This window comes from Chrysoperla carnea, chromosome 1 (assembly GCF_905475395.1).
Source record: "Chrysoperla carnea chromosome 1, inChrCarn1.1, whole genome shotgun sequence".
Taxonomy (NCBI): Eukaryota; Metazoa; Arthropoda; class Insecta; order Neuroptera; family Chrysopidae; genus Chrysoperla; species Chrysoperla carnea.
The window spans coordinates 51327288-51388235 of NC_058337.1; the positions used below are offsets into that span (position 1 = coordinate 51327288).

Genomic DNA, 60948 nt, shown 5'->3' on the forward strand with positions numbered 1-60948 from the left:
GCTAGGAAGAAGCGTTTATAACAAAGGAGCTTTCACAGCCTCCGGCCCTCGATTAGTTTTTGGATTGATTGAACTTTGCTAAATAGTATGAGAACTGAGAAGTGGTGATTCGCTTATTATTTACTTTGTCTTATTATTATTTGACCTTTACTACTTTCAAAAAACCAATGAATAGAAATTAATATTTTAAGTTTTTAAATTCGTTAGTGTTCACTTACAAGATATTCATTTAAATTATGATTTAATTTCGTCTTAGCTGACAATGAATAAGTATAAGAAACTGATATACCTAAGCGTCACAAAACCTCCATATACTTATAAATGTTATGTTGGTTTGTGTACGCTTCAAAAACTCAAAAAGTTCTGCATCGATTTAGATCAATTTTTTTAAATTTTTAACTCGCGATGAAAGGGAATATGGGGGGTGAACAATCGAATATTTTCCCTTACTATATATAATATTATAAATGCGAAAATAACTTTATTTGCCTCTCTGTCTGTCTGCCTGTTTGTCTGTCTGTTACCCAATCACGCCTAAACTACTCAATCGATTTAAATGAAACTGGTTCAGAGATAGTCTCGGAACCGCTGTAAGGGGTTGAAATAGGGGATGCAAGTTTATATATGCATCCATACAATATAAATATATTAATACTAGCTTGATACCCACGCACTTCGCTGGGTTTAAAATCATTACTCATTACTACTCATTTGCTATCACTTACCCGCCATCCCTAACACTCGAAATAGGGGTAGGGATTGCTTTACACGGGTAAAATATTTGTAATGCTATATGGTTTTGCTTCATTAAGTGTATCAGAAAAAATGGCCATGAATTGTATCTAGAAATAAATTCCAAGGATTGTATTACAGAAATCTTTAGAGCTATATGCGAGTGCAGCGAGGTCCAGTCAGGCCAAAGGCTGATGATGTATAAATTAAAAAAGTTACCTGAAAATCAGTTCAGTCGTTTAAAAGTTGTGAACCTTTTTTATTTACTTAAATTTAAAAAAATTTATGTTATGTTTATTCGTATCAGTAACGAAATCGCAACCGCGAGAAAACAGCGCAAACATACTTCTATCTCTATCAATTTTTCTATCAATTTGTCATCCGCACATTTCTTTTCTAAGTTTAATATTCACAAAGATAATAGATTATTATAGATTCTTTATAAAAAAGATATTAGTTTATTATTAGTTAATGATTGAATGAAATAATTAATTATTCTCGTCTTATCAACTCGTATACCGTGTACAGCTTGTAACTGCAATTGCGTTTCTATCGAATGTTTGTACATTCGATAGAAACGATTTTGCCTTTTAGACAAATATTACCTTAGCAACGCCTGTTATTTGTACTCCATATAACTGCGGAATAAATTTTCTAAATAGTTATTTGGTTTTTATTTCGTTCAAGCTCTATTAATTTGCGTTGATAATCGAACTGATAGTTTAGTATTTAGGTATAACCAGTAATCGGCATCGATTGTTTAAGAGTACCAACATATAGAATTCGACTACATTATATATTTATATAGAGGTAAAAATTGTCTTATTATATTGAATGTTTTTTAAAAACAATAGATAATCAACTTTTTTTTAACGTCAATTAATGGATGAGCCATAGTCTTAGTTATAAACAATTCAAGTTCACAAGTTCAACAAATTAGTCATATACAAGCCACAATATATACGCACACGCTACGATACCATAATTCATTCAATCGAATGATTCATTTTCAATCGAAACACTTAAGGTAGTTGTCGTGCTACAATATTGTCAAAAAGTTTTGTAGTGAAATGAGCCATAATTTTTCTCTTAGACTGTATCCACGAAGGCTTCACACACACAATACTCTAGTTGTTTCTTTTCAATTGGTCGGTTTGTAATTTTCCATTAATTGTTTAAATTTGCATTATTATATCTCAGCAATGAAAAGATCAATACGGTTTTTTCTTTTTTTTTAACAAATACATAAATGAATAAATAGTTAGTTTTTTGAAAATTTTATCTAGAATAAAATTTGAATTTTATCTAGAAGAAAATTTGAATTTATCTAGAATAAAATTTGAAAATTTTATCTAGAATAAACTTGATAAAAACACAGCCTCCCCATTTCTCCAATGCTCTTCATGTTAATGATCCAAACTTTAATTAAGTTTATTTCGAGTTAGACAAGGTCTATCGACTTCAAATGATAATAATTGATTTGATGATAATTGTATTATAATATCATTAATAAGTATACAAAAATTTAGAATTTTCTGAATCTATGCCCATATCACGAGGACTACCTTAAATATCATAAGTATGCATATCAAACACACTATGCATTCACTACGTTTTGATTTGGTTATAATTCTCCTTCTATCGCAGTAAACTTTATATCTGCCATAGAAACAAAATCCAAAAAAACAGACGATCGAAAATATTAAATTGTATCTGACATATATTACTATCGGGAAAGTTTGGATGGGTGGATGGATGGAAGCATCCATGTGCAAATTTGGCACAGAGATAGATTATAATCTGGAATAGCACATAGTCTTCTTTTTATCCCGGTAAAATATATGGTTCCCGTGGGATAGATTTGTTTTAATTTTCCATAAAGCAAAGAATAGACATGATTTTTTGCATTGGTACTGGTAGTTTAGAGATCAGAAATTGATATAGGTTCCTATGGGATAGCATATAGGAACCGTGTTTTTTAAAGTTAGTAAAATAGATTTTTAGCATATTTTTCTCGATAAGGCTTAATTAATTTACACAGTAACGATAAAAACTCTCAAAATCACAAGACACAGAGTGTAACAAAACTCTCTGTTAATCGCGGGTAAAACCGGGGGTCGAAGCTAGTATATACTGGGTGTTCCAAACCACCCGTCCAGGCTGATTATTCTGAATAGTTTTTAAAAGAAATTGAAACGAAAAAACACGTATCAAATATTTTTTGAAACTCTATCTAACCATACCAAAAACACCCTCCACCCTCAACCCCTGTTAGGGGTAGGGGGTGTAACTTGAAAAAATCAAATGGAAACCCCTATTTTTTTCTGCAGATTTGGATTCTTCAGAAGAAAAAACAAACATTTTGTCTAAGAAATTTTTCCCGATTTTCGGTAGATCGCGCTACAATCGACAAAAATCGTTCTTTTAGATTTGGCATAAGAATTGCGCCGTTCAATGACAAAAATCAAAACGAAAAAGTAAAAATAAAAATAAAAACACAAACACACAGAACCAAAACAAAAACAAAACAAAAGCAACACAAAAGTTAGAAATTCAACGAAAATAAAAGAGAAGCGAAAATGTCGAATTGCGGTAATTGAGGTAAACCACTCGACAATTGGCAGGATGCTAAATAAAGCTCTTAGAAAGAATTAGATATGAATAATTTTAGATTTAATTTTTTTTCAGACTTTCCAAAATAAAAAAAAACATTTTTACAAAAATAATTTTTCTAAATCATAATAAAATATGAAAAACAAAAACAGAATAGTCTTTTCTTCAAAAAAACAAAAACAAAATTGAAAATAACTATTCTCGACTCAAAAAACTTTTCTCGCCTTCACTTGAACTGCAATTCTAATGCCAAATGTAAAAGAACGATTTTTGTCGATTGTAGCGTGATCTACCGAAAATCGGGAAAAATTTCTTAGACAAAATGTTTGTCTTTTCTTCTGAAGAATCCAAATCTGCAGAAAAAAATAGGGGTTTCCATTTGATTTTTTCAAGTTACACCCCCTACCCCTAACAGGGGTTGAGGGTGGAGGGTGTTTTTGGTATGGTTAGATAGAGTTTCAAAAAATATTTGATACGTGTTTTTTCGTTTCAATTTTTTTTGAAAACTATTCAGAATAATCAGCCTGGACGGGTGGTTTGGAACACCCCGTATATATATATATATATATATATATATATATTTATACTTTTCTGTAGTATTTTTGTATACATGTGAATTTAAATGTTTTAAAGAAAATTTACTGTGGTAAAAATATCGGCAACTTTTCAGAATTTTGATCTATTTCTATGATTTAAAACCAGGATTAATTTAGGACAAGGTCTTATCAAGGAGGACGTTTTCTTAGGGAATGTTGTTTCAGCTGATTATATGAATATTCTTTTTCTCCCTATATCACTACATAAGAATGTAAGTAGAAGAAGGTTCGGTAGAGTAGGCATAGTGATGAAGCGAGGGAAAAATAAATGGATTTTTTTTATTTGTAATACAAAATCCAAATGCCTTGTGATCCTGTTGCTGATATTAATTACGAATATTTATTTTAAAAGTCTTACTTCCTATACATGGATATTTCTCATCAAATTTTGAAAATTTCTGTCCTTTGGCTTTGGTGGCGAATCACATGCATTTACTATCGATATGAAATTCCGATAACAATTGCTGGTTGGTAATATTTATACATTTATTAAAAGTTTATGCGTTGTGGAAACTTTTTTTTGAAATACGTTCCCCACATATAATAGTTATAAAAATTTTTTGAGCAATCTTCTTCGAAAAAATCAACATGTTACAAAATTTTGTAGCTCATGTGATATTATTTCCCAACATTTCTCACGTTATATACTACAAGTCCGGTCCAATCAAAAATTTCTTTTCTTGAATTAATAATTACGATCGTTGAACTTTGAAATAAACTTATTGATAAGACTAAGAACCAAGAAAAGAGTAAGGGTTAACGAATAAGAATGGCTATGAAGTTTTGGAACAGACTGTATATAATAGTTATATCTTTACCCTACATTAGTTACGAATTTTTATAAAAATTTAAACGCATTCTTAGCATGTTACAATCAATATTAATGAACAGAAATAATAGAATGCGTACCTTTATTATATGAACTGTTTATACATTGAAAATATATTCGTGAAAAAAATATTGGCGCCTTCTAATTTGTAATTATTTCTTTAAATTTTAGACAAATTTTTCACATTAGGTAGCACGAATTAAGCATTCATTTTGATAAAAAAGTATTGACAATACTCTGCATGCGTAACGGTATAGCTCAATATTGGATGTAATTTTTCATGATTATTTTTCCAATATAATTTACATCGTGAGGTTCAGTACGATTGCTGGTATTTGGCTGGTATTATATCACGTAGATGGAAAACATTGTCCAAAGAAATGCTACTTTGTGTTTCTCCTATTCAAAAACATATTACCGCTTAAATGGGTGAGACTTGTATTTTGAGTATTACATATTACAAGGGTATTTAATTATATCTTAAAAAATACATATCTCCATTCAATTTGCATTTTTTGCAACATCTTTTTGGACATTAAGTTTCTGTCATTTAAGTGGTAACATATTTTTGGTCATAATATCTCTCCTATATGTGGTAGGTAACATTTTATTGAACAATCCTATATATCACACAAAGTGGCATGAAATATTCTATCAAATAAAAAAATATTAATGGAAAACCCTTTAGTAAAGTTAATAACAAAACATATAAAACGTTTATAAGAAAACGGCAAATTCTTTTTTTAAGACATAATCCCTCTCAAAAAAAGTTCTAGTGACGCCTATATATTTCGTTTTAACTATTCGCTAATTACATTTTTTTTATTCGAAGTACCAACATGTTTTTATGTCAAACATCAGATGGAATGTTAGCAAATTTGAACATTTTCATTTTTCATAGAATTGGTGAAAAAATTGTTATAATTTCTAAGCAAAATATTAACGAATTTCCCCAAATTGAAGGAAATATACTTTTTATAATTTATAAAGAATAAGTGAAATGATTCATTGTAATAATATCGATTCATTCATTCATTCATTTTTGTTTAATCCAAATTCAAATACCAACATGGATTACAAAGGAAATTTTTATGTATATTCCAAAACCATAATTTGAATCATTTATCAATAAAATCAAACCCCATTGTATAATTCATATTTCACTCGTGTGACGTAAGCCATTGCCGTTTTGCATACAAAAATAATTTGAATTTGTAATCGATTCATCAAAATTAGAAATTTTTTATATTTTAAATTATAAATGTGTAACACTTCTGGTATTAGATATACTGGATTATTTTCACAAGAAAATTAGAACTATTTTTCTCAAAATTTGTACTGTGTTGCATAAATTTTTATAATCTTTTCAGTAGTGTGATTAGAATTTCAATTGGATTTTTGATTTTCTAGATATTTTAATTTTATTATGAAAATTATAATTTTAAAAAAGTCGATTTTATTCATTTGAATTTGCTGAAACTATGATGCCTTGAAAATATTATCTGAAATTTATTGAAATGTCTTATTTCGCACTAAAGAAAAATAAGATTGCGCTAATATCCATATAAGAATAACAACTAGGCCAATATTAGTTCAAGCTAAGGAAAAGTATTTGTAAGTATTCGAGAAAAAGAATTAGAAAAAAGTTGAAATTGAATGTTATAAAGAACACTATAAAAGTATAATTATCACGCTATTTATAAGATGATAAGCAGCAAAATTGTGGGTACATGTTACAGTTAAAGTATGAAATAAAGTATAAAGACTTTCGATTTTCAATAAACATTCTGTATATACACATGCAGGTTTTAAATTATGGCTCATGTGTTATTCTGATGTATGAGCTATACTGTTGTACAGTTTTATTCAAATACGCTCGGGAGTTTTTGCGCGAAAGCGTAACAAACAAACAAACTCCTTACTTTCACATTTATAATATGTAGAGATATGTGTCAAGTTACCAAGCTACCTAACTATCAAACTCGTGTTTTATCATTAACCATAAACTAAATTATCATAAACCACCCAACCTAAGTTGTTCGGTTATATGCCATTTAACAAGTGTCCGTTGAATTGTAAGGGGGAATTGTCAACTTTATAAGGTTGATTTGGTTGTGTTGGTTGGTTTTTGATAGCTGAGTAAACACGAGTTTGGTTTTGAGTATATGTAGAATTTTATTTTTTAACTGTAACATATACGAATTGTAATTAAAAATTAGGTATAGTCTTTTGGATAAAATAAGGTGTAAGCTTTTAAAAATTTCTTTGGAGCGCATCTCAAATTTTGTTTGAGAGTTTGAAGAATTTGAGAGAATTCAAAAGCTCTAATCTCTAAATGATAGATAAGTAATACATATTATATAAATATTATCATATCATCATAATAAATATTTTAGATTATGTAGATATTATAGTACTTACACATATAATATTCATTTATATAATATATCATCTCTATATTATGCATTTTACAGTCAATTCGAACCCTTCCCTGTTTTCAAAAAATTTTTGCTTCGAAAAATAGCACTACATTTTTTTATCAAATATAATCATTAACAATTTATAAGCAATATAATTGAGCAAGAATTAATTAATAATATTGCAAAGTATTGATCAATCAAATATCATACAATTTAACAAGTGTTTGGTGTTAAGTTTGTCAATGTCATATATACGATGAAGTTTTCTAAATGTCTATGTGAAATTTGTGCATATCTAAATTGTTGTTCCATTGACCTTTAAAAAGCATTAGACCTAATTTGCAGAAATGAATTATGACACAATATTTAGATATGGCGACAAGTTGTTTGCACATTGAATTGGAAAAATGAGAATATGTATTTTCTGATTCCTCCTTTGTGAACGATCAGAAATGTTTTCAAATTCCATCCACCTAGTGATACCTCTCCGATAAGCAAAAGCTGTAGGTATACTGTCCGGAAGCTCGACATAAATTTTCATTTTCTACCGCTAATACTACGATATTAGGACCTTCGTTACCCAGTAATGGTAGCAGCAAAAAACTAATTATTTGCTATTATTTTGCCAAAGAATTATGCCACAAAGCTTGTTTTGGTAAGTGTAAGAGATTCGGAGATATAGCGTTGGCTACGCGGACAAGTCAGCAGGACCATTGTTTTTCGTAAACTATGGAAAAAATTCATTCTTTGGCAAAAAAGCAAATAATTAGCAAAAACTATGGTGTAAGTTTTATTACGGCCCTATGAATTGGCTACGATAGCTTCATAGACACGAATCTCAGGCATTTTAAGGACATTATTTACCTTCGAAATGCTTTTGAAGACAACTCGGCAATGGTTTTTGTAGACAGCCAATTCAATGAAGATATGCAAAAAATTTGTTTCATCACTTCACCACGAATATTGCAAAGCTGTCAAAGTGAGTAAAAACAAGAGGAAACGCCCCTACCTGCTCTTAAGATTTACCCTCTTTGTCAAATTTTTGGGGATCGACAAGAAATCTATACCGATAAAAAATGGCCAAACTAACAATAGACGTTAAGGATGAATCGATTTATGTTTTATGCCACCTAATCTAAACTACGATTATAGTTTTTATAGCCGGTTTTGAATCATCAATTAAGCAACTTTACATGAAGTCAGACAATTGGTTTATAGTGATAAATGAATGAATTATATTAACCACAAAATGTAGTTAATTTTAATCAAATTTATACGAATATATAAGCAAATATACATTTTTTCGAAACTGATTTAGTCATTATAGTGCTCTATAATGGTTAAGTATGATAGTAATGTTGAAAATAAGGTAGTTCTAGCATGGTGGTATTGTCCAGAATAAAATTAATTTTATGGCGAAAAGTCAATCTGTGTTTAAAAAAAATTACTTGCCTATAATGTAGTTAAAAATCATTCAAAAGCCTTTCATAAAATGCCAACTTAGTTCAGGCAATAACCCAAGAAATCAAATAGGTAAAAATATAATGCACAAAAATATTTGGTTAGACTAGTAATCTAATCAAATATGTGTGTGTGTATAACATAACGGCTGCATAGAATGGTTTTTTTATTCCTAGACGGGACCTCTTTCGATCCATCCTGGATATTTGCCCAGAGTGCCCATGAGTACCTATGAAAAGAAATCTTTTCAATACGAATTGCATCAGAAGAAAATGAATTCAAGAGATAGGATTGAAACGAAAGATTGAAGTGTATACAAAAACTTTTTCAGCTAGAGATGAGTAGCAGGAAGGTTGCAGTCTAGGATTACAATTAAAACTGGTACTTCTGATTATTTGCAAATTTGTTAATGATAGTCCAATGAATAATCCAAGTTTGTGCGATTATATCGCCAGATTTTGGCGATTATAACTCTAAAGAACCAGTTTTGATAGTTCCTTTTCAGAATGTTTTTAAAGTAGATTAAATTTGCCACAATATGAGATTAGAGTTGTCTCTGTAGACCCAATAGATTCCAAAATAAATCCTTTCAAAGTATATCATTATTTGGAACTTCATAATTTTTTACATTATTCTATCCTTCTGAATAAGTTCTTTGATTCTTTGTCATCGTCGTAAATCTGAAGAAAAAAAAACAGAGACTAGAATTGTCTACAGAGACATTTCTAGTCTCATATTGTAGCAGATTAAGTCTGTTTTAAAAACGTTCTGAAATGGTTTTATCAAAAAGCAATACTTTATATAATCGCAATACTTATTATAATCGGCAAAATCTGAAAAAAAGGAAATTTTCACGGTTTTTTCGATTTTTGATTAAGTTGCGTATGAGGTTACAAAGTTGGATTAACAACCTCTTTTTCATCCCTTAAATATTATAAATTAAACATAGTAATCCAATGAACTTCTCTATCAAACGGGAACCCTCTGTTTCTTATAGTTTCGGAGAAAAGCTCTGGAAACCTTAGAGCTGACTTCTTGCAGTCGTTTGGAGGTGCAAATAACATGTAAGCATACTTTCATCTTCCTCTATAAGAGTCCCGCAAGTTGTAGATGTAATTCAGTCGACAATCGTATCTTCATAATTTACTAATTTTATATGATGAGTAAATTATTTAAGAAAATAATTAATATCTAATAATTTGATAAGAAAAGTTAAATCTTTGATAATCATAAATAAATAAAATAGTAGGAAAAGCGAAAAATTTTTATATTTATCAGATGAACATATTACTAATATACCTACCTTTTTTTAAGAATAAAATTTTTAACTGGTTTTCTCAGATATTCACAATTTATTTTACAGAGTATACTAGGTGTTTTAATGCATTTGTTCTATGCAGTTACAGGTACAAAATATCTCTATGAAGTAAATATTGAAATGCTAGATTCAGATTGTTACTTTGGAAGTGTTTAGAAACTTCCATTCAACAATTTTCTTTTGATGAATTTAGATTATTCCAATTTGCCGTTTTAAAATAGGAGAGCTAGTGAGAATTTCGATATAAATTTTCTTGGAAACAAATAAAAAATTTTGGATTATCAAAATATTTTGCTTATTGGTATAGGTGGATTTGGTAATCGTAAAAAATAGACCGAAAATTTTATAGACCCTGAGTATTGTTGTAATTACGAGTTGGTTGAGTTGAGTTTGTCGACTATAGAGGAGTTGGATTATGAAGTTTGCGTTCAAAAATAGGACCACTATTACAGACATTTTGTTCGGTTTATTTTTTCCGGGTCTATTTTTCCCTAAATCCGAACTAGACCATGTCTTTTCTCCATTAGATATTTAGAATATGATTCTGTATGTTAATAAACCGTTAAGCAAGTGCGTTAATAAACCGTTAAGCAAGCGTGTCTTTATTTATGACAAGCAATGATGGATTAACCAATTACAAGAAATGGAAACTGCTTAGGGGCCCTGGAGAAAACGTCAAAAAAGACAAAACTGAATGTATACTAGAAAAATATTAGAAAATACTAGAAATAGTTATACTATACTAGAAAATTTTTATACTAGGTGCTACAAGGGGGTGCCAAGTTTATTTACGAAGTCTAAAAAAACACAGCACCGTCTGATTTTCACATTTGATGTTGTTTTGGTATCCCGGAGAATTGCATTGCATAGATACCCTAACATGGGTTAATACGGCACTGTAGACAACAGTCTATATTTATGACAATTGTTTCTTATCTAATGCTGCTTATTTAGACTCATTAACGTTAAAGTAAGAAATGAAATTATAATATTACAAGGCGGGAGGAAAGCTTGGCTTCGAATCGACCGCAAAGTAAATAAATGATGATTACGATTTTTGTAGACGTTAATCTAATCTCTAATCTATGTCAGGCGCATCGATTACGCCTATACCGAAGAAAAAAAACTTCCAAAAGAGCACTTGTTCAGGGTACCCTTGGCTTTTTCTCAATAACATGAGTGGATAAGAGGATAATGACGAGAAAATATCTGAAAACGGAACAATTTTGTATTTTTATGATAGGCTTGTGGGCTGTAGGAGTATGAGTCGAAAATGGATCAGTTCTGTTCAAAAGGGGATGTATGGTCATGTTATGGATGGACGACATTTTGGATCCACGCTAAATTGGAGTGCCACGGCAACTCTTTAATAATCGAGACAAAAAGTAATATTAAATAAAATGAAGTTACGGAATACTAAAAAAACCACATAGAAAAAAACCTAGAGTTGTATATATTAATTTACATATTGGTATTGATATTATTATTATTATTCGTCACAAAATAATAGTAATAATATTAACATCACATAATATAAAAATTGATTTGAAATATTAAAAAAAAATTTACTATATAAACACAGAAAACATGTTATGAACTGTCAGTGTGCACATTGATACGGTGCTGTTTAAATCGAGTGAGTCCGAACGTTTCCGAACGTTACCGATCTCCTCGTCAATCAAAATAAGTTGTATTGTTGGCTTGTTTCAATTGTTACAATAATTTATAAAAAATAAAAAGAAATAAATGTTGTAAATAAGTGAAATATTTGTAAAAAAGTGTAAAAAAAATAAGCAGCTCCGAATTTGTGTAAAATTATATAATTTTTTGTGTATAAATAAAGTATATTGTGTAAAAAATGGCTTTAAATAAACAATTATTTTTAAAAGAAAAAATCGTTATTACATTATTTGGTATTTTAACAGTTTTTGTATCAATTAATGGGCTTCCGGTTAATTCACAAGATCAAGCAATGGTAAGTTTTTTATTGTATATTAAAGAAATTTGAATTTTTTTTTATTTATCACATGCTTGAATGATAAATGTATACCACTTTGGGAAAAAAAAATTCAGCTTTTCTTAGAAAAATTTAACAAAAATTATCCAATTTGGTGAAGGAAAACATATAATTTAAAAGAGTTTTGTTGTATAAAAATTAAAAAATTGAGTAAGAAAATAATAATCAAGGATACACATACATCAATGCCCTAGATTAATACAAAGAACTGTACCCTTCGTGACTTTATCAATGAATTTAACTGTGGATGAAAATATCATAATAATAATATAAAAAAATTAAATAAAATAATATAATATTTATATAAAATAAAAACAAAGACCCTCATTATTATTTAGGTTATTTAAAAATGTCTCTTACAAAATAATATCATGTTTATTTCAAGTAATTGAATTGTTCAATTTGTTTTTATCTAATCAGTTGATACTTGAAATAAAGGTATGTAAATATATTATAGGTGTATATGCTATCTTAGAAGTGGCCGTAATAATTTGTGTTATCTTAGTAGAAGTAACTTTATTATATGACACTTTATCTAACTTAATCCTTTATACAAAATTAAAATTACTAATTAATTATATTATATATACACAAAAATAAGACACTTGGGAAATAGTGAAGGATGACTCACTAGACAAGTAAAAAAAATTCGCTTAATTAAAATTATCATTGCTGTATAATTATAGAAACAAAATGTTCACTGTATCAAACCTTTTTGCTTGTTTTTTGAGATAATATAAAATACTAAATAAAACATAAAATGGAATTGCCAGTAATTCCATTCCCAACAGTTATTTAATTTGTTCATGTTTCCATTAACCTTTAAACTAAAAATATACAAATTGATTGTTTGAGAATTACCTACAAGTTCTAACTATTTTATCATTAGAAAAATTAGCGAGATTTTAATATAGAAAAAATTTGCAGCAAAAAATTTGTGCAAAAAATGATTTTCATGAAACCGCCGTAGACTCGCAGATTATCAGGAATTCTTATAGAGAAATTCATATGGGAAATATTTTGATAAAACATCAAGATTTCGGATGCATTGTATCCAAAAATGTAAAATGTAAATTGAGAACACATTAATGTGCCTTGATGAAACTTTGATGAAAAATAATAAATGTTAAAGGATCCAAGTACATAAGAAGACCTGCTAAAAAGTGTAGATCTAATTTAGAAACTAAACATTATTATAATTATGCTTTAAATTAACGTACACATTCCGTATTACATTACACGTTATCTTATTACTGCATCAGACAATAATACATATCTGTAGATATATATGTCGCAGCTAACTAGCTTAATTAGTCGTTCAATTAACAGCCTACCAAAATCGCCGTTCAACTAGCGGCCTGAATGATATTCAGCCATAACGTCTAATACAACATTTAATTAACCAACCGGCTGATGCTTAGGCCCAGTGTTCACAACCTAAAGTGGGCAACTTATCGTACCAGAGCGTAAAATTATCGAAATTATCGTACATAAGGAACAATTATCGCTCGAGTCAGCTATAGTTAAATAAGCATTATTTTTGTCACTAAGCTCAATAATATTGTTGCTTGCAGAAGCATTATTGACAATGTTCACAATCTGAAGTGAGCAACTTATACTGTACCAGTAGTCAAAATTATCGTACACAAAGTCGCGACTAGGCCACTAGTTTTACGGTACCGTTTAGTAAACAGGCTAGGCTGTTAATTGAACGGCTAATTAAGCTAGTTGGCTGCGACATATATATGTATTATATATGTCTATTAATTTTCAAATAAAAACAAATACATGTGACGATGCAATATAAGCGCCCTTCACTTTCCTTTTTCAATGGCGTAGCCAAGGAGTAATAAGGTGAAGCATTTGTCCTTGTGTGCAGCATTTGAGCACGTCATCGATTTTTCAAAATTACAAATGAATTTCGGAATAAATTGCCCCGTCCTTTTAATACAACCTATTTGTTATTTTTCTTTTAAACGAATGATGGAATCTTTTATTATGACTTATATCTTTTCACAATAGAACCAGATGCGGAAAGTGACTTTATTTATATGTTGAGAGAAAAATTACTTCTCTTCCTCTACGCATCTGCTTTTTTGCACACGCGGAAATGTTTTTAATCAACACGGAGAGCATGTGATGCATATAATTATATAGGTATCTATTGTTTATTGTGCGTGGAAAATTTAATTTATTGAATTAATTCTAAGAATGTACAGTACTTACTTATATAACTTCGAGTGGTTGTAAAATTTTAAGATTCATAAATGATTTCTGGACAATGATGTTATTATTTAGAATATAATACCTATAAAATATTAAAAGACCGTTTAGCTTATTACTTAATGTAGTCCATATTTGCAGTTCTTATGCTAAAGCTATGGTGAAATTTTTTTCGTCAGAATTTAACGAGAAATTAAATTTAAAAACTTAATAGGCCTTGCTAAGAAATCCCAAAGTTTCAGAAATTTTGACCTTTTAAAACACGAGATAATTATACCTACGTTCCCAATTTTGACCAATTTACGTCAGAATTAATATCTCGAAAACAAAAATTAATATCTAAAATTTTTTTTTCAATTCATTCTAAAAACATTCCTTCAACTCTCCTAATTTTTCTCGAGAATTTGTTAAAATCGTAAACAATAGCTTGAAGGACAGTAAGTTTTCATACTTTGAATTCTGCAACTTCGGGAACTCACAGCTCAAATTATTTTGAGTTTGTGAAAAAAATAGGCCATATTTGTCGACAAATGCTTTCAAGCTGGAAATATTTTATATCAAAAACATTTTAAATCAACTTCGAAAAAGTGAATGTGTATCCTGAATGTCATAAACAATTAGGGAGGGAAAGTATAAGATGAAAAGTCCTTTGTCATTTTACAACCTGTCGTTTTTTTAGAACGTGTTTTTGTACTATAATTTAACGGGGTTAAACTCAGTTTTCGAAGTCAAATTTAGATTTTAATATTTGAGAAAATATTGAAATTAACATAAATAAATTTTTACGTTTAGTATTTTAGTAATTTAATCTTATAAATTAAATATTTAAAAAAAATTTTGATGAATTTTTTGAATTTTCCTTTACTTCGAATTTTGTGAATAATACTAACATTCTGAAGAAAAAACTATAAAAAAAAAAAAAAACTAACTAACATGTGTGAATATATCTTTAGACTTAAAATACGATCAATATATTAAATACTTTCAAAGTACTCGACTCGTAAACAATGTAGTTCATTGTACCAAAGACATAACACGTTGTTGTAGGCGCATAATAAATATAATATACATTATAACTAACTTAAATAAACATACACTTTTGTCTTTTATAGATTGATTCCACATGTGCAAATTTATGTTTTTACATGTGCTTCCCAGACTTTTATATAGATACTTGTCAATGACTTCAACTTAATTTCTTATTCCCAAATTGTTTACAATTTATTGTCGTGGAATTTGTATTTCTTTTATTTGTTGAAAGACTTTTCCTGATTATTAAAAACATGCAGTGTTCGTCGGTACCTTGATACTAACGAATTTCTAATGTTTAAACGAAAAGGAACAATTTTTTTATAATAATTATTCACTTTGATATTTTTTCACCCATATATTTTGATTATAACAACTATTTCTTCTTTGTAAAATTTTATAAAGGCAGGATTGTTCAGTAAGATTTTACCATTTATATATATAACTTTTACACGCGGCTCCTCCCGCGTTTTTGTTGGTAAATAACTGGCAAGATCTTTAAAAAGTGAATAATATAATATGCAATTCTTTTTATTGCCTGCCTTAAAGGTGACAAAAATGGAAAAGGCCATAAATTGTATCTTTCATATTCTGAAATGTCAAATAATTAATCAGTTTTCAATTTTTTTTTAAATGTATAAAGTATGTCTAATAACTTTGATTGGCAGATGTCCATAAGTTGTCTCCTTCACCCTGATTTATGAAATGTCAAAATTAATAAATTTAATTTTTTTAATATATCTTTATAAATTATAGCTCATGTGTTATTCTGATGTATGAGCTATATTATTGTTCAGTTTCATTCAAATCAATTCGCTAGTTTTTGCTTGAAAAAGTAACAAACAAACAAACCTCTTTACTTTCACATTTATTATATATAGGGTTAGGGATAGGGACCTTAAATTTTAATAAATAGTATGTACAAGTGGTAACATTTTATTGGACAACAGATGCAAGATCAGGATTACATCTATTTTTCAATACAAAATTAGTAAGGTATTAAAAATAAACTTTTTAATTATTGTATACGATGACGGATTTATGTTGAAAAATCATAATATCAATCAAATATCCGAGTTTTTTTTTCTTTTGAATGTTATAATAATTGTATTCACGTTTTTCAAGCAAAATTCATAATTTTTTTTAAATTTATGGAAAATAAATCCATTTGAAAAAAAATTTATTGTAATTAAAATCTAATACGGCTATAGCTACTTTTCAGTTTTTAGCGTATGTAATATCTCACGGACATGAGTTAAAGGAGTTCAAGCCTCTCGACTATCCTTTTTTGGATATAGTAAATCAGTTTATTTTGCTAAATTTTTGTTGAATTTTTGACGGAGGACTACTAAAGCAGAGACGGACTTAGTTTTCTATTTGACCACTTTTTCTCTGTTCTTATTTTAGTCTTTGTAAATCAACCTAGGCCAGCCGAACATAATTTCATAAAAAAATACAAAAGCCAAATTTTTCTTTTGTAGAAATTCGAAATTTGATACTTCTCTCTTTAAAAGTATCTCTTGTCACGCTGTGATTTAATTGTAGCTAATCTAATGGGTTCATTACTCCGTGAAATCGCGACACACAGAAATACACAATACGTTTCTAAAATCATTGCTTTCATATTTCGAAACATAAAGTATCGTACAATTTTCGATTTCATTTATCGAAATGAAAACAATAACTTAATATCAGAAAGTGAATGACATTGAAAAAATTGTCTGCAAGTTTCATGATAATTCGTCTTGGATACTTAATTATTTATGGATTTTTATGTATAATTTGACTCCACTATTCAGAAATAAAACATACTGCATATGACTAACATAACACAAGAAAAATGACTGTATGACTAATACTTTTTATATTACGGTTTACTTGAAATCAATGATTACTGATAATTTAAACTGAGTTCACCGAAAAAATGTTGATTTCATTATGAAATAATAATTATAAGCAAATATTTAAAACTCCAATATATACGTACATAAAACACTGAATGACTCATTTCATATGTACAAGAAAACAGACATATTATTCTCTTATTCATTAGTTTTGCGTCAAAAAAAAATGATCATAGTTCAAGTCATACCAGTTTTATGCTTATTTCTTTCTATAGTTCCACAATGCAAAACTGATTTTTTTAAATATTCATTCAGTTTAATGGAATTCACTGAATTTTTATAGTTTGAGGGCTTGTGGCAGAAATTTTTAATTAGTTTGACAGGTGATGATAAATGTAATCTATCGGTGACGTTTATTGGTTTACCACAAAAAAAAACCACAAAAGATAATATTGATTATCTAAATGGGGTGATTCCATGTAAAAGTGTACCAAGAATAAAAAGGAAAATTTTTTATTGTAATACTATTTTTGATGGTAAAAATACTTTAATATGATCCCAACACAGTACCTAATACTTTTAATTTTCAGTATTAAATCCGGACATACAATTATTAATAATTCCAGACAGCTTCGGTAGTGTCTAATTAAAGGATAGTCATCACCGGCTGACATCTGCAAAAAGGTTCGTTTCCATAATGCTACAAGCTCAAGGGCACTTGTTGAAAGTGAACTAGGGACTATTTTAAAAGTTGTTTTTATCCTTCTGGGTAGCACACATTTAAAAAATAAGCTAGTGTAGCGCCACTTTCTCATAAATTGACAGTGAACTATTCAGGCTTCCGTACATTGCCACAAGCTGCTGCAGCTGCTCAACTATTTTATTATGTTTGTTGCTTTTTTTTACTTCTCACTTATTATTGACGTCAAATTTTGTTGTAGATTCAAAGATTCAAATTCTTATGTTAAATATTGGCGCCTAATAATAATTATTAATAAAATATTTTTAAAATTTCCCTGAATTAATAAAACACCTTTAAAGTACAGTGTTGGCTCGGATAAATTTATAGGCTATTTATTGGTGGAATATCTATGATAGGGGGGATTGTTTGGTTAACATATTGGATTCTTGATATAAGCCTCAAAATGTTTCAAAATATTTTTGAATAGGTACTTAGATTCATTATCCTATTTAGTCCTTAATTATCTTTTATAATTGTTTTTGTTTATTTATTTTCAATAGCATGAAAAATTTAACTCAGGAACAATTTAATAAATATTTTTTACCCGATTTCACGTTCTTAAGGTTGATCGGACGTTCTTAAGGTTGATAAGGTTGAGCCATTCTTTGATTCGGTATATTACAGAGCATATTGCTATGGGAATGATAGGCTCAGGTTAAAGCGTTTGCAACTAATAACATTTAAAAAATTTAGATTTTATCTATACATTGCCTTATTTTGCCGCGGTGGTCGTACGATTTTAGTAAAATCTTTACAACGGTAGTTGTATACATACTTCGATCGAGACATTCAATCGTGCTTTGCTGAATTTCTTTAAAAAATACGAAAATTTTGGTATGAAACATTTGTCTAGTTAATTTTACGTTCTTCAAATTTGATCAGTATATTTTTTTATATTTTGCATACTTTTGGGGATATCTGTACCTAATCAAAGTTTCTTTTACTGAAAAGGTATTTCAGGGACAAGTACGATCTAATACCTATACCAAATTTGATTACGGTGAAATAGCTTAGCTTTAAGGCTCCAAAAAGTAGTAAAATATGATTATTCAACGTTTTTCGTCCGAGAAAATTTTTTTTTATATTTATTTCTTTAAAACGATTATATTAGGAGAAAAATTTATAGTTTGATGATTAATAATAGTTAATATTATGTCCAGTCATGTTTGTCCAATGTCCAGCAATGTATTATTTGCTCTATGTATGCAGTGCAGGCAGCAGTTGATGTTAAAGTAATTATAATTTATAAATTATAGTAAATTTGTGAGTATAATAATATATCAATTATACTTATATAACTATCACACAATATTGCCTATAATAAAATAGCTATGTAATCATTATTTTTATTTACCTGAGGAAGGATTTTATTTATCATTGTTATTATTATAACATCATGATCAACATACCTACTAGTTTATTTTGTTGTTGTACCTATGTATGTATATTTATCATGTATGTGTATAGTATCTAATGTGTATGTATATGGATGGCTATGATTGGAGATAAGAACGAAACATATCAATAATAGGGATATCATATGGATATGTTCATGATCAATGATCAATGATCAACTACAATAATGTACCTACATCGTTCATTAAGGTTGTAATGACATGCAACTGATTGCTGAAAAGTTGTAATAGTTGTAAACTTAATTTTTTTAGAAATACATATTAACCCAATCATCTTAGTCAAAAAAAGTATTCAACCTCGGGAATAAGTTGAACTTTTATTTTGATAGTACAAATGTTGTCACACATATGCCACATATGATCACGTGCACGCGTCCTTAGATATTCAAGGTCAAGGGTTGCGAAAATCAGTTTTTTGGGAATATCTCGTTTTCTTTGGCTTCAATCGCATTAACATTTATTATAAAAGTTGTAGAAGATAAAATTCTCTACAAATTTTGTCTGGAACCTTTTTTCTTACGTTGGACCGTTTTTGAAATACAGGGCGCAGAAGATAGAGCGCTCAGCTATACGTACCTTAGTGTAATGTCAATATTTATAAATTTAAGGTATTAAATAATTATTTTAGTAGTATTTAATGAATAATTAAGTACAAAAATCGCATAATAGACTGAGATTAATGATTGACCTGCATATTATACGGTTTTTTTTTACTTATAAGTATTGACCCAGCACTAAAGTACGTTAAGCTGAGTGTCTTCTGCGCCCTCTATTTCGAAAACGGTTCAATATAAAAAAAAAGGTTCAGCCAAAATTTGTAGAGAATTTTATCTTCTACAACTTTTATGAATGTAAATGCGATTAAAGCCAAAAGAAACGAGATATGATCAAAAAACTAATTTTTCCTAGCTTTGACCTTTAATATCTAAAACGCGCACACGTGATTATATGTAAATTTTGAGACAAGATTTTTAGTTTTGTACTATCAAAATAAAGGTTTGTACAAAAATTCAGCTTATTCCGTTAGATTTCGAGGTGAAACCCTAAGATGATTGCAGTGTATGGACTTTTTACATATACGTATTACTTATTAAATAAGTTTATCCTACTAACATTATAAATGTGAAAGTTTATTTGTTTATCCCGGAAACTTCCTCTGGGGTTAAAAAAACACCAAGTGTACGACGTATCCACTTTGGTATAGATGTGTCTTATATGGAACACTATTCCGGGATAATAAGAAATGACTTATTCCATGCTCATTTGAAAACACAGTATTTTTGAAAAACGTCGTTGTGAGACAGTTTGATAGAAGCCACTCACGTTATTTCAAGTATATATTAATCATTTAACAAAAGGATACTGTTCCGCGCACTAAGAGTTGGGAAGGAAATTACGATTTAGGCATTTAGTATGGTAAACGTTTTAGGTTTAACTTTCCTTTCTCTTCAAATTCCTTAGTATACGTCTTCCTTTGTTCATTGTCCAACATGTTTAAGCTCAGCGCATACATTCAAACTAAATAAATTACCAAAACTTACTAGATATTACAATAGGTAGGTAATTGATTTGACATTTAAGTAGATACCTATACATTTTCAATATATATCTGTCTAATACATAAGGTATGTAATTGTTTTTGGTTGAGTTCATTATATTATGGAGGACTTCTTTTAACAATATACCATGTAAAAATAAATAGTTCATACCGTCCAGTTTAGGTTTTTTTTTATTGTATTTATTATTATTGTTAACACCAAAACAATATATTGACCATTTGGTTGCTATGGTAACGTTGTTACAATACAACATTGAGGTAATTTTCACTATATTAACAATAAATGTGTTAAACCTATTATATCTACTATGTGATACAAAACGATGTTTTAAGTTTATCAATTGCTGCATTTAGGATAATTCAGCGATGAGTAAGCGCTTGTTCTGTGAAAAAGGCTGTTAAATGTTATTAAATAAGTAAATGAATAATTTTTACATCACTTATTGACTCTGTGCGTAGTTATGTTATGAAGAATCACATCGATGCACGCGGCACGCCTGAGCTCCCAGTATATAATTTTGGCGTTAAAAAAGTCTGTTATGACTTAGTTTCAATTGTTTACTTGTAAATGGTGCAGTAAATGTCAAATTACGATTTATTAAACTTGTTGCATTAGAAATTGTGAAAATAAGAGAAGAAATTGCATAAATAATATTTTTTAAATGTAAACAATTAACATAATTAATTATTAAAATTTGTTACAAAATAATATTAAATTTTCAATGTAAACCAAATATACAATCCATAGACTTGTATGTCCATCCATACAATTATATTAAAAAATTAGTGTCTCGGTACCATGGAAACAGCTTGAAATAACATTCATGCCCGGTGCAAATTGATAATTACGCTTTTGACAATAGTATTTCATGATATGCATTGGAAAAATCATTTGGCAATGTAACTAACTACCTTTTGTTTTAAAATAAAATTACGATAACTGGCTTAAGATAGATTTCAGAAAGTCTTAAATATATTGGTGGATATTTAGAGACCATAGTAATTTATAATGATACCGTTCGATACGTTCGGAATGATGATTTCGATTCTATGCGGTATTCGGTACAACACAACGCACGGCTATAGGTATTTTACTCCTTCATAGTTAAATGCTGAAGTCAGTAGGTAATCATTTTTATATTTATTCCAACGAAAGTATATACGTAATACGAATGGTTAATAAAAATACTTTAACATTTGATTTTATATATTCTTCTGTAGAATAATAATAGATTAATATTAAAAAAACATGCAATGTGCAGCAATTAAGATGTAATAAATAATTTGTTTATTTTTATAGACTTTTCCATGCATATCTATTTCTTACTTGACATCACTGTCTTTTCTAAATCACCATGACGCATTTTGTGGATTCTTATGAATTTATATAATATTCTCAACAGATCTGAGATGACATCGATAATAACATCTATCATTTTTAATGGAAAATAATTTGTTTAATGAAAAGCAGTCTCTAAAAAATGTTATTTTCTATTTTTTAATCTTATGGCAAGTGTGATGTGCGTTTGTCAAACTATCTGGAGAAATGACAAAAACGGGGTCGTTCATATTAAAAAGCATATACCTAAAAATTAATTCTGACCTTTATGAGTCATAATTCAATTTATCAAAAAAGGTTAGTTATGATCTTAACGCGAATATGGTTTTTATGTAATTTTCACGTTAAACGCAACACCTAAATAGAATGACGTCATGCCGTCATGATGTATAAAAACCAGGCCAACATTTAGTATTAAGTATAGCTATTTTATGATCACAAATACGAAAAATCATTTTAAAACTTTTTAATTTTTAAATTAATTGAATTATTTAATTCCATACACCTTGACCTATTTTCAAATTAAAGGTTTTCTGCGGAAACATTATTTACATAAACTTGAATATTTCTTTATCGAAACATATACAATAATCGATAATTTAGTTTCTTAAAAGTACAATTTTTGGAACTATGCTCCTTATCGCACGATATTTGTTTGATAGTTGGGAGCTAAAAAAAAACTGCAACAGACAAAACCAAAAACTGACATCTAAGTTACCTTGGAAACTAAAACTTTTTCAATAAATTTTATCAGGTTGCCATGAATTTTGAGAAATGCAAAAATCATTTTATAACTGCCAATTTGTATTTTTTGTCAATTACAATGACATTTTTTTTGTCAAAGTTAAATGATTTATCATTTAAAAAAATTGAATTACGAAAGTTATCAGAAGTTAAAGAAAACAGAGATAATTTCGTAATTAAACCAAATAAATAAATATCGTAATCCAACCAAACGAAATGAACTCCCATATTGGGTTGACTACTAAATATTTTTTAATCTAATACTACAAATATATTTCGTGCAGCAAAAACTAAAAGTAGCTATAAAATTAAATTCTTTAAAGAATCATGTATTTACCTTCTAAAATTAATACTTTAATTTTCAGAAACATATCTTAAAGTTAAATAAAAAAAGGAAGTGCTATACTTATTATTTACCAAGGTATGAAAGGAATAAAGTTCCTATCGGGTGTCACACGACACCTCTCGAACTTTTTTTATTTTTTAAACTAACATCTATTCATAAATTGTTAGTACATGGTTCATAGTTTCCACTTTGTTGTATCTATATTTGCAGAGGTGACTAGCTCTTACTTATTTTTGTATAAAATATGCCTAAACAATTTAGACATTTTTTTTTAATAAATCTCTTCTCGAATTTATCGATCGGGCTCTCTATCGTTCTTACCCGCTCAAATGTTGTTTTCTTTATACCTAACATTGAAGACAAAAATTTACTGGCTCTTTCTACACTTCCACCAAATTATTTAATTGTGGAAAAGTATTTTTAAATTAGATAATGAATTATATAGGTAGGTAGCATAATATTGTATGTGATATCGTATTATCATCAAAATTACATATATTTTAAAAATTTCAAACTGATACGTTAGTTCTAAGTTGTAAGATTTGTTTACAATGCTAACGAAGTTAATTAGTCGCAGTTCAAGGCAATAAAAGAGTATTAAAGAAGAGACGATTGTAAAACGTAAACAAATAATAAAAAGATGCGTCAAAAAAAATGAAATTATATAACGTACGTAAGTAAAAAGCACGTTTTTATTGGAAAAAAGAATTGGAAAAATGGATTGCACATAACTTAAATGATTCACATGATCCAAGGTTTTTATATAATGAATGTATGTATAAAAAAATAAGCGTGTGTCCTTATACAAATAAAATTTTTTAATCTTTATTCGTATTTCCTATACAAAAAATGAAATTAACTTTTAAAATATTCATATAAAAAATTTCTTTCCTGCTGCATTTTAAAATGTATTGTATTTATTTCCGTTTTCAAATTTCGAAAAAAGAAACCTCTTGAAAAAAATATTAAAACTATTGAATATAATGTAATTCAATTCTATTAAATACATAATAATGATTTAGCAACCTTTATCAATGTAGCGAAAAATGGCAATTTCGCTAACATTTATCTCACAAAAAATATAAAAATACCAGCTTGATACCCACCCGTTTCACTGGACTTAAAAGTAAAAATTAGCGCTTCATAGCCTCCACCTCTCTTGATCTCACTTATTTCCCTTCCATAACACTGGAAGGGATTGTTTTACATAGCTAAAAAATATGCACAGTTTTCAATGTTTTTTAGTGTAAAATTTGCATAATGCTTTGAGTACCTATATCAGAAAAGATGGCTATGAATTGTTTAACATTTACTATTTTAAATTTTTACAGAAAACTTTAATTTATGGTTCAAAATGATGATTATAAATGGAACAATAAAATGTCAGATTAATTTTTTTTTAAATATATCTTTACAAATTGTAGTTCATATGTTATTATGATGTACGAACTATATTGTTCTAGAGTTTCATTAAAAGCCATTCAGTAGTTTTTGTGTGAAAGCGTAACAAACAAACAAACATCCTTACTTTCAATGCAATTTTACCTGTTCGTATTTGATTTCACTACCCATTGATAAATACGCCTCTGGACTTTTTTGTGCGGATTATTTATGCTGAACCTAACAATTTTTCCCTCTAAAATTCTACTAAGTAGAGCGTTTAAACCGTAAAGTTTTTCACGGGGCTCGGAAAAAATTTCTTTCCCTTACAACTTTAATATTAACAAAAAAATTTTATTTTATAAGTAGAATCAAAATTCAAGGAATTGCTTGAATTGATATCAAGTGCCGAGAAGAATGATTTTTGAGTTTGTTAGGGTATAACGTCATGTTGATTTGGGATGCTGAATTCAAATTGTCAGAAATGTCTTTCAAAAAATTTATTCAAAGATGTTGGAAGTGCATTTCAATGGACATTTCATCTAAAACAATTAATATCGATGATCATTTTTTGCTTTAATAAAAGCTCATTCAAGATAAAAGTCATCAATGATTTGTTTGTGTCTCTTAATTCTAGCAAAATCGAATTAACCAAGAAATTATAATGGCACACATCTCTCTGTCTAATATCTTTCTAGTTTAAAATGCTTATAGGTATTATCCGTTAGCTAATTTAATTTTAATTTCACTTTCTGTCATCTCTTTTACGGTATTTTCATATTTTCTTAAGGAATGCAAAAAAACAAATCATCGACATTCCCTATTGCTTATGAATGATATACCAATTGATTTAAGAATGAATATGAAAGTGAATTGCAAAAAGTTAATAATTTTTAAGATATTCAGTTCAAGAATTGTTATCCAAATCATTGATTTAGAATGAATTTTTATTACATTACATAAATGCTTCTTGTTTTTTTATCTACTTAAGTTATTTATACATAACAAATTTAAAAAAACTGGCCATGTGAAACAGTAACACATATTTAATGTTTATTTTAACAAATCGTTCTGTCACGCTTATAAAGCTATTTATTGAAATTATTCAAACTTATTCAGGTGAATACTTGTTACAAATCTTACCGTTTATAATAGAAAGAGGTTAAAAGACTAATTGTGATGTAATATATTATTTAAAAATCCACTAAATTTATTAAAATATGGACTAAAATATACAAAATAATTCTTCTGAAAGAATATTTAATGTAAAAAATTGTAGGATGCATTCTCGGGAAATTCTCAGAAGCACTCCACCCGACTTATATTGTGAAAATACTCAATAAAAGTCGGATGGAAATACTTTTTTAACAATAAAGTTTGGTCCGAATTTCATTATACGATTGTTTTTACAGTTTTTAAGGTAGAATTTCTTGTTATAGTCAAATGCATAAAACTATCGAATTCTCAAACACTATTTGTTAGATCAGACGAGTTATTGTACTTAATACTTACGCATCTTATGTATACATTTACAAATTATACATATGCGGCTGTATATTTATAAATTTATTGTTATTAAAAAGTGCGTCATATATTAAGGCATTATTAAATTGTTTTTGATCAAAATTTCAAAAAAAAATTTTAAATGATTTAAAATGAGTCAGTTTTAGTCAAGTTGTACATTTAACCAACCCATGCACAAAGTTTCAACTTTGATAGCGAATATCTTTTTTTAATTGAAGGGCCAAAAATTTTGAATTAAATAATTCTCAAGGAGGCGATTAACCTTAAATATACTCCAAATTTTATTTCATTCTATAAAAAAGTGGGTTTACAGATATTATATCTTAAAACAATTTTCTTTAAAAAAAATTAATATAATTTACCTGCGCTTCTATTTTTTAAATATAATCTTCCCGTCACCTCCACCAAATTTTTAGAAAAATGATCCTTTTTTGTTTCGGACAGATGTCAAAAAATTGTTCAAGTAAAGACATCGTATGTCTTCTATCTTTGTCAAAAAGCGGTACTTTATAAAGGTAAAAGTTATTAATTTTTTTACTTGAATAATTTCTTGACAACGGTCCAAAACAATAGCAATTCGATGAAAAGCCCTATTATCAAACAATGCTGCATTGCCAAATAATATTTTGCGTTTAAGTTTTAAACTCATAAACATGTTTTTTTACAGATTGCCATTATCAACTTAATTAAACTCTAGATTCTGATTCCAAGAACTTTAATTGCTAGTAATTGCTAATTCAGTTCGTGGATATCCTACACTGAGTACACGAGTACTTACTGAAGTCAAGAGAAATTCCATGTAATTTGAATGAAATAATATTTGATCATTTTTCCACGAAAAATATAAAATATTGTATAATTAAAAACAGATTGACAAAGTAAAAATAATTTTTTAATCCACTTTTATTTAATTTATTTAATTACTAATATATTATAAAGTGAAGTTTAAAATAACATGAACAGACCTTAGTCATGTATATTGTACAAGATCAGTAAAATGAAGAATCTCTAACCAAACACGGCAGTACACTACAAATTTCGAATTTGAATTCGTTTTTATTGTTTCTGTAAATGCCGAAGTTGAAATAAAGTTTTTAGTTTAGCTAAAGTTTAAAGTTTATATTAAACCGCAACGGGGGCGAGACAGAAAAAAAGTCCCTCACAGCGGTCTAGAAATTCACGTATTTATACAAACGCCTGTATACATCCACTCCCAGAAATAAGATATAAAAGAAGATATAAGACAGTCAATATGGCAGTTATAAACAGGCTTAAATCTTAAAAAAGGTAGCAGTAGTCTATGGAACGACAAAACTATTAAGTGCTGTTATAAATTGCTATGGTTTCTTAATATAAATCTATTTAATCATGGCTTGCTGTAGCCCATGTGAAGCCTGTAATTTGTTACCGTAGTTCTTCCAAAAATAGTATAGTTTTTAGAAATAAAATTAGGTCATGGTGAATCTAATAATTTCCAATATATTATATTTTTGTTGATGACTTTGGCATACACAAAGAAAAATATGCACTATTTATTTTTGTCATGAGACAGACAATAAATTACTATATAAATAGTATCCAGACAAAGAATTTAAAAATAAATTTATACTGTCGTGAACATTGTACACCGGAACTATACGGAAGACAAGAAAGACTTTGCAAATAAACAGTAAGATTGCTCTCTACTCAAGACAATATCAACGAGCTACTTAATTGCAATTGTATATGTTCCGCATTTTTCATCCGTTCGGTTCTAACAACTGTCTCATTGCAATATCCTACTTCATAACTTATTGTACTGTCAGAGTGTGAAAGTAGTGATGAAGAATTAGTATTGCAGATATGAAGAGTATTTGTCGCTATTAACTTTAGTGCATTCTGCCAGAAGTAACATATATCCATCGGGAAACTTATAGAGCGAAAAGAGCTCGATTTTTAATCAAAGTCACTCCCAAATCACTCTTACTAGTCAGAGCTCTAAAATTCAATTAATTTTTTTAATTTATAGCAAAGAACGTTAAATTTGTTTTATCCTATCAGCCTTGTTTCGAGAAAAAAATTTATTTTTTAATTACATAGACCCGTATATATTATACATTAAACATGATAAAAGCTATATATTATTATCCTCACACCAAGGTATACTTAGGTAATATAATTTTCCCGGCATTGGCAATTTCTTATAATTTTGAACAAATAGTTATTAATTTCAAGCATTACTATTTAAAAAATTATAAATTTTGCAGTAAGTATACGGTATATTGCTCATAAAAATCAGAGAGTATAGGCTGTAAATCGAGGATAAGTTTTCAGCGCGAAGTACCTATATCTTAATTTGTTCAATCTACGGTACATAGGTTATACGCCGTGTATGGCCGTATAACCACTGTTTGTAATTAATAAACAATTAGTACACTCTTTATAATAAGTAATTCAAGCCTCTGTGTCCTTTTTAGAATTTACCGTGAACATATATCATCTAACTAACATTTTCTTTGCGAATCATTTCTTTTATATTTTATAAGTCGTGTGATATATAATGATTGAACCATAGAATGATTGAACTATATATATACTATAAGTGAAAATGATTCACAAATTGAAAGAAATGCAACACCAACTGAAAATCTTTATCTTTATTGGCGCGTATGTTATAAGGTCTACTAATACTGTATTATGTCTATGGATTTGCCTGATTTCAATAATTGTGACTTTAAAATAATATCATTACGAGAATGAATTAGTCATTATAATTAAGCATTTATGAGTCAGCTTAACATCTCTTGTTCCTTCGACTCATCCTATTTCTTACACGTGCCAGGCACGTGTGTAGAATGTGGGAGGCAAATACCGCAAATTAATTACTGTAATAAAGATAGTTCAACCAGATCCTAGTAAAATAACATAATCGCTCACTGGGGCGTCTCACGTTTCTTATATAACACGATGTAACATTTTTCAATCATTAAATATTATAGATCGTAAGATAGTGCAAAGATTTGGATGCCTCTTATTTTGTTGAATAAGTTGATGGGAAATTTCTTCCCATTTTTCAAACTATTAGCTCTACTTCAACGTTTTGCCATTTACAACTGACATGCTCATTGTTATGCGATGCTTGAAATATGGGAACAGAATTTTTAATATATTATCTTTTGCCAAATTGATATATTTTACCGTTGTGAAAAAGAAGTAAGGAAAATGGGGTATTGGGATACCTTTACCTGACATCATCTTACGGTCTATTTATGATGAAAAACTGTAATCAAGAAATTGTAATTTTCATCAATCATTGGTATGCACGAAATGCCTTGAGTGCAGTTACAATAAAGAAAAAAAAAAAAGGAAATAAAAATAACATCAACAAAACTTTAAAGATGATACTGTAACCTTGATGTTGATTCATATCATTAATATTTTTTTTGTTAAATTTTTATGTTAATTTGTTTATTGTTTGTATTAGGAATATTTTTATAAAATATTTAACAGCAGAAGTACATATTAATATCATTTACTAAGGCTGTGTATTTTATTGATTATTATCAATCAATATAATGCATTTCCGATTATGCGTAATTAGAATCTACGCAGGTATTTAAAAAAAAAATGTCTTGCATATCTTAAGAATACTAATATGATTCTAATTTTTTATGTCTGTATTACTTAATTGTCTTACATTCGTAGAAATTTGTAATTCGCCGATTATTATACCATGTATATGAAATATATCAAGGTATATTAAGTTTAGTCCCAAGCTTGTAACGCTTGAAAATATGAATGCTACCAACAAAATTTTAGTATAGGTGTTCATAAAATCATCTAATTAGTCCGTTTTCGGTTGTGTGTCCGTGTTTTATTAAAACTTAAATTTGATTAGGTATTGAAAATTAAAAGATGGTGGTAGGATTTGGCAAGAATTAAGCAAACTAAAATTTTTTTTTTTAAGTTTAGTTTTGTTTTTGTTTTCTTATTAGACAAACTAAACAGTTGGAGAGGGGAAATAGTTGTATAGGCTTAAGTACAATTTCAAATCTGAAAAAAGTTTACAAGACGAAAAAATGTTCTTTCAAAGCATTATTTAGAGTTTGAAATAACTGAAGTCTGAGATTTAGACGAAAAAAGTCATTGAATGGCACGGAGTAATTTCTTTTATAAAAAGGCTACCAGATTTCATTGATACCCCCTCCCCCCCCCAAATGCTTAAGTAATTAATGAATGATCCCTTACCTGAAAATAAGAGCATCGGGATTGAAAGAACTTGTACCGAGATAACCGACCACTAGCAGTTAGGCACTGAAAGACGGATATGGAACGGAAAATCTTGCGGGTTTAACGAATAATTTGGTCGCCTGGAAGAATGTGTAATCTTGAATGGTGGTCATATTACTAGGATTATTATTTTTTTAAATAAATTTATAAAATTTAGTTTATGTTCTTAAGGTAGTTGTCGTGGTATAATATATGTATAAATATTATGGAATATTCGCGCTGTAAAAGTATACGAACTTGTAGCTTAGTGATCTGTAATATTTAAGCAAGCCTGTACTCGTGGAGACGTTACACATACAATATTCATGTGTATGTATACAACACCAATCCTATCACTCTTCTGTCTGACTCGCTACTATGTATACTCGCTATTACTTCTCTCTGTCTGACTCGCTACTATGTATACTTGTTGCTTATAAATTGTTGAACTTGAAATCATTTTATAAAACTAACTAAACGGTCAAAAAATTTTTTTAATTTTTTTAGAATTGAAACAAATCAATTAATAGACTGTAAGTTTTTGGAAAATATCTGACAGTTAGTTTGTTTTTTATAAATTAATAAGTGATGCAAAAGTATAAAGAGTGTATATCATGCATGTTAAATATCGAACTTTTAATTAAATTTATCTCGGATTCTAGACGGTCGATCAAATAAAATTTTAAGAGTAATTGTATAATCACGTATTTAGTAAGTACACAAAAATTTAGAATTTTCTGACACTACTCAAATATCGCGGCAACAACCTTAAATGGTTTTTTATCTATTTGAAACGATGAAGTTGTTAAAATCGATGAAATTAATCTGCTAATATGTAAACAGTAACTTAGGTATATCTGTAAAACCAAATGTTCTCGCTTGTAATTTGTATACTTATAAGTTTATCCAAACATTGTATTTAAGTGCAGTCGCCAAGGACCTGGGTTGTCAGAGCGATATTATGTTAAATAAACACAATTAAAAAAATGAATATAATTTGTATAAAATGAGAATGTGAGCCTTTGTTTTACACAATTTGTAAAATCCAACACTTCTCTATACTTTTAAATGATATGCAACAAGTCTTATAATTAAGTTAGAATTAATTTTCTTAAGAGTTAAAGTTAAAAATAAAAGTCCTAATTAAACTAAAACTATTTAGTATGATATTATATGTACTGGAATAGATAATTGTAACTACTTTTTTATTTATTTTTTTCCATGTACTACGTCACAAATAAAAATCAATCTTTCCAAATGAGTTTATTGTTATACTTGTAAGAATAATAAAAAGTATTTGACCTGATTTATAAAAAGAATTATTGGCCTAATCAAACTGATTCATATAAAACTTTAAACGTCATAAAAATGATAACAAACCAAGTTAAAGAAAAATAAACAAAAAAATTTTAGACACGCAATTACAATAGTTGTGTGCGAATTCGCGACATGGTAATTTCGATAACAGACCAGTGTCTGACAACATGCTTGTTTTAATAAATATTTGAGTGTCTAACAAGCGTAGATATCATATAAATAAATATACCATTTTCCGTTTATTGATATTATTTGCATACTCAATTTATTGTTTTATTAATGCCATTTATTAGGTACATTGTTCTTGATGGCCAGACCCATGTATAAGTTTAGTTAGTTAAGAACATAGTTCAATGTCTTCAATTTAATGTCAATGTCAAGTTTTCAATCATACATCACAACACGCTTTATAATATTACTTTGGCTTTGTAGCTAGTTTGTATTTCTTTCGGCCTTTATATTTATATTTGATGACAAAGACAAACATTCTTTGAATTATTTATTGTAAACGTATCTGTTTGTGACCTAACATTTGGAAATGTTAATACACTTTACGTCGGACGCTATCTAAATTTAGAAAACAATAATTTTTTTAAGACATGCTACAATGTCTTATAAAATATACGTTTATTAAAGTTACTAGTCATTATTTTATTGCCTATATTTGATAATGAATATGAATCATCTGAAATAATGAGCTTGTTCGCATTATTTTATTGGCTTTCATTTAACTGGCTTTAATTGTCCGACATTGCCCGGGAAATTCCAAAAGTATGTAATTTATCATACATGATATCTTTTATCACCTAACGGTATACTTCACTTATTAGGTAATGAATGCAACATTTTGAAGTTTCTCCTCCCAATCACAAGCACGAAGGGATACTCCGTTTTAGTATAAGTCAAAAGAAAAGCATAACTTTATATCAAAGTATAAATTTAACGAGTTAAATATATAATAAATATTGTGTCACCATTTTTGGCACCATTTTGACACCAAATGTGTCAAAAAATTTTTTTTACCAAACTCTCCCACACATCTTTAGAGATTGTTGACAAAATCCCCTATTATTAGGGGGAAACCTACTGTAAAGTAAGATGAATTGTGGAAAATAAAATAAAACGAACAAAATATAATAATACCACGATATGATAACCATGGATCTAATAGGGTACTTTCGGTAGTGAAAAATAAATTATGAAATTTGATAAAAATTACAATTTTTGTAGAAATATACTTAAATATTCTGATTCTAAGTCATAAATGTACATTATTGTTTTATTATATTAAAATTAAAAATCATTATTTATAATCTGTATATCACGTGACCTAAAACCCGAGCTGCCATGCTGTGACATCATATAGGGAAATTTTTTGATGGCTTTCATTAAGTAACTTTATTTATACATATAATAATTACATAAACGGCTGTTGTTTTTACCAATATTACGTCACCAAAATGGTTGGCAGCGTTTAGCGTTTTTTTTTTTACTTTTTATTAGGAAAATCAACATTTTGAAGTACTTTTTTAAACATAGTAGAATACCCTATTGATCTTGAATATAACGATAAGATTAATAAGAAATAAGGAAACACCATAATCAACGTCGAATCGAATTGGATGATGAAAAGTTGAGAAGAAAATACAGTTTACATGATCGGACACTTGACTTTATAGGTATATACCAAATTACATGGAATCATTTTAAATAGATTTTTTTTAATATTCAAAATTTAAACCTCATTTTGGATTCTATAGTAAATGTTTGGATAGATCTATAGTAAATAAAAACCTATTTTTTGCCATTTAAATCAAATGAACGATTTTTCCGAAAGTGATTGTTTATTTAATAAAAACTTGTTTGTTTAAAATTAAATAGGTTTCTATTTCATGAACAATGACAAATCACAAGTCGTGGTTTTGTTAAAAACTGGTAATAAAGCTTCTTTTTTTCAAAATTTGAACTGTACCTACTTGTTTTTTATAAAACAATTCAAAAGTTTTAATAAAAAGAATATTTATTATCTAGCTTCGACTTTTTAACACAGCTATGCCAGTTTAAGAATTTTCTTAAAAGAATAATTATAGTTTAATTTTGGGATCTTTCTAGTGACTGAAAAAATTGGTATGCTTTCATTTTAAATAAGCTAGGTAGATACTCATTTCGGAAAATTTCACTATCTCTTCATCCTCAATATGAAAAAAATTAAAATAATGATTACAAAGTAAAATAATTGCATAGCACATGTACTAGCCGTTAAGGCTTCTTCCTTTAATATATATATATATAATACATTTAATTCCTTTAATATATATAAAATTCCTTTAATATTTCATCTGTACCCTGGGTTCTTGATCCCTTCATGAATACTGAATAATTTCGATGTAAAATTGTAACTTCATATACGAGGCTGAGAACTTCAGAAAGTGTAAAACATGTTGAATGATCATTTGCAAAAAAAAACTAATTTTAACATATATGAACTTCCAAGAAAATAATAAATACAAACTTTTTTTACAAAATATATTACTCTGAATTTTAATTTATATAAAAAAGAAGGCTAACAATATAAAATGATAATTATTATTCTACATTAACTGTTATATGAAAATATATTGTTATGAATTAACCTATTTATTAAGTGTGTGTAATATTGGAATATCAAAGGTCTAGTATACTTACCTACAAACACACAAGGTTTATAGTCCTAAGATTCAGTTTAAAAAAAACTCTCCTCTAAAAACTATTCCAAAAAGTGGCCAAAACCCTCTATTCAAAGACCTTAAACCCTGGGAATATTTTTACAATAACTTTTAAATTTTAATATTCCAATTACAATTTTTAAGTCATTGGTATGAATAATAGCAATTATTTCACTAATATTTTGATGATTTCATTTTATTTAATTAATTAAGATTAATCTTGTTAATTATTAAATCTATCATCTTTATCCACATGGAAATTTTTTTTTTAATGTATACCATTCTCACATTGATTTCCGAAGAACTGTATACCTGCACTGTCACCTCAACGACTCTGAAAGAGTCAATGGTAATATTAACGGTGACACATTAGTCGACAAATTTAATGTAATGACTACACAAGTGAAATTTACAAAATTTAAGAAACTCCCGACAAATGCGATTTAATTTTTGTAAACCGATTTTTGGAAGCTATAAAATGTTCTCAATCAAGTCGGTTCGACTGTTTAGGGGCTACGATGTCACTGAGAAACAAATAGACGCACAGATAAAAATTTTATACTTTACACTCCTTCTTAAATCAATATAAAAGTGGTACTCATCAGATGAGATGACATTAGATGAGATGAAAAGGATACTTCGACAGCTATCATTTTTTGGGACCAATTTTTGGAAATATTTGAATTAAAATTGAAATATTTGAGTTGACTTTGTTCTTTTGAATTATTGTTTTGAATTACCTAATTATTTTACCATTTCACTTTTCAAAATGAATTGAGTCAGGTTTATTTGACCATTCATTTCCATAGTAATTATTTATATGTTAAAATTATATGTCATGCCTTTTCCAAACTGAATTGATTTTGAAGATCATCTCCAATTTTTTTAGTTTTTTCGGGTATGTAACTCTAAACTCGCACTTGAATGGAGAACACTCTCCATTAAATTACCTTTCAAATGAAACCAAAAAAATTAAAATCGATTCATCCGTTTAAGCGATACGATGCCACAGACAGACAAACACACAGACACACACACAGAGCGGTTCGGGGGTTAAAAATGAAACTACCGCTAAATTTTCTTGACATCATTGAAATTTTATATTTGGAATAATCCTAGTATATCGTAAATAGACAATAATATGTCCTAGAAACTAGTTCATCTCCTTCGAGAAGCAAAGGTAGATAAGAGCCCTCGATAATTTTTCAGGTACTTCAAAATTTGAAGAAATGTTCATTAATTATAAACTGTAGCTCCTCCATAATTTTTCAGATATTTCAAAGGTTAAAGATATGGCCGTTAATTATAAACTATAATGCTATGTGACTTGTGACAACTGACAATTGCAAACAAAACGGAATCCTAAATATACCAAACATTACATATTATTCTGACCTTTATTTGGATATAATATGATGTTTAGTTTAATTCTACGTCATTTCCGTTAGAATTGAAGTATCAAGGTTAGATTCGAATTCACATCTATTGTCGTTGTTTCCGGATTTCATGAAAATAAATAAAACGGGGGTGCTTGACAATAATATTTTATATATATTTTATAAGTATATGTGTTACGGTTAAAGTATAAAATTCAGTTGAAAATTAATTATAGGCAATATTTTATATACGTATACCTACCTGCGGTAAATATCTATATAAATCAATCTTTTGAATACTCAATTATTAAAAACCAACAAATTCAACCCAATAAAACGCGACTTACAACGCACAATACTCAATCAAAGCCTTCAAAGAAGATTTTGTTAACAAAAAATTTTACTAAAATTTCAAAAAGCTGTATCCCTGCGAAAAACATCCAATATGGAACGGCAATAGCTCGTTTGAAAACCAGTACTTTCTAGTTTCTGAATCTATTGCTCAAAAATTTGCATATTTATTCTGGTAAAAACGATTTAAATTACAAAACAGGTACCCTGAAATTATGCAGGATTAATTGAATCTTACAAAAACAAATAATGAAATTTAATAATCAAAATGTGTTTAATTAACATGCTGAAGGTATTACCGACTCAAAAAAAAAAATACTTTTCTATATATATCTCGAAAACGGTTCTTACCATTATTTTCGAACATAACGTATTGAAAAATTAATGTATAACGAACTTTTTGGTACCATGAAAACGGTTCTTGCCTGATTTATTAAAAAGATAAGCAAAGCTTTAAGCTTGTCGTGCCTACCCTAAAATGTTCTTTGAATCATTCTGATCAAAAACTCTCGGGGTCACAAAACTTTTTAACGAGTAATTTTCGAACTACGGACGATCAAAGCTAAACATATATTATAGTTATAGAGTCTGTAGCTCGAAAACTATTAAATAATTTTGTGGCCGTAAGAGCTTTTGATCAGAACGATTTTGAAGAACATTTTGGGCTTATTTGAAAAATTTTCACAGAAAGCTATTTTCCCAGTCATATACTTAAACTATAATATATTTGTAGCTTTAATAATAATAATAATAATAACATTTTTTCTATACTTTTTGCACAATTAATACAAAAAAAACTACTCATCTTAATCGCCTGTAGCTCGAAAACTACTCGTTAAAAATTTATATGGTCGTGAGGTTTTTGAACAAAATGATCCAAAGAACATTTTAGGGTGGGTTAGTAAAAGTTTTACTGAAAGCCATTTTCCTATCTAATATTGTGGGGTCCTTTGCAGTTGTGTGTGTCTATTGAGAATATGCATACATACAATGTATTAGCATTGTTCACTACTGTCACAAATAGTATGCGAATATAACAGTATGTAGTTATCCAATTAACTATTACGAGTGAACTACCTTAATCTGGTCTGGGATTAAGGTAGTAAAATAATTCAAGCTATGTATAGATGTGTGTGTACTCGCATATGCAAAGTTTTTTTTTTTATTTGTCGTGTTTACCTTGATATTTTTTACTTAATTATTTTTATTAAAAAAAAATTAATAATATGTAATAATTGTTTAAAATGAAAATAAATAAAAAATTGACTATATTTTTTTTATATTGAAATTCAATTTCAACAATAATAAATAAATAAATAACATAAACATGGAGTTTGGTATGTAATTTATTAATTAAATCATCACGTAACTCTATGTTATTAATAAAATTATGAGCATAAGTTGTTAGGATTGGCATTCATGAACGGATCTACTGAAGGAAAATATTAACAATATATTTCCTGCCATATTTATGTACTCGTTAAATAACACACAGTATCTTTATCTAAAACTATTCCAGTAATTCGGATTTGTTTGGTGTGTTCATAAATTAATTCTGCATTCTGACCAGTACAGGATAGCAGTCAGCTATTTTGTGTCACCAAGTATCCTGTGCTGGTCAACATACTGGATGGAATTTATGGAAACACACATTGCAATTTTTTTATACAAAAACTTAATTTCTTAAGAGTGCACGCACGCATAGAAAGTAAAAATATGCCCACCAAAAACAAAGTTGTAAAAATCAATTTTCTGCCATTTTCATTATACTACTTTTTTAAGTCTAATAAAGAGGCATTAACATATTTGTTTGTGAAATAATTTTTAGGAGAAATAAGCTTATATATGTATAATATTTTACGGCTGGTAGCACTGAAATAATAAATATTAAACATTATATCATATATTTAACAAAAAGCTTTTGGTTTAGTCTCTGAGAATTATGTCTATACTATGATTTGTTGCTTAAAAATGCTGGAGCTTTCATCACATTGCAAAAAGGAAAATTAAGGCCCAAAATCATATAAAAGAAAATGTAAAGTATTCCAAATGAAAATGGAATAAAAAAAACAGGAATTTTACGCATAATAAAACCAATGCGCCTAAGAACGAATTTGTCTAAAGTATTCAAAGCATGGTATTTGCAGTTCCTATGCTAAAGCTATGGTAAATTTTTTTTTTGACAGAATTTAAGGGGGAAATTAAATTTAAGAACTTAATAGGGCTTACTATTAAATCCCAAAGTTTCTGAATTTTGAATAATTTACGACAAAGCTGATACCTCGGAAACAAAAATTAATATCTAAAACTTTTTATTTATTTTATTCTAAAAACATGCCTTTCAACTCCCGTTCTTTTTTTTTCCAAGAGAACTTTTTAATATTATAAAAAATAGTTGGGAGGACAGTGCGTTTTACATGCGTTTTGAATGGAGATCGCTAACTATGAAGCTGATTATCACGCGATCTAAACGACCAAAAATTCTGTAACTTCAGGATCGCACAGTTAACTTCATTCTGAGTCTGTGCAAAAATAGGCCAAATCTGTCGACAAGTGCAGTGTGCTGGAAATACCTTAAATGAATATAAAAAGTAATTACAGTAGAATCTCGATAAGTTAAAGTCCAAGGGAAACACGAAATATTTTAAGTTATAGAGGTTTTAAGTTATCAAGTGTCTATGTTAGGTAAAGGTTAATATAGAGGTATGTACATGTTTCTATGTACGCTAGTTAATATAGAGGTATGTACATGTTTCTATGTAGTTACTGAGGGCCTATACAGAGATTATTTATTTAAGTTATAGAGGTTGCGTATTTTAAGTTATAGAGGTTTTGGGCTCTGATGGGAAGAGAACATAGTATTTTTTGAAGTAACAGAGGTTTTTATGTTACCGAGGTTTAAGTTATCGAGATTCTACTGTATATTCAATGTGTGGCAGTGACCAATTTGCCCACTTTACCAGACTTACCTCTCCATATTACAAAGATTCAAATCAATGCCCCATTGACCCAAAAAATCGAAATTTGAAAAAAAATTATTCTTTGTTATTTCAAAAATATTGAACTTGAAATTATTATTAAAATTTTGAGCATATATCGTGACTTAATCTTTATGAACTTATTCAAAATTATCAAACGAAAGGAATTTTTCGAAGAGCTTTTTATCAAAACCGGATTTTAAAGCTACTAAAGGGTTGGTTGCCTTCTTCGTAATTTCAGTGACTCATTTAATTATAGGTATAGAATGATAATCACTAACAATTTAAATTATTATAAACTATGAAGAAAATTATTATTAAAGCATGTTTTTAATTTATTTTTCTGTTATAATGTACCTATTTATTAATTAATTATTTATTACGTTTTAAAAAACACGTGTTGTTATTCTTCAAAGCTTAGGTGTCAATTCATTTCAAACCGCTAACAAATGTTTATGGGTGATACACACAAATGGTATTCATTTAAGTCATTTTGTGGTACAGTTTTTATTGTCTTTGATTATATTAGTGTGAAGGGAATTAGAAAAGTTTTACAAAAACTCTCTGATAAATAACTTTTTCGAAATATAATCGAATTAAAATAATGGAACTTATCCAAGAAAATAATCCTTTTTTATGGGAATTTTATTTATCTTGAGACTGGACCGTAACTAGAGGGCGAAAATGGTTTTTATAAAGAAAAGAATACATTAAGCTGAAATCTGAAACAGGAATGTTTTTTTGTGTTTTATTAGTCGGAAATATTCAGATACCTTAATTAAAATTCGCCATCTTTATTAAAATAAGTAATAAATAATCTTTAAATAACCTTTAATAATAAAAAATTAATATGTAGGGGAAAGTGTTCTATAATGATCACTCAGGGTAAAATGATCCTTCGTTGTATTAAGTAAACCATTAAAGCTTTTTAGTATATTTATCGATAGATGGTTTCCGCACGATCAAATTAATCGTTCAACAAAGACCTATGGTGATGTATAAGCTAATTTGTGTTTTGGTAGCAAAAATATTAATTTTACTGCTTATGATTTATGGTAAAACAAATTTCAACGTAAAATTTCTTTTTTTGTATTAGTTTTTGCCAGCTGGCTGTTTTTACTCTTGGCTTTTGTTGACTTTTAATAATATGATAGCACATTTTCATAGGCGTATAACAAAAAATGCAATGGGATTATTTTACCCACTATCCTTACAAGGTCGGTCAAAACGATCCCTTTTGAGAAATATTGAATAGTTCTAAAAATTTCAACAGATCAAAAGAAATTTACATACCAATATTGTAACATTTAAATAAAGAACTCGAAAATATTTCGACGTTGTACATGTGTCGAATAGTTTGGATATAAATTACATTTTTTCCTAAGAGGATCATTTCAGACCACCTTCCCCTACCATTATTTACTTCTCTAATAAGAACATAAAGAATAGGCCTTTTCATCATGTCATAAGCGCAAGTGCAGAGTTTATTTTTTCGTACTGACAGCAATAAGTAGGACTAAGATAGAAGATATTTGTTATTCATTTTATCACATTGGTTATAAATCATTTAGTGCGAAACAAATGTGAATCGTGATTTTAAAATGAAAAGCCCTATTTTACTTTTTGTTTCTAATAAAAGTATGCGTTCTTCAAAAAATATTTTGAACAAAAGTTTTAGGCGTTGTTATGAAGAACAACTCTTCAATTTAAACTCTCATCAATTTTTCTTTGAATATTTTTTGATGTATTACAGCTTAGATTAAAGTTAAATAGAACACCCTATATATTATAATAATATATAATTATTAACAAAAAATTTTTAAACTGAACTATGAGCGAGCCTCTTATTTAAAATTGAATAGTTCACCGCTTAGATAGGTATAGTAAACACAAATTAGTTAAACGATTTTATAAATAATAACATAGTATTAAATATCACAAAATTATAGTCTTTGCAGTTTGCTCTTTACCTTGACTATTCTTTATTGAAGATGGTATTATTTATCAGGTCATACTAAAAACATCGACCTGTGTGCAAAGATTTTTTTATTAATATTAGGAATTTATTTAAAAGAATTCAATGTTAATGTATGCAGATTCTTCAATGTTATTAAAAAATTGTTTATAATAAAATAAACAATTTACTATATAGAGAAAGAGTAACTCAAGAACAGACACAATGGAATATCAAAAAAATACTTAAGTATTCAAAACTTCATCACTATAGATTTGTATGTGATATGATTGATTCACATATTATAGCAAGCAAGACATCAACCTTGATTCAAAGAACTTGCAATGAATTTTAATGAAATTTTTAATACCAATGACTACTGACTTTATGTTTTTTTTAAACGTGCAGTTGAATTAAACTGTTAGAAAAACTTTCATGAAAAGGTTGACACACGTTCTATAATACTAACGATGCAATAGAAATCTTAGAGATTTCTGAACGTGTGTTTGAAATAAATGTTTATATTTTCTAGCGCGGATTCAGAAAATTTTTTGAAGAGGGTAATGAAAACTTTTCATTATCATTTATCCTATATATGGTCTTACTTTTTAGTTTATTTTCTTGCATTATTCCGGAAACGCTCTCAGGATATACGATTTTTGTGATATCTTGAAAACTAATAGTCCAATTGTCAGATGACCTTCGATTTTTAAATTTTTGGGGTCAAAATTACTATAAAAAATAATTTTAACCCACAACGGGTACAAACAAAATTTCTCAATTTTCTTAGGGTGAATGTATATTACCTACCTCTTAAAAACCTTATATATAGGATAATTTCGAACCGAAACAAATCCGCTTCACTTAACTTTTGGGTGAGTAGTTTTTGAGACATTCCTTAAAATCTGTACGAAAAGCTTTTATTTCACATCTAATAATGTAAATCAGCTGGATTTTATATTTTTTTGGGTACTAACTACCCTAACCAATCCACAGATACGAAAATTTGATTAATTTGGTCATTGAAAGATATGTTCTTGAGTTATCGACTGAAAAAATTTCTCTGGGATACCACCCCTTTGTTATCCAAAATATTCCTTAGAAAGTCATAGCTGCATAATTCCGATTTCCTTCATTTACTACATCCTATTACTACGACATGTTCTGTACAACATATGTATTGTTCAAAAAAGATGAATAAAGATTGAATTAAATTGCATTATAAATTTGGTGGAAGCGTTGAGAATATTATTTTATGTCACAAATAGATGATAGCAAATAATATCAAATGCATTTATCTGCGCTCCCACTAATATGCATATACCTGCTCTTGTCCAAAAATAAAATTGAAAAAATATTTAAAAATGATATCTTATTTCGTGAAGATAAGTATTGGAAAAATGTATATATTGTCATTTTTTGTAATCTCGTTAGGTAGGTTACATTACACACCCTCGATTTATCACACAACAAAAATATGATTTATTAATGCGATACTGATTAACATTACGTAAATATGTATTTCTTTATAAATTATGAAATTACGTAGAAATACTGTCAAATATTTAAAGTACATTCTTATGATAAAAACTACGCCTTTACCATAAAAATTCCATTTTTCCAAGGCTCTGAAAAATGAATTATTTATTTGTTATTTAACAGGTGAATGTGTGATAAAATTAATATTATTGTAAAATAAACCATTACAAGTGAAAACAAACAATTGAAGTAGTTAATTGTTCAAATATCTTGTATTGAAAGTATTGAAAATCAGTGCTTGCATTATTTTTTTTATAAATTAGAAGAGTTTTAGTAAATTAGAGAAAAAAACAACACAATTATTTGGTATTCGAAAATTTCGAATACCAAACACCAAATTTCGAAGTATTTTCTAGAATTTATTTCGTCTGCGAGAATGTTTCACAAGACCACTAGTGGAGAATGTTTCACAAGACCACTAGTGGAGAATGTTTCACAATACCACTATAGTTATGGAGAACAATTTTTATAAGAACATTTTTTAAGATTGAATTTTTGTTTTATATCTAACGGTTTACAAGATGGATCCTACGAATTCAAAACCCAATTGACTTATGTTGCTCATTTACGAACTAGATCTCAATTTTTACGTATTGAACACACTGTCCTGAGAACACTATTCATTTTTCGTTTTTTTTCTTTTTACGTGCTGGGCCCACTATTACGTCCTGAGTACATCAAAAATTCCAGCTTGAAATCTTTTTTCGTTTTCGAGTTATCGTGTTGTCAGAAAGACGGACAACCGGGAATGGACTAATTAGGTGATTTTATGAACACCAAAATTTTGTTTGTAGCATTAATATTTTTAGGCGTCACAAACTTGGGACTAAACTTAGTATACCTTGATATATATTACATATATACAAGGTATAAAAATATAGATATGTTATACACCAATGCAATATTAATAACTTACCAGCAAAGCTATATCCTTGATGTAGCCGTATGCTATTATTTACGATAGCGATTTTTGTTCGGCTGTAATTAAGCTTCAGTCTTACACAGCAAATCGAAATCTTATTTTATCGAAAATGGCGATAGTTGATAGTATTGAAAAACGGAACACAGAGATGACATCTTAGTTTTTTATCACAAAATTTAATAATTTTTCCTGTTGAGAAAAAAGTTTATTAATTTCCAGTAGTTTAGATTATTTTTATCAGTAGTACGAAATTCTGTATATTATAACAAACTCATTGAATGTACTTTTATGGCAGTACGAGCGCCAAGACAATTTTAGATTTAAGGTTGAAATTATTTGTACCTTATTTTCAACTTTGATGATGAATTCTGTTATAACTGTATAGATGTAAACGAAAAATAAGTATACAATTTTTCGATATCTGCTTTGGTTTTCGAAATATCGAAAGCTTAATAAACAATTTTCAACTTTCAATATTTTGAAAATCACTCGAATATTCGATATTTGGAAGATATCGAAAAATTTTATTCTTACTTTTCATCTTATATTGTCAAGTTATAACATAATTCACCACCAAATTTAAAATATATATTTTTTTAAATTTTTGTCCTCACTACCGTGCTTATACAACCTTAATTAATCGGACACAACGGGTTTAATTTGTTTTCAATAATTTATTAAGGTTTTAACTTTAATTTTAACAGTTTTTTTTTAATTTCCACCGACTAGTTTTGGAGAAATCTATATGAAAACATGTCATCCATCTACCGTTTTCCCATAAGACCAATGTTAAATATGTCTACAGTTAAAGTCATTTATTTATTTAAAAAACAGGGCAATCTCTCCTAAAATTTTCATTCTTGATTTAGACTTATTCCAACTTCATATAAAAAAAACAAGCCTTTTATCCAAAATTGTCCTCGCACTCGTACATCCTTTACTGTATGAATTATAGGTTTACATTATCAAAAGGTTTTGTCCACTTTGCTCATTTATTGAATTGTCATTTTATATGCAAATTCGTTATGTATAACATTTTAATTTAAGTATTAAAATATTTAATAAGTTATGACTATTAATAAAAATATTCACTCAGTTGTTAGCGTAATAATTTGTTACCCATTTTAATGCCTACATAAATAAAAAATAAAAAAATTTAAACAAAATCTACATTATTTATTTTATTAGCAATAATGACTCAAACGTATATGACTCAACAATGTCAGCCTTTATGTTGTATTATTAATCTCATAATAGTGTCTATATTATATGATATACATACAGGCTGCCACAAAAGAGATTTGATACCTGTTCATATAGTTGCCACAATTCTTTTAATGCTGCCCGTTGTTGGGATAGCATGGAACCTTTTGTTTTTGCTCCAAGGATCGAAAAATCTAATAAATTTCAATTGCGTGTGTTATTGTTATACCTCAAGTAATAAATAAATACTAAAATCGACTACTTTAAAATCATCGTCCGCGAAAAAAAGTCGTTGCGAAATTTTTCGCTTTAAAAGTATATTAATCACTTGGCGGATTAAAAAAAAAAAAGTGATTGTCGTTAAACAATCCATATTATAATGGTTTTAATTTTCAGCTTTTTATTTTGAACCATTTAAAAGTAAAAATGCGTAATTTAATGGTTGCCGAAATTTTTCGCATCACTATATAATTTTTTTATTTGACAACCATGAGATTGAACTTAAATAGGGCGATTTTGGAAAGGCTATTTTTCAATGAAAATGAGTCTACAATAACCATAATGTTCTGGCAACCCCACCTTATAACGCATTTTGCTATTTGAATCACTGTTAATAATTACCTATATTTACCTATTAGTTATTACTGCAAATTAACTAAATGCTTCTAAGTAAAAATCTTCCAATAATTTCAACAGCATCAAAAAGATACACTCATTTATATGAAATTCATTTCTGGTAATAAATTTTATAAGATTTTACGGTAAAATTTTTAATATATATTTACTATATTATTGAGTGGGTTTTGGTAGTCATATTTTTCTATAGAAAGAAATTACATATTTCAATATTTTTTCCTATTAATTTGTATTAGATAAATATGCAAATTAGTTATTTTACACATTCATTCATATTCAGTCATTCATTGAATTGATTGGTTGATTTTATATTAAAGGTAAAATATTATAATAAAAAAGGGAGAATCACATTATAAACACCTTCAATTTAAACACCAACATTTAAAGCATACTGATTCCAGATCAATTTTTTGAATCAGTTCTGATCCTAGGCGTGTGCAGTATATGATATTAATTGAAAGTTAACACAAAAGCCGGGAACACAAGGAAAGGGCACAAAGCCGAGGACAAATCTGCTCTAACAATTCCATTTTTTTATCCCAACGATACAAGTATTTTCGTCTGTACTGTATGTATGTATTTTCGTCTGTACTCTGTTCCCATCTAGCTTCTAAACTATCTACTTATTATTATTTGACAACTGAGGTAACGTTAGAAGCTTCTTGATCGCCCGCTGGTTATAAGCTATGTGGCGTCACCATAAATTGAATATGGCGCCTTCTAGAGGACATAGTTTAAAATGTATGTATTTTCGTCTGTTCCCTCCGAGCTTCTAAAGTATAGAATCTAAACTACTTATCATAATTTGACAACTGAGTTATCGTTGGAAGCGTCTTGATCGTCCGCTGGTTATAGGCTATATACCGTCACATTAAATTAAACACGGCGCACTCTAGAGGACATAAAGCTATGATAGCACTTTTCAAATATATATATATATATATATATATGTTGTTATATGTTGTTATACTTTCTCACGAAATCATAGCCCCAAAATGATTTAAATAATAAAATCGACATTACAGTCGAGGGACCTCTAAGATTAAACATTTTTCCACAGGGCCGAAAAGAGGTCACCCGACTGTAATGACGATTTTACTTATCATTCTGTAATTGTCGGGGTTTTAGTTTTCGAACTTTATTTTATTTTTAATTAATGTTATTTTGATGAGTGCACATTATTTTCCACCCACGGACATGATGGAAATTATTTGAGAAACGATATATTAAATAATGCATTAACCATGATATTTATTAACAATCAGTAGTTGTTAATCTTGAACAATCAGTATCTGATATCCTGAGGGCAGTAGTAAAATAAATTAAAAAAACGTGTTCACAATATATTCTTATTTTCAACATATCATACAGAACTCGTCGGATCTTAAATCATATAAACTTCTTATTTGCTCCACTAATTATTTTACATAAAAAAAAGTTTTATTTCAGTCTTGAAATGTGTATGTACAAGAAAAATAAAAGTAGTGAAAGTAGCAAAAAAATTCTACATATCTCTCCTAGCATAAAAATACAACAAGTATATGTATAAATATTTTTTTCAACAGAACAAATTTTCTGTTTAAATTATTTATCAAAAACTTTATATATGTTTTAAATTGTTTAAAAGTATTGTCCATTTTAGAAATATAGTGTAGCCCTACCTTAATATAAAGTGTGGTGAGTAATACTATTTTCTTTGAAATATTGGTGAATAAACCAGTCAATAAAATCATGGTCACCGTGTCATACTTCGTTGTTTAGGTTTATAATCTAAATTCTAAACTAATAAATCTAATGTCAACAGATAACATCTGTGAAGACATTAGAACACCAATGCAATAGGTACTGCTAGTATCACTTTTCAGTGATGACAAGAGAGCTCAAATTAAGTATCATTATTATTGAATGATTTGAGTGGCGAAGAAAGGGAACTGAGAAGGCAAGGCTTTGGAAGGTTTTACAGCTGTAGCCTGCTTTTTGATGGAGAAGCTATACTATAATATTTGCCTAGAGCAGGAGTGGCGAACCCTTACGTGTCAACGTATCTACCATTTTTTATAAAAAATATATAATGGACGTAGCGACGTGCCCGTTTTTTTCTCATTTCGTAAATTACCTTGCCGACCCTTTATGTGTTATGTGTTGCCCTTTCGTGCAAATTTCGTACAAGCCCCAATTAACCTATAATGCTCATTTACGACATCAACCTCACTTTTTACGTCCTAAGCACGCTATAAAAATTTCAGCTTAATATATCTCTTTTCGCTTTTTAGTAATCGTGTCGATACACAGACGGACAGACAGACAACCGAAAATAAACTAATCAGGTGATTATATGATTACCTGTACCAAAATTTTGTTCGTAGCATCAATATTTTTAAATCTTACAAACTTGGGACTAAACTTAGTATACCTTGATATATTTCATATATATACGGTATAACAAAACTGTTGGTAAAAATATTTACCTTTTTAATTTATATAATATGCAATCAATGCAAAAAAATTTTTATGCAATCAATGCAAATATTATTATGTAATTGACGCACATTTAACCTAAATATTAAAAAAATTAGGTTAACATAATATGATAGTTACAATAAGAAAGTTTCTTACCAAATAACTGATTCTAACTACCTAACCGGTTAATGATATGCACGTAGGTAAATCAAAATAAATCAATAATTTGATTGTATTTATTTACAACTACTTACTATTTATACATATTTGTTTTATTGTTACGGTTTACTTACATAAAACTAAGTAATTTTTATTTATAAATAATTATTTCAACAAATTATTTCAACCGCTGATATTTATTATAAATATTAAATAATATGAAATAAAAAACACTATCAATTATGTAATAATTAATCAATTTTTAATAGTTTCATATAATTGTAATACGGAACAAGATATTAAATTTAAATAAATAATTAATATAATAATCATTATTCTAAAATATATGTTCCACCCAAGGGTAGAGTAGCCATAATCATATTCCCTAATCAAGCACATAGCAATTGAGAGAGGCTGAAGGTGGTGAACACCTAGCCCCCCTCCCCGAAATTCTAGAGGACTCAAAGAATCCAGCAAAATCCCCATGTAAAAATGTCAATGATTCATGTGGGTAATAAAAAACTAATTTTCTATTTGATTATCAGAGTAGATATACATGTTGAAAACTTCACTTTTGGAACTTGAATGGATTTCAAGTAACAATCATTTCAGCCCCCCCCCCCTCCAGGGATGGATATTCTGGCTACGTACTTGTCCTTAACTGTAATGAGTCAGTGCAGTTAATCCGATTTTTTTTAAATTTTTTATCAAATGATAATAAAGTATTAATAATAACTCAGTATTGGTACCATTTAGAAAACTTTAAAAAAAAAACAAAATTAAAAAGATATCCTCTATAGTTAATTAAGAATATTGTATGAAACTGATCTACCCATTACATAGTAAAATGCTCGTATTTTTATAAAAATGTAGAAACATTTAGAATAATATCAGGACGATAACAGCTAAATAAAAAAAAAATGTCAAAATATTATAACAAACTTATCTGATTTTTTTATTTTTAGACTTATTCAAATTTTTTATATTTAGACTTGTTCAAAAGTAAAATGTTAGGACTTGTTCAAAGCACGGATCTAGTAATTATAGTACATTCCTATGTCCATGGTTCAAAGTAAAACATCTTAGGTTGCAATAATGGCATTAGGGCTCTATTCTTGTGTGTATCCAAAAATGTGTTTATTTCGCTTGTTGTACGTAAAATTTTTATTTTCTCTAATATTTAGTTATTTGGTTTTTTTGCAGATATATTTGTCACAATTTGGTTACTTAAATCCAGCTCTTAGAAATCCTAGTTCCGGAAGTATATTAAGCGAAGAATCATGGACAAAAGCAATTGCTGAGTTCCAATCATTTGCTGGCCTAAATGTCACAGGTATATACTTCATGACAAGCTTTTAAAAAACTGCAGATAAAATCAAATATTTTGTATTTTTTAGGTGAACTTGATGAAGAAACAAGAAAAATAATGAGTCTACCTCGATGTGGTGTGAAAGATCGTGTAGGCTATGGCACTGATTCCCGATCGAAACGATATGCCTTACAAGGTAATTATAAACAGTTTAAATATGGACCTATATAAGTTTATACAAAGTATTAAAACAATTATCTCTGTTAATTGTTAGTTCAAGGCTACTTACATGGGCTAAGACGACTTTGTCTATTATAAATTATTTTATAAACTTCTGTACCATTCCTGGCTAAAGTCGTTTGCCTCTGAGCCATCAGATGGTATAGTGACATATAGAACATCCCGTATGTTCTATATGTATCTGCATTATCTGATATATTGTATTATAACATATTTTTCACCTAAATTTAATTAAAAATTTAATTATGTTATCAGGAAGTAGATGGAAGGTAAAAAATTTAACTTATAAAATTAGTAAATATCCAAGAAAATTACAACGTGGTGAAGTTGATAAAGAATTATCACGAGCATTTGCTGTATGGTCTGAATATACAGATTTAACATTCACACAAAAGAAAGCAGGACAAGTTCATATTGAAATACGTTTTGAGCGTGGAGAACATGGTGACGGTGATGCTTTTGATGGTCCAGGTGGTACATTAGCACATGCATATTTCCCAGTATATGGCGGTGATGCACATTTCGATGATTCTGAATATTGGACGATTAATTCATACCGTGGTACAAATTTATTCCAAGTAGCTGCTCATGAATTTGGACATTCGCTTGGTCTTTCACATTCCGATATTAAATCAGCTTTAATGGCTCCATTTTACAGAGGGTACGATCCAGCTTTTAGTTTGGACGACGACGATATTTCCGGAATACAGGTAAAATATTTTTTTTTTAATTTCTCAGAAAAACTCAGAGCCTTTGGTCATATTTCGAACAAATCTGCTCGTCGATAAAGATGTCTTTGGCGACGAAGAAACGCAAAGTTTGGAATATCTTGGTTAATATTAGTAAAATCTCGCATTGGTGCTATTTACATATACAGTGAAACTTGGTTAAGTGGGACCTAGATAAGTGTGAAACCTCCATAACTGGAACTCATGCTGAGGTCCCAACACTTTAGCACTGAATTATTTCTTGTTATATCTGGGATTTATAATTTCTGTAACTGAGAACTGAGATAGCATCGTTTTGTTTGTTTACATACTTATTCTTATTCTAACCGAAAATTCCGCACGTAGCTAATATGGAGCCTCAATGACCTTCAGTTTTAGTTCGCTTTACTATCATACGGAACGACAATAATCAACAGCCAACATTCAAAGATTTTATAAGCGTCAACGACGATTTAATAGTTGCATGAGAACTTACCGAAAGCGACATTGTTCACGCTTACTCGTCTTCGGAAAATGAAGAAGATAGCAACGAAATGGGCTCGGAAGTAAATTGAATAAAAATTTCTAAACGCGAAGCAGTAAAAGCACTAGAAACTTTGCACAGTTTTTTTGAAACGACATCAATTGGTGATCAAAGCATATTTGATAAAATTTATAACATCGAAAAACATCTGATGGCTGCTACTTTCAAAAGACAAACTAAAATGATACATTTTTATAATTGATGCATTCTTTTATCTACATACTCTCTATACAAATCCTTTGTAAATGGGACAGATATTTATTTATACCTGGATATCTGGGACACTGAGTAAGTGGAATACCTCTATAAGTGAGACAAAGCAGTTCCCCTTGATGTCTCACTTGACCAGATTTCACTGTACTTATTAAAGCGTATGCGTCATACAATGTGTGTGAGTGATGACTTCATCAAGCCGCTAGGTTTAAATTAATTTAAAAACACGATTTTCTATTGAAATTTCAAATTGTTTTTCAGAATTAATTGAAAGAATAATAATTTTATTGCAATCATTTCGGGTTGGATACAATAATTAATCAAATGTTACCGATCTGACCTCTAATGGTCGCATATTTCACGGCTGAATTAATTTTCGAGATACTTAAATTGTAATTTTTGTTTACATATGTAGGCTTTATATGGTAAGAAGTCTAGAAAAAATATCAAACCACCGGTAAGCAATGACGAAGATGATGACGACGATTTTAATTCAAGTGGCACAAATACAAACCGTAAAACAACTGAATCACCAAATATTCAAGATCCTATCTTATGTAGTGATCCTAAAATCGATACAATGTTTAATTCAGCCGAAGGAGTCACATACGCTTTTAAAGGCGATTATTATTGGAAATTAACAACTGATTCAGTTGCTAAAGGCTATCCAAAATTAATATCAAAGAGTTGGCCAGGTTTACCAGGAAATATTGATGCAGCCTTCACGTACAAAAATGGTAAAACATACTTCTTCAAAGGCTCACAATATTGGAGATATACTGGTAAACGAATTGATGGTGATTATCCAAAAGATATCTCTGAAGGATTCACTGGTATCCCAGACAATTTGGATGCAGCATTAGTTTGGAGTGGTAATGGAAAAATTTACTTTTATAAAGGTAGTAAATTTTGGCGATTTGATCCTTCACAACGTCCACCAGTTAAAAGTACATATCCCAAACCATTATCAAACTGGGAAGGTATTCCTGATAACATCGACGCTGCATTACATTATACAAATGGATACACATATTTCTTCAAAGGAGGCGCTTACTACAGATTTAACGATCGTATGTTTGCTGTAAGTATTTTTTGGATATTCTGATTAATTAGTTTTTATTACTGACATTTTATTGACAAACCTATTTATATGAAACTTACTTTTAAGACATGCAAGCGATGTTTTGGTAAAAAATACCGCTCCTATAAGACAGCCCATGTAAGAATCAGATGGACTTTTTTGCACTTCATCATTGCTTTGCATATGTTTGTAATATTTTAGCAACATTTTAATGGGATCCCATACTAGGAATTATTTTAGAATATCATAGTGGCGTATCTAGGAATATTCTCTGTTATGTATATCCGTCAAAATACGATGCCCCTATAAATACGCTACTAGGATATCGTTTGTACACATTATTTCATTTTGCACAATTTAAAAGATGTGAAAATGTTAACGATTGAAAAATAATTAATTCGATTATTTTATTAATAGGTTGATCCAGCTGATCCAGCTTTCCCACGTTCAACGGCATATTGGTGGTTTGGATGCAAGAACGCAAATCGGGGTACTATTGGTAAATCACTTTTAATTAATCCATATGAAAACAATGAATACAATGAAGACGGAAGTCATAGTGATGTCAGTGATATTATATTAGATGCAGGTAAGCATACCGATTTCGATTCATACAACTGGTAGCCGCAGGGACTGTTATTGTCGCTTTGAAAATTTTCAACTTGAATGAGACAAGACTAACAAGTAGATTATTTTGGGCATTGGATTCGAAGCGGGTTTATACTGTTTATTTATTATTACTTATTTACACCCTAGAAAAAAAAGTCCTATTAATTCCAATTGAAAGTTTTGAATGGATTTCAATAGAATGAATCGGAAACTGGATTTACGATTCATTTCGATTGATTTCTGTTTCATTTGAATAGGAAAATTATGCTCTTTTTTACTAGGATAAAGATTTATAAAAAAAAATGCCAAAAAAATTGATCAATATATATAAATCACAACAATTTTGATTTCAAATTATAAAAGTATATCGTTATAATAAAAATATTTTTATCGAATTCCGGCAAAAATTTAATTTTTAGCAGCAACTTGATGAAAAAATCACAAAATAACTTGAAATATATTCAAAATAAAGTGAAAATAACAAAATTTAAACCCCGACAAATGTTTCGGGTGTGTAACTCTAAACTCGCAATTGAAACCTAGCAAAGAATATTCTCCATTAAATTACAAATCTCTCCAAAAAAAAAAATTGGACTAGATTTTCGCCTGTCAAATTTACAATCCTTATTAAGGGGCGTCTTAATTAAGAACAAGAATAAGCAAAAAAACCGAATCCGTAATTTTTCTGCAACGGATATGCCCTTATGTGCTTCTCTAAGTACTTAAACACTATATTCAATATTCAAAATGTAGAGTGTCTATAAAATCACCTAGAAAAGGGTTGGTGAACCAAAGGCATGTGAAACTTTAAGTCAAAAATAAAACAATTATCGCCAGGATAGATCTCATTCTAGAGCGCTTTCCCAATAATCACGAAGTCAGAATTATTTGACGTCTATGGACTCATTAAACATTGATAGTTCGCCAGCCTTAACTTTTCTTAAAAGCTATTTCACGTAAATATAATTAAAACTTGGCAGCGTTTTTAATTTTACGTATTCAAACATCATATGTGTAACTCGCAACAACTTATAGTACGAATAACCGATTGCACAATAAAACTTGTCCGTTTTTAAGAATACGTTCATTTTTTATGAATCTTTAGAAATAAATTATGAAAAATAAACAGTTGGGACTCGTTTTTAGATAATTATTAATGGATAGATAAAAATTTTTGCTTATTAATAATATAGCTTATATAATAGCAAATAGGAAAATATTTTATACAATTAATTAAGACCATATCGACAACTTATGAAAACAATTGACAAGAATATATGAACATTTTTACAGGAGACTCCTCACCTAAATGAGGATCATTAAAAGATTTACAGGACTCTACATCCGACAACGTACCTACCTATACAAACGTTCCTATTTTTATTAATCATTAATTATCCTACGCCATTAATATTGGAAGACCTAAGGACTGATTTTATTATCGAATATATAGGAATTGATGTTCAGACTTTTTTTAGTGAGTTTACTCATTTTTAAGATTCTAATAATTAATGATATTGCGATGAATTAATTTTAACAATACGTATAAGAAATTTGCAGTCGCTGCCTTACTAATTCTGTATGGATATGTGATAAAATAAAATTTCAAACATTTTGTTTGAAATTTTTATTCTATCAAATATGGTATGCATACCTAATTCAAACGCATGCAGTTTTATATCGTTGTGAATTGTCTAAACACTATTTTGTTTAAAGCGCATGACAGCATAATAACTACAATAAGGGCTGTGTCCGATTTTCTCTTGAAAATGAAGATTTTCTTCAATTTGAAAGGATTACAGGTGTTTATTTCAAACTTCCAATATCAGTATGAACGTTAAACACTTGCACTTCCTTAAAAATGACATAATTGGTCATTTTGAAGAAGTTGTCGAACACAGCCAAAATCTTAAACTCACACAGTCACTTAGGTACTCACAAATACTATCAATACTAAAAACCACCGCAAACATTTACTAAAATTTTATATTAAGAAAAAATACCACGGTAATTAAATGGAAATAAAGCTCTGCCAATTTCTAAAAGAATAAAATTAAGAGAATATTAATAATAAACCAAAAGAAGCGTTATCAAAGAAATTGGCATGAAAATTAAAAATTGAGTTAAAAAAAAAGTTTATTTTTCAATTTTTAATTCACAAAAATAGATGAAAGCCTATTTCTGTCTAATTACCAAAACCGCAAATAAATTATCTGGCTTTATAATGCTTTTTTACGTAATGCATTTAACCGCATGACAATAAAACTAGTAGAGTGAAACTTTCAATAAAACAAAGAAATTTTAATAATTTTTAATAACAGCCTATCCTTTTTTTTTGAACGGCGCCAACCAGCGGCGCCGTTCAACCAGTCGAATGAAGGATATTCAGCCGTAACGATTAATACAACATTTAATGTACTTGTGACTAAATTGTCACAACCTCTCTCAAAGGACCTAGACTTTCTGAAATTTCGTCGCCATAGTTTGGATCTCAACTCGTGCCGAAAGTTCAAATTTTTAATAGTACCACACTAAGTTCCAACTTTTTGTCACAATATTGTTGCTTATCGACACCATATTGACAGTGAGTGGGTTTCAACGCCAAGTGGCAAAAATTGGAACTAAATTTAAATAACTAGGCTAGACAAGTAATGAAACGTTTTCGATCCATATTAATTACCTAGCTGTTTGATTGAATGGCTGAATACCGTTCAGGCCGCTAATTAAACGGCGCCGTGTAGTAAAAAGGCTAAGATTTTAATTGAACGGCATGTTAACCTAGTTGGCTGCGACATATACATCAAAACTTATCAACTATTTAAAATTCGTGGATTTTTTTAACGAGACAAATTCGTTAACCGAGTTAATATTACCTACTTTTTAATATTTTGGTTTTTTTTTATCATATTTTAATTTATTTTCTTTTTATAGAAGTTTCACTATAGTAAATATTAAACAGGAGAACGTTTAAGTATTACACGACATTTTTTTATACATCTTTAGTAGTCTCGCACTCTTTCATAACTTACTGTTTTAGATTTGTACCGACAGATTGCAATCTAATTCACAGGTTATAATTTTTAACTTAAAAAACTTATAATCTTTGATCTAATTTTAAATTAGTTTGCAAACTAAATTGCAATCGTATGAAAAGGACCTTGATGTATATAAATTAAGTAATAGATTAAATTAATTTTTCTCACCTCCGTGTAGAAAGTGTCAACTTTCGTCCCGCTGTGCAAAACGAAGTTGTCGCTTTCTGCATTCGTCGGGGAAAAAATAGTATACACACCACGGGAGCTAGTAAAGAATGTCGCAAATCTCATTATTGTCACCTTCGGATTCGCCCGGGGCGACAATGAACATAAGATCTATGCCATTTCTTACTTTTGCCCCCTAAATGTGTATTATACTATGATTTCATAACTTTTAATTAATATTTTTAAACTTGATATTTACTATTATCTATCAATCTTACTACTACATTATAGTTAATGACAATGTAACTTGACATTGCATTGACATACTCCTCTGTTCGAATATAAAATTGGTATGTAATACTTGAACGTCCTCGTAACATTATTAATTCTTTTATTTAACATATCGTCATTATTTATGATTATTTATAAATATTATGTTTTATCATATAAAATTACATTTCAGAACATAATAATGTAATGCACGGATTTTGTCACACATAATATTATTAATATTATTAAATATTAATGCTGCACATTGCATTTTACATTTAGTTAGTTTAGTTGCATTTTTAATAATATATGTAGATTATTTTATTATTTATTTATCTTATATTTGTATTATAATTAATTTTATTTACACATTTAATTTAATCATATTTATATTTTAACACTGTGATTATCGGGAAAAATCTAATAATCTGAATATATTTCAAAGTTCAATCAAACTTTTAATCATTTTATAAAAAGGCGAAAGATTTTGTATAAGTATAAACATATACTTTACTTCGAAGTTCCGATTGGAGTGCATTTAGTAAATTTTCTCAACATGTAGAAATCGAAGTAAAATTTTAAACTGTTACAAGTAACAAATTTCATTTCAATACACTCCTTGAAATAATTGAAGGAACGCTTAGAAATACCTACCATATTTTTTAAATGCTCACTATTCAATCAGTTCTATTCTTGGATTTATTTTTATTATTTTAAACATTTTTTATTGTGCACTAAAGTCAACATTTTTTAAAAACCCTCTTTTTTATTTTCAACCACAAGAAAAAATACAAAAGTAGTTTTCAAATATAAATTTACAACATTAATAAAATTCAGTGTTTTTTATCCTATTAATTGATAATTTTTTTCTAAAAAATTAAGCAATTTAGGAAAAATATGCAAAGAATAAAAATTGCTTATTTTTTCAAAAAACATCTCTAAAGCACATTTTTGCTAAAGTGCTTAATTTTTTATTTAAAAAATCGTCAATGAATAGTAATAAAATTATTTTGTAATTCTTTAAAAAACATGTTACTATTTTTAAGCGTTCCTTATATTACTTTAAATGTTCCCAAGACTATAAACTGTCGCCAGCAGTTTTATCGAAAAAATAAAATTCCGGAGACACATCCAAAATAAAACTATGTTTTTATTTAACACAGTGAATAACACATATATTTTAATTAATTGATTTATTTTCACATCAAAAAAAATTTATTTGTTTATTTATTTATTGTTTGCATGGCTGATCATGTTATTTACAGACTCGTTCCACGATTCTGAAGATTTAAGGCACTGAGTATTATGGCACTCATCATAAATTTTCCTCATCTGGCCGCCATTTTGTGTGACAAAAGTATGTGTAATGCATTTTTCATCATTTCATTTTTTTATGTTGTATATATCCTTAGTATAGTATTATCATATTGGTACCAATCATTTTTTCACAATGAAACGAAACAGCAAGAAAAGTTTTGATGTAAGTCTATAATCTACTGATTCCATCTTAAAAGAGGGTTGAAAAATATATTTTATAAATACTAAAATTTTGTGTTACTCGATTTGGCCAAGTTTATGCTTTAGCAGTTTGTTTGGATTCTACTTTGGGTATTTTATTATGGAATTTTATGCCTTAGAAAATTTTATCATTTTTCTCTATGATCCACAAAGTTTTACTGTTTTTTAGTGCAACTACCGTTTATCTTCCAAAATGTTTCTATACATAAAACATTCTAAGTGTCATTACTATAGCATTACAAGTGATAAGTATACTTAGTATATTTTAACTGAAGCGATTTTAATGACATAGAGTTTACATAGAAACGTGCAACAGTTAGAAAGAGTATTCCATTAAAAAATGTTACCTCTATGTAAAATGTTTTACTCAAAAAGAGAAAAACACATAGAATACCATTTTATTTTCTATTTTTTTCAATTTAGAAGACACATTATATTTCATTATATTTATTATTTTGATTTCCCAATTTGTATTTGGTTACTAAGTAGAAAAGTAAAATTTTCATTGTTATTAATAAAAACGAAAATCTAAAAACAAAAGTTCTCTTAAGTTAAAAACAACTAAAATATTTTTACTATGGTTTTATCGATTTATTTTCATATCTTTAATTTTTAGGGATACACGAGTGTTCGACAATTCGATGTAAGTCTAGAAGCTTTATTCTATCTATTCTATAGATAGCAACTAATAACATGTCTTCGGGTGTTAGAGTTACATCGAATTCTCCAAACACGATGGTGTTCTTTTTGGTTGTTGTGTTATCGCTTACCACCACATGTCGCGCCGATGAAGGATATAGTAGAGAGTTTAAAGAAAAGTTTAACGTCTTTTTTCCTGTTTGGATAGAAAAACTTCATAAAATTTGTGTAAAGTTCATTAAAGCTACAATTCCCAATCCAAGTAAAGACTAAAATGGTATTAAACGAAAATGTAATTTATAAACTTACATTTATTTATAACCAAAATTAATTCGGTTCATTGCTATTATTTCACTGACGTAAAAAACACAAAATTCAAGGAATTCGTTTCATTGTGGAAAAACTATTAATTTTAAAACTTGCCTAATAATTGTTTGTTTTTAATAAAAATTTAGCTGGACCAAATGATTTGCCACCCGCACCATCACCAACACAGCCGCCACAATTTGATGAAAGGAATGTTCCTGGAAGTAGCGGATACAGACTTATGCCATCCATTGGATTCATTACGGTTCTAGCTACAATATCAATATTATTATTCAGCTTCACGTAGTGTTTGAAAGTGTGATCTCTGTTGAATAATATTTTATTAGTTTGGACCTAAAAAATTTTTTAATCAAATATAAAAAAAACAGACATTTTTTCTACAGTTTTCTACAATAATAATATTTATTTTAATTTATTAGTGATTAAGTAGTACATTTGTATTTTGATGAAATTAAATTTTGACTTTAAAATACGCATATCACCACCAGTGTGTTTGGATGGCCATTTGTTCTTCTCTTTATCTGCTCAAAACTGATACATCTATTTCTATGAGTATATTACTTATCTGTGATTTCGCAATAATTATTAGAAAGTAAAATAAAAATTTTATAAGTACTTGTACAATTATAGATTTTGGATATTCAAAGTAACTCATTTTAAAAAAGGCGATGGTACTAATGGTCTTGTTTTTGCAATTGTTTTATAAATACGTGCAAATGTTTTTCAAATTTGTAATTTGACCGAAGCCCATCATTGATTTTTACATGACTATTGTTTTAATTTTTAAAGCGCGGCTCGACGCTTTTAAAAAAAACGCCATTAATATATTAACGATGTAAAACTTTTTTTGTATTTACAACTATTGTATATTGTATGTAAATAAACAATATACGTACAAAAAAGGCTGTTAAAAAGTCTTTGAATTTATTAACTACGTGTAATCAGTGTTTAAACATGGCTTAATAAATTGTTAATTTTGTCCTTATTAAGTTTGTTACACTGATTATAACGAATCAGGTGCAGATCCAGTACGCGACTTTCTTTGAGTTGAATTCTTAATAACTAATCTACGTTTGAGAATGCGTTGCAAGCATTTTATATTTCTCTTGATAGCGCTTCTGGAACCGCGCCTGTAACGAACAATTATTAATTATAATTAAATTACGTAATGTGGTTATGTTAACCATATTGTGCATAGTAGTTTTAAAATTTGAGTTTTGTTTTAGCTATTTCTGAAATATTATAATGTAAAAGGAAAAAATCCTCAAGTAGTAATTTATACACAACCGAGATCAGATACACAACCCAGACCAAACCCTAAATTAATTCTTAGCTACCATTCACTTTCATATTTGCTCACCCACAATTCCCTTTCGACCTATCGGACGGACGGAATAAGACTATTAGTTGGCCTAAATATCCACCGATTTGTAACAAATTTATGTAAAAAAAAATTTATCAAAAAATAACCAGACGTGACGTTATTTTTGCACTTCAACACTCTCATCAGGCAATCATCGATATTTCTGTTTAATTTGTGTTAATTAAAGAACCTTAAAATAATTTCATTTGTACGTACTCTTGTTAAGTAGCTTTGTGACCAACGCTTAAACTAACCTAAGGTTGCAAATAGAAACAAAAGTTGATCATTTTAACTAAGTTATACAAAATCGTCTTGCCAATGAAAGTGCAAAATAATAATTAAAATGTGATAGAGCTTAAAAAACTACCATTAAATTAGAAGAAATAGATAAAACATAGCTTATTTATTTTTATTTTATTTGTTATTTATTTTATTTTTTCAAACTAAATAATCAATAAATTGACAATTCAGAAAAAAAAAAAACGTCATACATAAATTGATAATAAACCTTTTCATTTCAATTACATTTCAATTTCATTATTATTTTATTTTGTTTTGGATAAAACGCAAAAAGATTGCAAAATAGATTTGTTACTCATTTTATTACATTAGTTTTTGCTATTTTGTCCGAAACAAACAGCAATCATGATTTAAAATGAAAATGTATATTGCAACAATGTTAAAAATTTTCAATTGTAATTAAAATTTATTCGAACAATTTTTTGTAAAAAAATATGTAACATATCAAACAGAAAAGATATCGAATTTATATAATTTGTAATAAATAAAAAACAAAATAAGTTTAAATTTTTTTAATGTTTGCATTTTCCTAATAATCGAACTGGATAAGTAAACTAAATTTTTTTAAAGAACTGTAAGTTCTTAAAAGATCTAGTGAATAAAAAGTTGGCTAGAACGGTAGTCTAGCTCCCACCCACTGATAGTCACCT

General features: G+C 28.5%; 1 protein-coding gene across 6 annotated transcripts; it reads left to right on the forward strand.

Moving 5' to 3' along the window:
- Positions 1–11811: 11811 nt before the first annotated feature.
- LOC123305758 (matrix metalloproteinase-19) lies at positions 11812–59013 on the forward strand. 6 transcript variants are annotated; one of them, XR_006536854.1, is made up of 9 exons: positions 11812–11944; positions 49182–49311; positions 49376–49483; positions 49783–50237; positions 51407–52072; positions 52490–52661; positions 53975–54158; positions 57417–57508; positions 58764–58891. XR_006536854.1 is itself a non-coding variant. In XM_044887573.1 (7 exons), the coding sequence occupies exons 1-7, from the start codon at positions 11828–11830 to the stop codon at positions 58919–58921; spliced, it is 1806 nt and encodes a 601-aa protein (XP_044743508.1). In that variant the 5' UTR covers positions 11812–11827; the 3' UTR covers positions 58922–59013. The 6 variants fall into 6 exon arrangements, 2 of the variants coding, with proteins under 2 accessions (XP_044743508.1, XP_044743509.1); XR_006536853.1 differs by lacking the exon at positions 53975–54158; XR_006536856.1 differs by lacking the exon at positions 53975–54158 and having other exon boundaries at positions 52490–52571.
- The last annotated feature ends 1935 nt before the right edge of the window (positions 59014–60948 follow it).

Excerpts from the sequence above, each read along its gene's own strand:
- LOC123305758 (XM_044887573.1), top strand. The coding sequence starts at position 11,828 with ATGGCTTTAAATAAACAATTATTTTTAAAAGAAAAAATCGTTATTACA. Across the intron at positions 49,484-49,782 it reads GAAACGATATGCCTTACAAG|GAAGTAGATGGAAGGTAAAA; the intron begins GTAATTATAAAC and ends TTATGTTATCAG. Across the intron at positions 50,238-51,406 it reads ACGATATTTCCGGAATACAG|GCTTTATATGGTAAGAAGTC; the intron begins GTAAAATATTTT and ends TTACATATGTAG.